The following is a 72,089-nucleotide window of genomic DNA, read 5'->3' as shown; positions in this document are numbered from 1 at the left end:
CATAAAACCATATTGCTGCTCACAAATGCTCACCTCTGCCCTTAACCTAGTTTCCACTACTCTTTCCCACAGCTTCGTTGTCTGGCTCATTAGCTTTATACCTCTATAATTGCCACAGCTTTGCACATCTCCCTTGTTCTTAAAAATTGGCACCAATACACTTCTCCTCATGATCAATAATCAAACTTAAACTCATGATCACTGGTGTTAGGTTAGTGTTAATTAGTTTCAGCCAAATCATTAAACTAACAATAGACTATGGCACTCTCTTGAGAGGAGATTGAAAGGTATTATTCATTTATTTATTCTCTACAATGCCACTTACTGCACAGACCAAACTGTTATGTTCTTGTACTGTTATAAAAATTCCAAACATAAACAAACAAAATACATTTTTTTTTCTCAGAGGTAAACGGAAAAGTGAAGTTGTTCAGCTGTTTAGTGTCACTATGCAGATGTTACACCCAGTGTAGTTACCGAAATCTTTGGTTTAGTTTTTATTGAGTGGCCACACATCACTTCCATATTTCCAAATTCCCGAATAGGCGCATGGGCCGTTGCCTAGCAACACCAAACGAAACGAGGTATAATCGTGGTGTTTGCTTCGGTTATGACATAGCATAGTTTATCACCTGCTGTGGTACTGTAGATCTGATTTATTCAAACCCAATAATAAAGCTTTATATCATCAGGAGGGGACATTACATTGTTTTAGCATATATCTGCTCCATCTAAAGCACTGTCATACTAAAAAAAAAACATCTAAAGTTCTAAAAGCTTCAAATAGAATGGACGAACTAATGGATTTTCTTAAAAATGACACTAAATTTTGGTGAATGATGTGAACAGTGACTGATGTTTTTGATTTGGATGTATGATGTACTGTACATATCTGTATAATTTATTGTATAATTGTATAATCCAGTCCCAAAGTGTTCAACAGTGACTTGTCTGAATGATTACTGCCCCATAGCTCTAACCCCGGTAGTCATGAAGTGCTTTGAGAGGCTGGTCATGACTCACATCAAAGCCTCCATCGATGCCACTGTAGACCCCCATCAGTATGCATACAAGACAAATCGCTCTGCAGATGACTCCATCTCATCAGTGATCCACACCTGGAGAATAAGAATTCCTACGTCCGCCTGCTTTTCCTGGACTTTCCTCTGCCTTCAACACCATCTCTCCACAGACATTAATTCTAAAGCTTTCCTCTCTTGGCTTAAGCCCTTCAGTAGGGAACTGGGTCCTAGACTTCCTGACCAACAGATCTCAAACTGTCAGGATCCATGACACCATCTCCTCCACCATCACCACAGGCGCGCCTCAAGGTTGTGTGCTCAACAGGGAACTCATCCTCATCTGGGTGATAACAGATAGAAATAACACCATGTGTGTTGTGCAGGTGAAAGTTCAATATAACAGAAGTTGTGTAGATTAACATGAAGTCCAGTTCAGCACAGGGAGTCAGTAGGTGCAGAGGGCAGATGGGGTCTGGATCACTGGAAGCACAGGAGCAGGATGTGTAGCTTCAGCCATCATAAAGCAGAATCCAGCTGGAGCTGGTCCTTCTCTGGATGCCTTAGAAACCTCGCAGGGTTGGCCTTTGTCTACTAAAGCTGGCACAATCTCCAGATGCTTTGGGATGGGTAGAAAAATACAGAAAAGATGGAGAGAATTAGCGTAGTTGCCATTCAGGATAGGTGTACTGGAGTATGAGGTTATGGGATGAGTTACGCGTATGCCAGATTAAAGATGCGTCTTGAGTCTACTTTTGAATTGGGTAACCGTGTCTGCTCCCCGAACACTGTCTCGAAGGCTATTCCAAAGTTTTGGAGCCAAATATGAAAATGCCCTGCCCCCTTTTGTAGATTTTAAAATTTTAGGAATTACCAGAAGTCCGGAGTTTTGTGTTCACTCTGTTGACGTATGACTGCATAGCGAGACACTCAAGCTGTCATATAGTCAAATTCGCAGATGACACAGCAGTAGTGGGACGCATTACTGACAATGATAAATCCTATTACAGAGAGGAGGTAGAACAACTGGTACAGTGGTGTAGGGGAAATAACCTCTGCATCAATGTAAAAAAGACCAAAGAGATGGTGGTGGACTTCAGAAAGGACAAGCGAACTCCTCTCCCCCTACACATTGATGGAGCAGCTGTGGAAGTGGTCTCCAGCTTTAAGTATCTAGGCGTCCATATAGCTAAGGACTTAAACTGGAACGTCAACACCTCGGGCCCGATTAAAAAAGCCCACCAGCGCCTCTACTTCCTCAGGAAGCTAAAACGAGCTGGGCTTGGAAGCCTGGTTCTGAAGAGTTTCTATCGAGGAGCGGTTAAAAGCCTCATCAGCTCCTACATCACTGTGTGGCATGGCGATAGCACCGTAGCTGAGAGGAAAGCCCTGCAGAGAGTTGTTAAGGCTGCACAGACGAAAGTGGGGAGCAGGCTCCCCTTTATCACTGAACTGTACACTGCAAGATGCAAAGGAAGAGCCCTCTGCATTATTAAGGACTCCACCCACCCTGCACATGCTCTATTTCAACCTCTTCCCTCGGGCAGAAGGCTGAGGAGCCTTCAGTGCAAGACCACCAGGCTCAAAAACAGCTTTTACCCTGAAGCAATTAGACTGCTGAACTCTAGCCGTGCTCTGTAGGTCCTCTCTCATTAAACACAATCAAACTTTTAGTGTAATATATAACTCTATGGTGCAATACATATATATAACCCTATAAGTCGAATATACAATGTGTGCAATAGAGCCTCTGAAAATGTGCAATACACTATGTATAGTTTATGTCTAATTTCCTGCATAATATATCTCTGACTGCTCTTATTTATATTCATGTATATACATATTTACACCCTCATATTTATATTACTATGCTATCTCTGTGGCTTAAACGGGACCTGGGTCCTAATTTCGTACCAGAACTTGGAAGTGTGCTGGTATGACAATAAAGCTCCTTGAATCCTTGAATCCTTAAATAATTTTATATACTGTGCTCCTGACAAATTTTTGCTGGTACGAACTACAGGTAACAATACATCATATTTCTGGACCTGAAGTGGTTGCTTCATGGTACAGGTATAGCATCTTGCTCAGAACTTGGATTTATTAAAGCATAAGATCTCTTTTACACATTTGGATTTGTTTTAAACAGGATAGTTAACAAATAATTGATATTTACCAAAAGGTATGAGGTTATAATTTAATTAATACCAATTTTTCCTTTGTTGTTATGTGCTTTAGAGTGGATAACAGGGCTCACACAGATAGAGCACAGTCTCTAGTACAGTATTAATAAATTGTCTCTCAACATTCTACATGATATTTTTAAAGACATTTATATTAATTATCTTCAGGTGAGACAAGGTGCCTGCGGGCAGGAAAGTTGAGACTTGCATCAGGAGAGCAGCTACTGTACTCCGGGAATACAGAGGATGGTGCCTCACACATTGAAGGCGTGGCCCTGTTGCTGGCATCTGCATCAGTCGGTAATTCAGAAGATCGTGGCAGGATGTGCGAGTGATGAGAGGAGCAGACGTTTCTTCTGACCACAATCTTTTGGTAACCTCAGTGAGACTTCGGCTAAAGAAGCATAATACCTCTAGTGATATGCGGACAAAATACAATGTTGGACTACTTAATTGTAGAGACAACAGGTTTCAGCCTTTGCAAGAACTGATGGATGATGCTGAGGCAGACATTGAGATACAATGGGAGTCCAGCAAGAAACTCTGGCTAGACACCTGCGAGGAGGTACTTGGAAAAAAGAAATACCATTACAAAGAGTGGATATCTGCTGACACCAACCAAAAACTAGAACTGATGAAAGAGAAGAAAGCTACCCTGAATATGAGTTGAACTAGGTCAGAAAAGGTAAAAGCACAGGGTATAGAGTGGTGGACAGAGAGGTGAAGAACAGCATCAAGAAAGACAAACGGGACTATGTTGATGATCTGGCTAGGCATGCAGAGGACGCTGCAGGACAGGGAAACTTGAAAGAACTGTACCTTATAACCAGGAGGCTTGCCGGCAGGTTTCAGCAGGCAGACAAGCCTGTAAGGGACAAAAATGGCAACCTACTGACAACAACCAAGGTGCAACAACCTTTAGCGATGGGCAGAACATTTTAGTGAACTTTTAAACCGCCCTGCCCCGGAAGAACCACCAGACATTCCACCGGCAGAGACAGAGCTTCCCATCAACTGTGACAAGCCATCAAAAGGGGAGATAAGAAAGACCGTTAAAGCACTGAGGAAGGGAAAAAACGGCCGGTCCGGATGAGATTCCAGCAGAGGTTATTAAAGCTGACATGGAAAGTAATGTCAACATTCTTCACAGCCTCTTCCGTAAGATCTGGGAGAAAGCAGAGGTACCAGCCATATGGAAAGAAGGAAATATCATCAAGCTACCCAAGAAAGGTGATCTCAGTGTCAGCAGCAACTATCGGGGGATAATGCTGCTTTCAGTACCAGGCAAGGTTCTAAACAGAGTCATCCTGGAGAGGATGAAGGAGGCAGTTGACCCTAAGCTCTGAGACCAGCAGGCAGGTTTCTGCAAGAACAGATCATGTGCTGATCAAATTGCCGGTCTACGTATCATTGTGGAACAGTCACTGGAGTGGAACTCTCCACTCGATATCAACTTCATAGATTATGAAAAGGCATTTGACAGTGTGGATAGAGAGATCCTGTGAAAATTGCTGAAACATTATGGAGTTCCTCAAAAAATTATTGTAATGATCCAATGCACATACAATAACATGAATTATCCATGCTGGGCAGGTGTCGGACAGTTTTCAGGTGAAGACAGGAGTATGTCAAGGATGTCTACTCTCACCATTCCTCTTGATGTTGGCCATTGACTGGATTATGAAGTCCACAACTTCAGGCAGAAAAAATTGGATCTAGTGGACACCCTGAAATCACCTGGACGACCTTGACTTCGCTGACAATCTTGCGCTCCTGTCACACAACCAAAGCCAAACGCAGGACAAGACCACATGTCTTGAGACTATATCTGCACAAGCAAGACTCAAACTCAGTAAGGTAAAAACAGAACTGATGAAGATAAACTCCACTACTAACACTCGTACGCATTTTCAACTCTAATGTAAAATCGGTTCTGCTTTATGCTTGCGAGACATGGCAGACTACAAAAACACCTATCTTAGGCTCATATTTAAGATTCGCTGGCCTGATAAGGTCAGAAATAAATCCAATTTTATTTCTGGCAAAGGGCGGGACAGGAACCAGTGCCCAAGCAGATTCTGCGAAAAAAGTGCGGCTGAATAGGGCATAACCTCAGGAAGGAATCATCTAGCACCACATGCCAGGCCCTAATTTGGAACCCACAGGGGAAGAGAAAACATGGCAGACCTAGAAACAGCTGGAGACGAGACACTGAAACAGAACTGAGACAGTATGGGCTCACCTGGAGTGAAGCGGTAAAAAAAGCCCAGAACCGAGTTCGATGGCGGAGGGTTGTCGATGGCCTATGCTCATCTGTGGGCTAAGGGCTTACTTGCTTTCACATTTAAGCAGCATGTCGTCCTTTAGAAATACCTGCAAACGAGGATCTGTTCTGGTGTAAGAAAATTTTACCCAGGAAGGGCAACATATTTTCAATGCTTTCTGTATAAACACTCAACCATAAGGAAGAGCTCATTACAGTAATGTTGCTTCTAGAAAAGTGGGATTTAATTTATCAGTTTCCTCCACTGACAGTAACAACCTTTCCTCCCAACATCAGCAAACTTGAACTGGAAGTGTACTGGTCTCACTGGCTCTCGCTCAGCTATCCAGTAAGTTCAACTTCTTCACACAATGACCCCTGGACCAAAACGTGATGTTAATGTGTTTAATTCTCATGAAAAGAGTTAAAGGGGTCATCCAGGCCTACATGCACTTTTTTAAGCTGTTTGGACTGAACTGTGTGTTAGGAGAGTGCGTACACAACCACTCTACGATGATAAAGAGCCGCCCAGTGGTTTTCTTTTCATTTATTACAATAACATGCCCCTTCTAAAATCAGGCCAATCGCAAATGCCTGTCACTGTGATGCCACACCACAAGATCCGCTCCTACACTAGTTGATTGACACTGGTGTTTTAGCAAAGACCCGCCCCGAGTCAGAAGAAGCTGTCGGCCATTATTTTTCGCCGCTGGGGCAAAATGGCGCCTAAGCGAGTGTGGTGTACAGTTGTTGGGTGTAATAGTGAACATAGCAGTCGTCATTTACTACCGACATCTGAGCCGCTGAGGACCCAGTGGCTGAATTTAGTTTTTAAAGCTAACGTCCCCGCCGATTTACCTAAATGCGTTCATGTTTGCGATAATAATTTTTCACCAGACTGTTTTATAAACTCGGGTCAATATAAAGCAGGTTTTACTAGGAAGCTGCTCCTAAAAATAGATTTGTACTAACGCTTCGTGTTCCTGCTTCATCTTCACCAGGCCCAGTGAGTAATTTCTTTCTATGAATCTTTGCAGATTGCCTTTTCTAATAATCACGATGAATGCGGACTGTAAGTTACCTTACGCTCTCATAGAACATGGTTATGGCTTCTTCTCTGTGTACATCCGTCTCTATATAATCCCTAATCGCCCGTTTATAATAAACAATGCATTAAGGTGATTGTCTAGTTGCAAACTGTGTACGTAGTCGGAAAAATATATTATGCTTACCTTTGTTACGTTAGATGGTTTATAACGATGTCTGTCGAAGATTAAGAAGTCATGTAAACACATCAGTAAACACATTGCGTTCGTATCTCTCTCAGTAAGCTTCTGCGCTTTATGTTGTTGTTGCTCGTGGCAGCGTAGCAGCCCGTTAATTCTACAGGTTAATGTCTGCATGAAAAGGGGTCAGGGGTAGCTCCGTGGATAAGGCATTCGACTACAGTTCGTAAGATCCCAGGTTCAAACCCCACAACCAAGAACATTGCCACAACCACCAAGTTGCCACTGTTGGGCCCTTGAGCATGGCCCTTAACCCTCAACTGCTCAGATGTATAATGAGATAAAAAAAAAATGTAAGTCGCTCTGGTTAAGAATGTCTGCCAAATGCCCAAATGTAAATGAAAAAGAGGAAGCATGGGGGGCATGGCTACACCCACAACCATCTCTGTGGTAGAGTAGAGTAGAGTAGATTCTAAACTCTAGAATCAAACCCTGAAGGTAACCAGAAAGCTCAACCATGTCCTCGCAGATAGTGCATCCGCCCTTGCGGGTGCTCTGCATCATTGTCATGATCGTCCGAAGAAAGCAATCAACACCTCTCTTTCTGCGCTTTCAACCCGACCTGTAAGCCTTGACTTCTGACCTGCACCATGAAGCAATCAGAAACTCTCCTTGTACTTAGACGCCGCGCGAACACCGTCACAGTGCAACGAAGAAGTACCATCATCAGGCAACCAACACGCCGCCCGAGGGCTTCCTAAAAAGACGTCATCCAAACCCAATGCACCAACCAATCAGCAACGTTGTGATTCCCTTCGCTGAAGGCTAACCAACGAGAACAACACTCACGTAAGGCAAGTTAAACAAACAAAGCTTTATACCTTGCTAAAAAGTGGTGTGGAATTTAACCTAAACACTAAGATCAAACCCAAGATTCTGCTCTTGTGACTTTTTCAGGTCTAGTACTACAAAATCTCCATTAACTTTCACCCTCTGTTTGTTTGTGTGTGTGTGTGTGTGTGTGTGTGTGTGTGTGTGTGTTTAGGTAGCGTAGTTCATGTAACGTAGATTAGCTCAATAAATTCTTGCTTCTTTATGAAGAATTGTTGTTTTGAAATTACAGACGAGTTGCACACGCATTAATCACACACTACATTCATTTATGCTTGTTAGAAATGCTAGACTGTAGCTATAAATGCTAAGCATTTAACTGCTGTGACTAATTTACATGACATTTACAGGCTGTTAATGAAATAGCACTGAACATGAAACACAAAAGTGCACTGCAGTTGTTAGAAACTTAACACATTAAACATGTGGATTTGACAGATGGTAAGAATGAGACATTAAATATAACATTTAAATCAACGGTCATGCCCCTTGTTGAAAAACTTGTTAAATGGCACTTCTGGGGTATAGCTATCAGACCTGCTTTCTGTAGTTCACCCAATACCTGCCTCAGGTGCTGCAGGTGATCCTCCCAGCTGGATTACAACATCATTGAGATATTGGTTCTATCCACTGTAAAAGCAAATTAACATGCTCAGCTCAATTAATACAGCTCAGTGCATTTACGGTTACCCTGCAGTTACAGTTGATAATTCAATGGCCCAACACATTTCACAACAGTGAAGCGTCCTATACCAGGCTTTACCCTCTATTGTTACCACTTGTTCCCAGCTGTTCTTTAGTCTTGGATCCTCATGTTGTAGCTGGGTAAAACTGCCATCCTTTTTGACCTGCTGAGATAGCAAGACATATGGTTTACAGCGATGCAGGTCTCTGGTTCTAGGTGCAAGCTGGGTTGGTCACAACCTAGAAGTAGAGGCACAGACAACTCAGAAATTATACCAGTTTTAAGGTTGTATTGATCTAGGTGATATCCAGATAATTGCAATAAACACAGGTGACAGGTAGGGGATTACACAGAGGTGCATTGGATGGCACCACAGATGAACATGCAAAAGTTACTGTGCTTCCAGTGTCGATCTACACAGCAAGTGGCTGGTTCTTCTGTGCACTTATATGGCTGGTGCGAAAGCCTCTGACTAGCGCTCGTTCCGGCTTTGATTGCATTGACTCCTTAAACAAATGCTGTTAATGAAACGGTTCTTTTCGGGGATTCCAGCAGCGGCCATGCAAAAGACGGTTCTTTTCGTAGTAGAAAGTAGATTCTAGGTAAAAACTTTGCAGGAAATCTTTTTTTGTCTTGTCTCTCACCAGAGGTCAGAGCACGCAGTCTATCCCCATTTATTTTGCCAATTCAAATGGTGTGAGACACTCAGGCTGGAGCCACCTGTCTGCAATCTAACTGAATCTGTCCAACTGCACGCTGGGTGCATTATGGGACCACTTTTAAAACTCCATAGCAGGTTGTGTGCTTGAAAGCTCAAAGCAGGCCATGATCTCAGCTTAGAACAAGTTATAGTTTTTTGCATCTTCCTCTGACACTGAAAAGCAGCGGTATGAGACCCTGCTTTCTGACACCCTGAAGGAGAGCGGTATGAGAATGCCACTCCCCTTGTGGTGAGGCCAACTCTTCTGCTCAGCTGTGCATTCAAAGGTGTCCCGGTACTTCTTAATGTCGTTGTTAGGCGTGAGCCTAATAAGCAGGCGTCGTGGATCATGTCGGTATCAGGGAGGGGCACCACTTGAGCTGGGCAGTGTTCGAGGCAGGAACGCTCTGCTGCTATAGCCAGCCTGTAACCCTTGTGGCTTGAGAGGTGAAAAGTATCTGTTGACAGATGCTCATTTTGAGCAAATGTCGCTGAGCAGGTAGTGCAGTGCAGGCAGAGACAGCAGAGCACATGTGAGAGCGGGGAAGCAGGCAGCGTTCTTCCTGGTGAGAAGGACTTGGTAGAGTCTTTGAAGACAGAAGAAACTTGTAAGAAGATGCACAAGTTATCTTTACTTGTAGCGCGGCCACATAAGTTTTTTTTTATATATGTATAGGCATAAATGTTTAGGCTGATTATTTAAAAACAGATGTGCCTTTGCAAGAAATAACCCATTCGGCTGTTTGTCCCATATACTGTGTTTTGGGTGCCTGCTTCCCCGCAAAAGGATCCCCGAAGGTAGGAATTGTAATGGTGGACCAGTGCTGGCATTGTTTATTGTTGACGAGAGCTAGCAGAGACTGCTGTGAAAACCGTTCTTTCAAAGATTTTTCATTTTTAAGGATTATCCCCGATTGGACTTTTTCACAGGACTGCTCACCCTCCTTCATCGGCATCCTGGACTCTATTAACCCCGTTGAGACTGAACTATATCTCCTGATACACACATCCAAAATATCCCGGATGTTGGACATTTATCCACTCACTTACGCTCACGTATGTTCTCTTGTTTTTTGGTGCACCTTTTGTTTACTTTATTCGTTGGTCTTTTTGTATAATACACATTTGGGTTGGTTTAATTATTTGCGTGTTCGTCTGTTTTGCTTATCAAATTTTTAACGCAACACCATCACAGAGATAAAAGACCTCTAATTAGTGCAACTTCATTCAATATTGAGTTATCTGATCATTACATACTTACCGGGTGGAAACGAAGAGGCCTTTTTATAGACTGCGTGAAGGGTGAAATCAGCGTTGTCCTATGAGCCGCCAACGCAGGTGAATTCCATTGGCCCATTCCCATGTTAGGCATGTGGCATTGTTGGCACACATAACGTTTGTAATGTGTGTGTGTGTGTGTGTGTGTGTGTGTGTGTGTGGGTGTGTGTATGTGCGTGCGAGAAGCGCCTGCACTGAGTGGCCTATTGTCAGACATTGTTTAAATGGATTATGCAGTGTCATGATTTTTACCATAATATGGTTAAGAACATTTTTAGCAGCCCCATAGAGCTAGAAGGTTGCAGTGTCCTTAGGGCAGACAGAACCACAGTGAATTTTAGTCAGAGTAAAGGATTTGTGCATTTACAACTGAAAGTCCTTGCTCTGCTAATTTAATGGTTTTGATTATTAAGTGCAGACCCTTTTATTTAAATAAAGTATTTATTGCAATTGTTATAACTGAAGCTTACATTCTTATAGATGCTAACGCTAAATTAGCTTTGTTAATTCAAATTCAAATTTTATTTGTCACATACACAAACATACACAGTACGAAATGTAGTGAAATGCATTATACGACTGCCATTGACCCTAGAAGAGAATTAAAGTTTACAAATAAGAAATAAATATGAATAAAAGAAATACGATAGAAATTAAATAAAAAAATAAATTAAACTAGGAAAAATAGAACTAAAAATAAAAATAGAAATGTGCTAGGAAAAATAGAACTAAAAATAAAAATAGAAATATGATGTGCAAAAATAGAAATGTACTGTACAAATTGAAATATACTGTGCTGTGTGTGCAAATATGCATAGAACAAAGTGACTTTGTGCAAAGGTTATTATAGTGTCTTTGTGCACTGGTCCAGGATCTAAACGTAAAACTGTAGAATGTAGTGTAGTTGTGAAGGTAGGTGTGCAAAGTTATTAAAGTGTCTTTGTGCAATGGTCCAGGATGTAAACGTACGACCTGTAGTGTATATATATGAAGGAAGGTGAGCGTGTAATTGTCCATAGTGTTCATGGATGTAAGAAGATTGATAGATTTGATCAATTATAAAAAAGATGAAAAGATTGTTAGTTCTGCATAGTGGTGTGGTTGTGGTTGAGAGACCTTATCGCCTGCGGGAAGAAGCTCCTCCTCAGTCTCTCTGTGTTGGCCTTTAAGGAGCGGAATCGCTTCCCAGACCGCAACAGAGTAAACAGTCCGTTATTGGGGTGGCTGAGGTCCTTCACGATCTTCCTGGCCTTGGTCAAGCACCGCTTGCTGTAGATTGACTGCAGGTCAGGGAGCTCGATGCGGATGATGCGCTCAGCTGATCGCACCACCCTCTGTAGAGCTCGTCTGTCCTGCATGGTGCTGTTCCTGAACCAGGTCGTGATATTTCCCGTCAGGATGCTCTCTATGGTGCAGGAGTAGAAATTCCTGAGCACCTTGGAGGGCAGTCTAAAGTCTCTCAAGCGTCTGAGGTGGTAGAGACGCTGCCGGGCCTTTTTTACCACGGTGTTGATGTGACAGGACCATGCCAGGTCCTGCGTGATGTGAACACCGAGGTATCTGAAGCTGTCCACTCTCTCCACTGAGCTCCTGTTGATGACGGGGGTCTGGTAGTTCCTCACCTGCTTTGTACTAAAGTCCACTATCAGCTCCTTTGTCTTACTGACGATTAGGAGGAGATTGTTTCTCTGGCACCAGTTCTCCAGATTTCCAACCTCCTCCAGGTAGGCCGTCTCATCGTTGTTCGTGATCAGGCCCACCACAACAGTGTCGTCAGCGAACTTGATGATGGTGGTGGAGCTGGTAGTGGCCACGCAGTCGTGGGTGTACAGAGAGTACAGCAGGGGGCTCAGAACACAACCCTGGGGGGCTCCAGTGCTGAGAGTGAGGGAGGCTGAGACATGTCCGCCCATCCTTACTGCCTGTGGTCTGCCAGTCAGAAAATTGGAGATCCACTGACACATTGATGAGCTGAGTCCCAGGTGCTCCAGCTTGGTGGTAAGTGTGGAGGGAATTATGGTATTAAATGCAGAACTGTAGTCGATGAGCATTTTCACATAATTCCCCCTCCGAGTGTCCAGGTGAGTGAGAGATGTATGGAGGAGATGAGAGATTGCATCGTCCGTGGAACGGTTTGGACGATAAGCGAACTGTAGTGGGTCGAGTGTGTCTGGTAGTGAAGAGATGATGAAGTCTCTGACCAGGCGTTCAAAGCACTTCATCACTACTGAGGTGAGGGCTACAGGGCGATAGTCATTGAGGGAAGCAGGATGAGGTTTCTTTGGGACAGGAACAATGATGGACTCTTTGAAGCATGTGGGGATCACCGACTGAGATAAAGAGATGTTGAATATCTCAGTGAACACAGGTGCTAGCTGGTCTGCGCAGGCTCTGAGAATGCGGCCTGAGATGCCGTCTGGTCCTGCTGCTTTCCTGGTGTTCACTCTCTTGAAGGCTCTCCTCACGTCATGCTCTGAGATGATGAACGCGCTTCCGGTGCTGGCAGTGACTTCCTGTCTGCAGCCGTTAGCACCGCTAGCATTAGCATCGCTAGCCTCTTTAGCTGCAGCCTCGAAGCGAGCATAGAAAGTGTTCAGCTCATCTGCCAGAGACACGTCTGCGTTTATCATACCGGATGTTGGTGCTTTATAATCCGTTATTGTCCTTAATCCCTGCCACAGGCTCCTAGAGTCACTCTGTTGGAGTTGTGACTCTAGTTTCCTCCCGTAGCGCTGCTGCGCCTCATTCACCGCCTTCCGGACGCTGTATGACGCAGCCTTGTACGGTTCCATGTCCCCCGACGCGAGTCCCGTGTTGTAGGCAGCGGTGCGAGATCTCAGAGCGTCGCGGATGGTTTTATCCACCCACGGCTTCTGCTTGGGAAACGTTTTAATAGTCTTTTTTTCTACGGTATCGTCCGCTAGTTTTCCGATGAATCCCACAACCGCTTCCGTAAACACGCTGACGTCACCATCGGAGCTGTTTCTGAACATGTCCCAGTCTGCGTCATCTAGTGCGTCCTGTAACGCGGCCACCGATTGATCCGTCCAGCACGCGACCTCCCTCTGAACCGGAACTTCCTGTTTCAGCCTTTGTTTGTATTTTGGCATGAGGAAGATGGCGGCGTGGTCGGATTTACCAAACGGTGGACAAGATTGTGCCTTGTAGCCGTCCTTGACCGTTGTATAGCAGTGGTCCAGTGTCCTTTCGCCCCTGGTGGGGCAGGTGATGTGCTGATAAAAGTTCGTCGCTGCGCGTTTGAGGTTGGCACTGTTAAAATCCCCCGCCACAATAAGCGCAGCGTCCCGGTGTTGTGTTTGTTGTTGTGTGAGTGCCTCATGCAGCTCGCATAAGGCAGTGTCCGTGTCCACTTGTGGTGAAATATAAACGGCGCTGATTATGACCGATGTAAACTCCCGAGGAAGGTAAAAAGGACGACACATGATGGACAGTAGTTCCAGGTTGGGTGTGCAGGAGCGTGTGAGAGGAACAACGCTCGCGCTGTTGCACCAGCTGCTGTTCACCATTAAACACACGCCGCCTCCCCTTGACTTCCCCGAGTCCCGCGTCCTGTCCATGCGGTGAACCGAGAAGAACTCGTCCGGCTGGATGGCGTGGTCCGGCACCGCTGGGTTCAGCCATGTCTCGGTGAAGCAGAGGAGATTGCAGTCCCGAATGTCTTTCTGGAACTTTATCCTGGCCCTGAGGTCATCGAGCTTGTTTTCCAGTGACTGGACGTTGACGAGCAGGATGCTAGGCAGAGGTGTGCGGTGTGCACGTGCCAACAGTCTGTGCACCCAGAAGGATCTTTAATTGTTGCTGGAGATTTCAATCACTGCAGTATGAGTAGTGTACTTCAAAAATTCTACCAGGACATCTCGTGCTCCACTAGAGGGAACAATCCATTGGATCATGTCTACACTAACACTGAAAAAGTATACAAGGCCATTCCCCTCCCAAACTTGGCTCATGTTTAGTTTATAGTTAAGTTTATAGTCTTTGGTCTATATCTCTCACTATAAACCACAGTGTTGTTTCCAGTAACACTGACACACACCCTCTGGTGTGAGATGGAAACTAGAGAACAAATGTCTCAAATCAAACACCAGTGTGAGGCCACTGTAGGGACTAACATGTTAATACATCTACAGTAAATTACTAAAACTCCACTGAGATGTCCTCCTGTGTGACAGACCAAATTACAGGTTAATGTCTGCATAAAAAGGGGTCAGGGGTAGCTCCGTGGATAAGGCATTGGACTACAGTTCGTAAGATCCCAGGTTCAAACCCCACAACCAAGAACATTGCCACAACCACCAAGTTGCCACTGTTGGGCCCTTGAGCAAGGCCCTTAACCCTCAACTGCTCAGATGTATAATGAGATAAAAAAAAATGTAAGTCGCTCTGGATAAGAACGTCTGCCAAATGCCTAAATGTAAATGAAAAAGAGGAACCATGGGGGGCATGGCTACACCCACAACCATCTCTGTGGTAGAGTAGAGTAGAGTAGAGTAGATTCTAAACTCTAGAATCAAACCCTGAAGGTAACCAGAAAACTCAACCATGTCCTCGCAGCTAGTGCTTCCGCCCCTGCGGGTGCTCTGCATCATTGTCATGATCATCCGAAGAAAGCAAGCAACACCTCTCTTTCTAACGCTTTCAACCCGACCTGTGAGCCTTGACTTCTGACCTGCACCATCAAGCAATCAGAAACTCTCACGTAACAACACTCTCAACAACACTCACAAAGGGCAAGTTAAACAAACAAAGCTTTATACCTTGCTGAAAAGTGGTGCGGAATTTAACCTAAACACTAAGATCAAACCCAAGATTCTGCTCTTGTGACTTTTTCAGGTCTAGTACTACAAGATCTCCATTAACTTTTACCCTCTGTTTGTGTGTGTGTGTGTGTGTGTGTGTGTGTGTGTGTGTGTTTAGGTAGCATAGTTCATGTAACGTAGATTAGCTCAATAAATTCTTGCTTCTGTTGTTTTGGTCATGTATTTGAAGTTTCAACATTTGCCCAGGTGTTACGTTACCTTGCTCATAATTGGTAAATACCAGATTTTGTATTATCATCGATGGCCACGTGATAAACAGAATTGATAAGATACACTAAATTGTGCTATATGGTGGATGGATAGTATATAAAGTGTATATGATAAAATTTAATACAACACAGACTTTAACACAGTTTAAATAAATAGTGCTCTCAACATTTTTTTGTGATATTTTAAGATAGTTTTTATTAATGTATGTATTTAATAACGAACTCCAGGGGCCTCATGTATCAATGCTGCGTACACACAAAAACTTTGCTTACGCCAGTTTTCACGCTCACGGTCGGATTTACTAACAGTGAAATTAACATGAGAATGTGCGTTCTTCCACGCCAACGTCATGTCTGGCGTACGTGTATTTCTTGTGTGTGTTTGTTTTATTTCCGTTGGCGACTCCTAGAGGCAATAATATTAAATTGCACACTACAAAGTATCGCACCAACACGTGAAAAACATTGCTATTAATTTATAATTGATAAAGTGGGTTAGTTAACACAATATTTTCCTACCAATTATTTGATTTAAAACATATAAAAGCATTTGCAGATGTATACAACCCTTAGTCTATGGCAATGGCAGTGTTGGCCTTATTAGTGGACATTGTTAGTGGCCGAATCCGAAGGGAACGCGTTTTTAGGGATCACAGTGATTTTCTGGCCCACGATGATGACTGGCTTATTAGCCGTTTCTGATTTCCAAGAGCTATCCTCTTGGATCTCTGTGCTGAGGTGGGTCCAAATTTGGAAAGAGAGACAGTGAGGAGCCACGCATTACCCGTTCCCTTACAGGTGCTGACAACGCTTGGTTTTCTGGCAACTGGTTCTTTCCAAAGGGAACTGGCAGGCCGCTCAGGATTAAGCCAGTCGTCTTTGAGCCGTGCTATGCCAGCTGTATGGGACGGGATCATCCGCATGTCTAGCAGGTATATAAGGTTTCCATACCATGCAGTTGACCAGCCAAACATTAAAGCGCAATTTGCAGCGATCGTTGGTTTTCCTAATGTAATCGGAGCGATCGACTGCACGCACATTACTATAAAGGTGCCATCCGAAGACGAATTTGCATGCGTGAATCGGAAAATCGGTGGCCTGGGACAACCCATGATTCATTCATCCACACAAACAGCATGGTTGGGATGAGGCTCCAAGGAGGCAGGGTGCGCGATGGGTGGCTTCTTGGTGAGTGATCTATTTAAAGATATTATTCCAGCTAAATTTTTTTATTTTTTATTTTTAATTCCGGAGGACAAACTTGCAAATAACAGTTTTTCTTCGGTCTACCTCCGATAGGAGCACCTCCTATCCTAATTCACATTCTGTAAAGATTCTCTTCTTGCTTGTTTTTGCCATTGCTTTTTTGTTTGGTTTTGCCAAAGTGGAGTCATTACCATATTTATACGGGGGAGGAGGCAGGGAAGGGTCTTGCGCTCGTGCACGTGCGCTCAATTTCACGTTAATTTGGATGTACAAAGAGAATATGCGTGGGATTCCGCGTACACAGTGTTTCATACATCAGATTTTTTTTGTCCGTACGCAATGTTTTAGTATGAATTCAACGCAAGTCTTTGTACATAAGGCCCCAGCTCTTTTGTGTTTAAACCTTTGTTTATAACAAAGATATTTCAAATTCAAATTTCAATTAAAATTTTATTTGTCACATACACAGTCATACACAGTACGAAATGTAGTGAAATGCTTATACGACTGCCAGTGACCCTAAAGAGAATTAAAGTTTACAATAAGAAATAAATATGAATAAAAGAAATACGATAGAAAAATTAAATAGAAAAATTAAATTAGGAAATTAAATTAGGAAAAATAGAACTAAAAATAAAAAATAGAAATAGGCTAGGAAAAATAGAACTAAAAATAAAAATAGAAATATAATGTACATAAAAATAGAAATATACTGTACAAATTGAAATATACTGTACTGGGTGTGCAAATATGCATAGAACAAAGTGTCTTTGTGCAAAGGTTATTAAAGTGTCTTTGTGCACTGGTCCAGGATGTAAACGTAAACATGTAGTGTAGTTGTGAAGGTAGGTGTGCCAAGGTATTAAAGTGTCTTTGTGCAATGGTCCAGGATGTAAACGTACAACATGTAGTGTAGATATGAAGGAAGGTGTGCGTGTAATTGTCCATAGTGTCCATGGATGTTTATACAGTTATTTAGATATTTAGACAGTTAAAGAGACACTCAGTTTTAAAAACTCAGAAACCACAATGCTATTTCTGTTCAACTGAACAACTGCATGACGTGAATGAGTGCTGCTACAGTCAGTAACACTTCTACACGTGTTAAGAGGGTTTTCACACTTGACCTAAACCCTTGAGTCTACACTCATGACTGCTTCTAGGCTTGATTGGGGTGCGGCTTATATTCACAGGTTTGCCATCATACAGAGGAATCAATTTCGAACCATGGATCACATCTGCAATACCATACATCACGTAGACATACATAAATTTAATGGAGACTCATCATTTGGGAAGAAGGAACATGACCTTTTCTACTAAAGCTAAACCTCCTAAACGTTTCTACTGTCTACATCTTAAGTAATACAGATTACCTTTTTCCTGATGATTACCGTGATACTCAGTGTGTATGCTTACTTCAGTTTTGTCCTTAGATAAATGATTTGTTAAAGGACCACAGGCTGAACTGTACAGCCCCGCCTGACGGAGACATCTTGTTCTCTCCGTCTCCCAGGTTTAAGATCTTTTGCACCTGCCTGCCAGCCAGGTTCAAGGATTTCATCTCTGCCCCACCGCCTGGGTTTAAGGAACCTGTGTTCGAGAGTGGATAAATCCCTTTAGAGTTTATTTCAGGAATAACTCCTAGAGGGAGTCATGTGCCCTGAGTCTTTATTTTCATGTGCGACTTAAAACACATGACTGAGGTGCACTCTAAGAATTTAAGTGCACTCTCCAAACCTTGTTTCTTAAAATTTGGCTATAAATAGTCATGTATTGGAAGAAGTGGCTGTCTAGCAGTAGTTTTGATCTGTTTGATCAGGATTATCTAATTTATTTTTCTAATTTGATCATCAAAAGTTCTCATATTGTTGTTTAGAATCTACTCTACTTATGGCTTCCAGTTTGTTTATTTATTTTTATTTAAGTCTTCACTTCAATTGTGACAGTATCTGTAAAATCATGTGACTAATATAAAATAGACAAGAATTCACTGTGAGCTTCACATCTCATTACAGCTAATGGACCAATCAAATCAGTCCACAGCTTCAAAACATCCAATCAGGCGTGAGTCTGGACCTGGTTTTCTACTGAACACACAAGTTCATTACCTCACTATCACTTTCTTTAAACAGGAACGATGATCACACTCTTTGTGGCTCTTTACTCTCTGCTTTGTCTCTGCACAACTGGTGAGTAACCCTTTTAAACATTACTTTAAAATAGTAATTTATATATTTACATAATTAGTAATATCATTAAAAATATACATTTAAACACTTTTTACAGGAAACACTTCTGACATCAAGCAGCTTCGGGTGAAAATAGTAAAACTTGGACAAAATGTAACTATGGAGTGTAACATTAGTGGGGTCAAAAACAAAAACAATTTAGCTTGGTACAGACAGAGTTTTGAAAAATTTCCTCAGTTTTTAGCGAGACCGTACAGTAACACCCTGGGCTACACGTTTGCTGAGGGATTTAATGATAGCCGCTTCAGTGTTACTGTAAATGACCAAAAGTTTGATCTTAACATTAATGAAACAAGAGAAGATGATGGAGGAGAATATTTCTGTGCAGAATTGGAGGGAGCTATACTAAAGTTTACATCTGGAACACGTCTGCAGTTTGAAGGTAAACAGTTTTACTCTGATAACCTGCTAATTCCAGATCAACACTTTAACCAGAATTATGTGTACATGTGCATTAAATGTTGAATATTTCACATTATTCATATTTAGTATCATTTCTGTTTATTTGCTGCTTTTCCAAATTATTTGTAAAGGTGAAGAGATGAAACCCTGTCCTACATCTGGAACACTTAACAAGAACACACACTCTGTTACACAACAGGGGTTAAACAGCAGCTGGAAAGGTAAGAGTTTTAATTGAATTAACATTCTTTTATTTTCTATAACAGAATTTGGCATGGATAAATCCCTTTGCTTTCAATAAATTTAAAACATAAGGTCTTTTTTCATGCCCCCTTACAGTGTATTCCCTTTATACATTTCAACTTTTAGTGTTATTTATCTATTTATTTATTTATCTATTTATTTATTTTTCCATACAGGTTGCAGCTGTACTGATCAGATGAATGTGCTGGTCTGGCTCTCTGTTTCTAGAGTTGGAGTTCTTGCCTTCATTATTTTTCCAACAATCTTCATTGCTTTTAAATTTAGATTAAAATAGGAAAACAGAAATTGAATAAATACTTATTTATTCGGTAATTAAAATATATTAGATTTCATTAGAGCTAAATAAAGCTAAATAATAAAGTATTTCCTTAAAATCTATGTGGTGTTCAGAACACCAGTTTGCAAGCAAAAGCAGCAAAGATGAATACCATGATATCTGCTCTGCCGCGTTGACATTGACACAAGCACCAAAGGTAAAGGTGCGTTAGAACAGCATGCAGCTACTGAATGACATAAGGATAATGTTAGCTCTACTGCACACTCTTTATTGACATACTTTTTTGCTCCGTTAACAACGTTGATGATTAAACCACTGTTGTCAAGATGACCAAGTTATTTCATGCTGTAAATCATTTGTCCTGATTTTTGGATACATGTGTTCTTCTCTTAATAATCATGCCAGTGGTTACCATACATTTACACATTTTTACATGGCACACTGCTTCTTTATTATGTTACTTGTATAGACAGCAGAAGCTACTGTATGCCACTGTAAAGCATTCAAACGTCTTTCAAACAAATAAAAAAAAAGTTTAAATATCCAAACCTCAAACTCTATGGTTCAGCATTTATTACAACCTTGATGAAGTATGCTCAAGAACATACTGTAGCTAGCAGATTTTGACAAATGCTCAAAAAAAAAAAAGCTAACACCCACGGTAGCATTTCCCATATCTGCTACAAAAATGAAACCATCAGAAAGAAAGTTGTTATAATTAATGTCCCCCTTTCTTTAAGAAGAATGCAAATGTAAATGCAAACATAGTTGCCTGTTAGCCATACTGTATATGCTGTTAGCTTTACCGTTGTGCTGTGTTTGTGTCAAGTTGCCCTGTACAAAATGTTTCCAAAGTAAAAAAAAAAAAAAAATAGAATAAATGATTGTTTTACCCTGACTTTTTATCTCTTTGGGTAAATTTCTTTAAAAAAAAAAAAAAAGCAAATGATCTAAACTTAATTTTAAACTTATCCTTCACCACCTACATATTTGGACCCTTTATGTTGTCTTGGGTCAATTTGATGGGATGGTAATAAATGGTGGGAGAGAGGTCATGGTTATCACATACACAGAAACAAACAATCAGACATCGGGTTTAAAAAGACTTCTTTAGAAGTTGAAGTATCAACAAAAGCTTTTTACTCGAGTAAAAGTCTAAAAGTACTGGTTTCAAAACTACTTCAGGTATAAAAGTAACGTAAGGGGAAAAAAAGCATTAAGGATAAAAGCTTAGGCTGTGCCACGGGCCTATATACTGCACTAACACCTCATAAAAAAAAGAAAAATGTGTTATTTTTTTGTTGTATTTTTAAACGGCCATAGTGATTTGGGATACTGTATATGGCAATTGAAAAAGAATGCATTTTTGTACAATGCAAATACATTAAAGAACCATATATGTGTACTACTGAGCAGTAACATGTTCCATGGAGAAGAAGATATGATAACTAGTTGCCTATAAGTATTTTAATGGTGCAAAAAGTCAAACTTCAGAGGCGTGTCATCGGTAACCTTTATTGGAATGTAAATGTACATCCAAGCTTAGCTGCAGGAATCTGTGAGGGCAACATACAGGAAAATTAGTGCACCCAGGGCAGGCTTAGTAACAATTACCCTTGTATGGTTGTCTACAATAAACATTAGTGCTGTCAGAATTAATTATTAATCCAAGTGATTCATCAAAAAAATATATATATTATTCCTGTTCCCTTCCTGGTGCTGTCACCTTCCTCGCTGGTGCTTGGTTGTGACATTTTGCTCGAATCTTGAGTCTCTAACACGGACATCTTTGTCTATTTATCACAACGTTATCAACTGAAAATGCCATTTCATTTAAACATCCTTGCTGGAGCGTGTGACGTGACGTCAATCCGTGATTTATCCGGAAGTTTTTTTTTGTTGTTTGTTTGTTTTTTAAATGACAAGCTAAAATAAAATAGGAGTAATGAGGCTATTTTTAAAATGTAAGGAGTAGAAAGTACAGATAATTGCATAGAAATGTAAGGAGTAGAAGTAAAAAGTCAGCAGAAAAATAATAACTCCAGTAAAGTATAGATACCCAAAATTTCTACTTAAGTAAGGTAATGAAGTATTTGTACTTTGTTACTTGACACCTTTGCATTAACTTACATTTTATAAACATTAAAATAGGGTGTGCGTAGCCAAAAACAGACAGAAGCTCTGGGTTCATGTCCCAACCAACTCCCCCACACCCAGCCATTAGTGCTGCAAGACAGTCTTAGTGCTGGTCCCAAGCCCAGATAAAAAGAGAGGGTTGCATCTGGACAGCCACTGTACCTGCTAAAATCAAATGTGTGGTTTAAATGATCCATTAACAACCTCTAATTTGAGCGGCCTAAAAAACACCACCAATACTAGTCAGAAGCATTATGCACTATGTCCAGAGACTTAGAGCTAATAATTCAGGAGACAAAGGCAGACAGTGAAGTACAATGTGGGGATGCAACAGAATCAAAGAATAATGTCTGAATATCAGTGATTCCATTAGTGCGTGTGTGTGTGTGTGTGTGTGTGTGTGTGTAAGTCGTCCTACAAGCCTAGTCCCTACACCTAATAACCTGCCCCCCTCTGTTATTCCTGCTGTTGTCATGGAAACGCAAGGCTCCACCCTCAGTCAATGTCCCCAATCACCAGAATTCTAATCACACACACACCTGAACATCATCACCAACACAACACAAATACACCTCACTTCCCTTCACTCAGCGTCTGGTCTCCAATACAGACAAAAAAAATGAACCCGACCGGGCGATTTATTAACAATGTGGATTAATATAGAGATAAAGAAATTAACCCGGAATGTCTCAACTGTGATGGTGCTAGAGCTGGTGGACGGATAACCACAGATTGGAGGAATGACGAACACAACACGGGGTAGGTGATGAGATGAGAGGGTAGAAAACAAGGTGTAGGAAGATCGCAGAGAATCATAGCTCATGGAGTCTTTGTCCATATTGGAGACAAGATACTAAGTGAAGGGAAGTGAGGTGTATGTGTGTTGTGTTGGTGATGAGGTTCAGGTGTGTGTGTTTAGAATTCTGGTAATTGGAGGCGTTGACTGAGGGTGGATAGAGGGTTTGATTGGCTCTGACTCTAACTATAGACTCTAAAATACTCAAACTAGTTACTTTTATCAAAAGGTAATGCTGTAATATAACTGATTACTTTGTAATGTAACTAGTTACTTTAAAAAGATTGCACTGGAGTAAGTTTACCTGATGTTCACACTAGGAGACACAAGTGCAAGTCCTAAAACTAATAGAGTGATTGCAGTCATAAGCCATTTTTTTTTTTATCATATTCAGTTCATAGTCATTTTCATGATTTCTTACTGGGGCCATACTCAGTTGTCACATGTACTTAAGTAGGATATATATCATCTGCAACTGTCTTTGTTCTCTGTGTGATTAGATATGCAGTCAGAAGTAGGCCACCAGGATCCATCAGGAGTGCCAACAGTGTAATAGTTGCTTGTTAATGCTTACTGTAATGTAATGGATAAGATAATAGTTTGTGAAAAGTGCTAGAAGAAACTCCGGCAGGACTATCTGTGACAGCATAACAAAAATAGAGTGCCAGAAGAGACATGGAACTCCCTGGGAAGTTAAATTCAAAAACAGATTCAAAGATTTTAAAAACTTTATTAATCCCAGAGGGAAATTGCTTATTTCTGGTTACAGTTGCTTACAGTTGTTGTCCAGTAGAAAGGAAAAAGTAATAAATAAGAAAAAAATTATAATAAAAATATATTTGCAAGCAACGATGATGGGCCCAAGCACCCTGTACCATCACCGGCCCCTCCCAGCTCTGTCTGTGGGCTCTTCGGCGGCAGGGTCACTATAATCCAGCTCCATTGTGAGAGAGAGAGCCGCGGGAGCTCCGGCAGTGAGCTCGCGGCTATTTTTGCAGCGGAGATCTCCTCTTTGAAGTCTCTGGGGATTGTTACTCTCCACATTCTGAAGTCCTTAGCAACCCAACAGACCCTGAGCTACACTCCCTGCTGTGTTTTATAGCGCGGGGAGAAGCCCGGGATCATTAATGCGATGGCTCACCAGCCGTGCCTAATTTCGCGGCCCCGCTCCTTTGCACTAGCTAGGCTGCCTAGCTAGTGAGCTTCGGAACGATATTGATTTGGGCTTGCGCCTATCACAGGCGCACGCCATGACAAGAGCTAATGTCAGTTTGGGCCCTAAATATTAGAGTGTTAGAGTGTGTCAGAGTGAGAGAGAGGTGTGTGTGGGTGTGTGTGTGTGTGTTTGTGTGGATCTGTCAGTCTGTGTGTGACGAGTAAATGTGTTTGTGTTTGTTTGTGGTGTGTGAGTCAGTGTGTTAACATTTGTGATGCGTGTGTTAGGATGTGTGTAATGTGTGTGTGTGAGACATGTGACCTGTTAGTGTGTGTATGTATGTGTGTGCGTGAGTGTTAACATTTGTGTGTACATGTGTCCAATAGGCTGCAGTTGCTGGAAAGTAAGCATCACACTATGATGTAACTCAATGTGATGTCACTGAACATGATGTCACTGAACGCGTCACTCAATATAATGCCACATAGAAAGTTATTAATAATTTTCCAGCGTAAGTTTAAGACATTATCATGGCTGACACGTTTGAGATATTAAAAATCCTAACACAATTTTGCGTCCTTAATGTCTTTAGATAACATCAGCTAGTTTGGTAAAGATTGTATAAATTCTCTAGGAGGAGTATATCAAAATCCATCGGGTGCATTTTTGTGAACAACAAAGAATAACCAGCCTCCTGTTGATTTGAGCCGAGGACATGCAGTGCGAAAGTTGTTTGGCTCAATGAGCTTTAAATGGTTACTGAGTTTCGTGTGCCTACATGAAAGTGTGTATGTATGAGCTATGCAGCAAAATCTCATGTGGGGGCCCCGCGACTCTTAGGCATCCTAATGGCAGCAGATTGCAACCTGTCTGCCAATTTTGATGAGATTTTGAGCATGTAAAGACCCTCAAAAAACCCAAAAGGGTGGGAAAAAATCCATAGGAAAACAAGAGGGTCCTTAGCACCCTATAGTGCTTGGGCCCTAATAAAATAAGATATAAGAGGTGCAAGGAGACAGTGCTAACCACTATGCCACCGTGTTACCTTATGAACACCACCACATTTGCACTTGCCCGATTGGACTATTGCTTTTGATGTAAACTTGCCCAAACCCATTTTTTGCACAACCATTAATGCGGAGCCCTGGACAGGGCCTTGTTTATTTTGTGTTTTTTTGTTGTTTTTATTTTGCATAGTGAGCATATTGGAAGGTCTGGCTATGGATGCAGTGTTGCAGAAGTCTGAAAATTAAACTGCAGCAGATATTGCATATTATTTTCCATATATCATATATAATCATTAAATAGTACAGGTGATGAATTAATAAATAATAACTAAAAAAAGGATCTTTATGCAAAATTAAAATGTGTCTAAACATCACAGCTTTTGCTGAGATAATGTATTTTATCCTGAGTTTCATTTCACTGCATATTGTACTGTGTATCACTGTGTATGTGACATAAAATTTTAATTTAAGCTATTGAACTATTCTAGGTTATATCCTGTGCACCAACAACAAATTATAACAAATTTCAAATTCAACTCATACAGTTATTGTGTTTATATGATGAGCTGTATGAATTCTGAAACTCATTATACTTTTTACTGAAATTTCCTCACAGCATTAAACTTCAGTAACTGTAACCAGAAATGATCTAATCACTGGATTTATTTAACCTACAACAATGGTTTGCATGGAGTGCATGCACATGGGCAGTGGTTTCTGGCGGCCCTTTGATGCAGTTTTACAGCCAGAGTCAGAAGGGAATCTTTAGCTGTGTTTCTTTATGAAGTGTACTGCACTGGGTGCTTCCTACTTCCTGCTCCGCGTGCAAGGACTGTCAGTGAAGGTGACTTCCATGTAACAAAATTCCACCCTTTGGAACACCATGCAGGGTCACGGACATCACTTTCTCTGTTTGTTACAATGGTAACATAAGCACCTCGTATATGTGTCGCTGCTGCTGAGGAAATTTTACAGTATAGTACATTAAGTATTAAATATTTATTGAAACAAAAACTTATACCATTGAGTGGCGAAGTGGTAAAGTGCTTGCCCTATCATGATGTAGCCTCTCTCAGCCGAGGGCCTGGAGAGAACAAAATTGGCCAAGCTCTCCCAGCGGGGTGGAATGGTAGGCACATAATGCTTTCACATTAATTACAGCTCTTTAATGACATTAATGACTGTGGCCAGTCAGGGGCGTCTGTGAGCACATGCAAGCACAAGGAGCGGATAGTGCTGTTCTCCAAGTGTGTTAAGCCTTCTGAGTGGTCATAGTACCCTTAAGCTTGAAGCCTTCTAGTAATGGGAGGAATTTGAAAATCTGGGAAAAATCCAAGAAAATATACTAATAAAACATACTATTGAAACGTGTAGAATTTGTAAGATGTACAGAGATTTTCTTTTTCTTTTTTACAGATCACTAGCCTATATAATACTAATGATTTTTATTAGTAAATAATGATATTAAATATAATACATACTTTTTTGAGCTCCATTTTTTTCATGCTCCAGCGAGACACAATGACTTATGGAATTTTTTTTTTATTTCTTTTTCAAGACCTTTTGTTCATTTTTTCCATACATAATTCAGTTTCCCTTTGAACTGATCAGTTTTGCTCTCCGTAGTTTGAAATCACACTTAACAAGGCTGAACACTAAGGCGAGTATACTTTACAGGGTACAGGGTATTGTGTGCTCAGGCTGGTGGAATTGTAAAAAATTGTGAAAAACAGCATAGAGTGCTCAAGCTGGTGCATCAACAGCATTGCATGCTCAACTTTGAAGTCCTTGGGGTGCAGGGTATCACCCCACTCAAAGGCCACTCGTCTGCCAGTTGGTCTATTTTGGAGGCTTTAGAGCGGCAGAGTGGTTTCTCCTGGGCGGCTGCTCCTGCAGCCTTTCAATGTGGCTTTACTCTGCGTTCGCTCTAACGGCCAGCCGGCGCGGTCTTATTGTGAGCCCTTGTGCCTATCTGGGCGGCTTACCCTGATTGGGATATGTTTGCTATAATGGCAAACAAAGCACCTTTTCCCAATTTGCTGCTCTATCACGAAAGCTCGTGCTTGGCGCAGATGAAAGTCCTTTGGCCATTTTTTTTTATGCGGTGATCAAACAGCGCCATTCAGTTTGTAGCGTGTAGCATAGCTACACATGCATGCCACTTTTGCCTTTAGCATTTGCTGCACAGTGTTTGTCTGTGAGCCTTAATGTCCAACTTCGAATCTTGCCGGTGTTTTTCTGGACTCTAGACAACATTCTCTACCTCGCTTTTATATTGTGGTGGGAGCCTGAGAACCATTAATTCACTCTTTGTCAGACGTGCCAAATTTAGCAGCCCCGCCCCTACACACTCCTGCAAAAAGGGATGGTGCTCCTGTAGGGTCAGGGTGAGTAAGGAGAAAAAAAATTAAGTTTTCCGTGTGACAATTCCATTTTAACTGTTTACATAGATGCTTATCCACTAGGATGTGTTTTCACTTGTGTAAAGCATCAGAATATAACCTGTTTTACATGCAAAAAGTGGGTTTAGCTGCTGTAAAATATAACAGCAGAAGAAATAGAATAAGTAGATGAAGAAGAAAGCTGCTTAGATGTCGGATTGTCACATTGACTCACTCCTGTGACCTTGTCAAAAGAGGGCTGGATGGGGCTGGCTGGCCATGACTGCAAAAAAGTGCTACTTTGATGACATCATCGCTTGCTAGAAGCAAGGCAAGTGGCACGTGAAAGTGGCCATGACATATGCACCAGTGGGTTTAAGGGTATGTGGAATTATCCCTTACTGTTTAACTGTCTGCCAAGACATGCACTAAAGGACCGCACAAGCTGACCTGATATTTACAGTTTCACTGAGAGCCAGCCATCGCGACACAGCAGCCAAAAGAGGAAAGGCCGCTGACTCAACGTAAGGCCTGCGTTCCCCGTCAGGAAACCCCCACAGACGTCAAATTGTCGTGCTTGCCTCAGGCCTAAACAGCGGTAAAACAGTGACAGTGCAGTCATAAAAGTGGAAGAAAGCCACAGGAGACACAACTGACATTAATGCCAACTGATTTGACATCACTTTTTAGTTCAAGATGAGAAAGTGTATCTTAATTCTGGATCTTGTATACATCTCAATGCACTCATTAAAAAAGTTTCACAATAGTAATGTGTCTCTAAGCTTCAACTTCAAAGAAAAAAAAATAAACAAAAAAAAAAGTAACTAAACTTTTAACCTGAAATGTTTATCACTGTTTTTTTTTTTTTTATAAAACTCTAACATCTCTTAGCTATAATGAAATGAAAGCATCTCTTTGGTTTATATCTCTCACTTTAAACCACAGTGCTGTTTCTATTAAACTGAAACAGACCCTCTGGTGTGAGTTCGAAAGAAGAAAATGAACATTTTGAAACCAAACAGCAGTGTGAGGTCATTAAGGTTTTTTAAGACATCAAAGGAGCTGAAACTGCCAGACTCAGACTGCAGCAGCACTTTGTCTAAACACTTCATATGAATAATTTTAGATATGTTTAAAAAATATATATCTACCAAAAAGTGTGAGATTATATTTTAATTAATACCAATTCTTTCTCTGTTGTTGTGTCCTTTAGGGTGAATAACAGGCCTCACACAGATTTGTATAAATAGTGCTCTTAACATTCTACATGATATTTTTAGAGACATTTTTATTAATAAACTTTAGCTCTTATTTGTTTTAGTCTGAGATTCTAACAAACAGATTTGGATTGTTTAAGCAATCCAGAATAAGTCAGTGTGAGCTGCTGATTAAACATTCATTCTCAGAAACTCAGAAACCACAATGTTATTTCTGTTTAAATGAAACAACTACATGATGTGAGAGAGCGCTGCTGCAGTCAGTAACACTTCTACACATGTGTTAAAAGTGTTCTCACACTCAGCCTAAACACGAGTTCACTCTCATGACAGGTTTTAAGCTTGTTTGGGGGCGGAGCTCATAATCACAGGTTTTCTCTCTTAATCCTGAGCCATGGGTCACTTCTGTAATTCTGTATATCACTTTTTTTGTGTGCAACTTTGCTGGAGGGCCAGCGTGGTATCTTTTTCCAAATGAAATAATGGAAACTCAAATTATTCGTTCCACTGTTATGAAGGGCGAGGAGATGGATCCAGGTGCAAAGAAGCAGGTCGTTTCGTGAGGCATTGGGCAAGCTGTGTGATGAGAAAAGCTGAGAAGCAGAGCCGTAGTCGAAGGACAAAAGGAGCAGTTCAAAGCCGTGCGATCTGCAGCGGGGGCATCGAGCCAAAACAAGGGCGAAACAGAGTCGTAGTCGAGGGACGAGAGCGGGAGTTCGAAGCCGTGTAATCCGTCAGTGAGAACATTGAGCCAAAACAATTACGAAGCAGAGGCGCAGTCGAGAAACGAAAGCGAAAGTTAGAGGACAGTTTACGATGTGTCATGGATCACGATGCTACCTTTGTCTTTTGAGTTGGAAACAGCCGTGGCTGGTAGCCCAAACAGTACTGAAATGAGAGAGGCCTGTGGCGGCAGACGGCAGAGAGTTGTGAGCGTAATCGACCCACGGGAGGAACTTGCTCCAGGTAGTAACATCTTGGGTGGTCATACACCAGAGGGCAATCTCCATAGCTTGGTTCTTTCGTTCTGTTTGACCGTTGGACTGGGAAAGAAAGCCAGAAGACAGGCTAAGGTGGCCCAGATGAGTTTATAAAAGGCTTTCCAGAAGCGAGAGGTGAACTGAGGGCTACGATCTGAAACTATGTTAGTGGGGAGGCCGTGAAGATAAAAACCATGGAGGATCAACTGCTCAGCAGTCTCCTTGATGGAGGGAAGCTTGGGGAGTGGAACCAGGTAGATGGACTTGAAGAAACGGTCAACGATGTGTTTCCATCGGATGAGGGTAGACCCGTTACAAAATCCAGCAAAATGTGCGACCAGGGGCGGTGAGGTATGGGTAAGGGTCTGAGGAGGCCAGCCAGAAGGCGGTTGTTGGGTTTGCAGCGGGTGCAGATGTTGCAGGTTGCCACAAAGCTGAAAACATCCCTCCCCCTCGTGGGCCACCAGGAGCGCTGTTAAAGGATAAAGAGTGTCCGGGCAGAGCCTGGGTGACAGGATAGGTTGAATTCATGACCCCATTCCAGGACCTGTAAGCGTAGACAGAGGGGAACGAAGAGACGATCTGGGGGGACATTGCTTGGACCGGGCTCCTGAGTCAATGCCTGCTTAACTTTAGCCTCAATGTCCAGTTCTACGGCTGCTACTAGACAACGTGAGGGCAGGATAGTGTCGCACAGCGTGGAGTCGTGGGGAAAGAAGAATTGGCATGATAGAGCGTCAGGCTTGGTGTTTTTGGAGCCTGGCCAAGATGACAAAGCCTAGAAAGGTGGTAGCTGTCGTGTGAAACTCACACTTCTATGCCTTGACATACAAGTTGTTTTTTTAGGAGTCTCTGTAATACTTGCCAAACGTGGTGCCGGTGCTCCTCCAGGTCGTGAGAAAAAATCAAGATGTCATCTAGATAGACGAGTACATGAAGGTTCAAGAAGTCTCTGAGTACATCATTGATCAGGCTCTGGAAGATGGCAGGGACGTTGTTGAGTCCAAAAGGCACTACCAAATATTTATAATGACCGGTCGGGGTATTGAAGGTGGCCTTCCACTCGTCGCCCTCCCTAATTCGGACAAGATGATATGCATTGCGCAGATCTAATTTCGTGAAAATAGTGGCTCCCTGAAGAAGCTCAAAGGCTGTGGACATGAGTGGTAAGGGGTAACGGTTCCTGACAGTTATTTCATTGAGCCCTCTGTAATGTATGCATGAATAGAGGGACCCATCTTTCTTTTTGACGAAAAAAAATTCCGCTCCCGTAAGCGAGGAGGACGGGCAGATGATACCAGCGGCAAGGGCCGCTGTCATGTATTCGTTTATGGCTCCTTGCTCTTGGCGCATCACAGAGTAAAGACGACCCTATGGAGGGAAGGTACCTGGAGGGAAGTCAATAGGACAGTCATAAGGTTGATGAGGAGGGAGTAAGGTGGCCCGAGCCTTGTCGAAGACCAACTTGATGTTGTGGTATTCGGCGGGAACATTAGAGATGTCCGGGGGATCCTCAGGCTTAGCTGGAGTAGAAGGAAGAGCTGCGAGAAGGCAAGACCTGGAACATGAGGCACTCCATCCCGTGATGGTCTGCTTAGTCCAGTCAATCTGTGGGCAATGAAGGGCTAGCCAGGGAAGGCCGAGAACTACAGCAGCATGGGATTTATCAGTGACCAACAGACAGATCTCCTAAAGATGGTTCCCAGAGGCCCTTAGAGTAAGTGGGAGGGTGTACCGTGTGATGGCGGGTAGGGGGCTGCCGTCTAGGGACTGAACTAAGAGTGGGTGTTCAATAGGAGCGCTGGGTGTCTGTCTGAAGAAGCGCCTTCTAGTGCTCCCAGTCTGACTAGAGGGTACCTCCTTTTAATGGGCAGGTTTTAAGTAAGTGTCCTGAGGCCCTGCGATAAAAACAGACCCTCTCCTGGCGGCGGTGGTGTCTCTCCTCCTCTGAGATTTGAGTCCTATCTAGCTGCATAGGCTCCTCCTGATCAGTCTGTTTTTGAGGACAAGGTCCTTGAGGTGTCCTGGGAGGAGAGGGTCCTCTGGAAGTTCACCTTTAATGGAGGCGCGCTTTGACCCGGCCGGCGAGATCCATGAGTCCGTTAAGGTCGGCGGGTAGCTCCTGAGAGACAAGCTGGTCCTTGACTGCTTCTGATAAGCCTTTGAGGAAGGCGTCAGATAGGGCCCTGTCGTTCCACCCACTGGTGACGGCGAGGATCCGAAATTCAATGGCGTAATCATAAGCGGAGCGTGATTTTTGGCGGAGCTTCAACAACCTGCTCCCAACCTCTCTGCTGACATGAGAACGGTCAAAGACCCTCTTCATCTCCTTGGAAAAGGCTTCAAAGTCATAACAACATGGATCGCAAGCTTCTTTAAAAAGCGGGGCCCACTCCCGTGCTCTGCCTGTAAGAAGGGTGATAACGTAGGCCACCCACGACCGTTCTGAGGAGAAGGCGGAGGCTTGTAGCTTGTAGATGAGAAAGGATCTGCATGTACCTGGCTCCCCTCCATAGGTGGGTGGAGCTGGCAAGCGTGGTTCGCGCGGGGTTTCAGGGCTCATGCCTCGTGCTAAGGATAACCGGAGTTGTTGCATCTCTGTGGTGACGTTGGCGAGAGTTTGCCTAGTGGTGAGGAGTTCTTGTTGCTGCTTCCCGAGGAGGGCGCACTGGCGCTCCAGGGCCACCCTCATCCTGTCGTACTCTGCTGGATCCATAACGTGGCTGGATTATTCTGTCACGAAGGGCGAGATGAACAGGCGGGGAGATGGATCCAGGTGCAGAGAAGCAGGTGGTTTCATGAGGCGTTGGGCAAGCTGTGTGACGAGAAGAGATGAGAAGCAGAGCCGTAGTCAAAGGACGAAAGGAGGAGTTCAAAGCCATGCGATCCATCAGTGGGCGCGTCGAGCCAAAACAAACACGAAGCAGAGCTGTAGTCGAGAAACGAAAGCTCAAAGCCGTTAAATCCGAGTGTAGAGACAAATCCAAAATGTGAGACGAAAGACGAAAAAATGAGAAACAAAACGAGATCGGCAACGTGAAAAATCATAAACTGAAACACGAGAAAACTGCAGCAAAAAACACACAATAATCCAGCGGCGGGATTATAAGCCGTAAAAAATCAGCACCGGTGTGCCGGCGGGGCGTGTAAGGAGAGATGACGGCATGGGAAAACAAAGCAGCTTGGTGAAGAGCATGACAGCGTGGGAAAGGAAATGTCAACAGACGGAAGCGGTCTTTGATCAGCGCAGCGCTGAGAGCGTGACATCCACAGCCCAAAAAAATAGATGCATAAAAATAATAAATACAAAATATTAAGTAAAAATAAAACAAATTAACCTGCATTTTATCTTTTAAAAAAGTTAAAATAAATCAGATAAGTGTTTCTGTTTATGCGCGTAGGTGCTGTGTGTTTGTGTATGTGTGTGAAGCTAAAGGAATCAGCTCCCTCCCTTCCGCTTCTCATCTTAGACAGTAAATCTTTTTCCTCTCTTATTTAAGTTTTACACACACACACACACACCCACACACACATACATTAACAAAAACTGCTTGGATCCGGTAGAGGCGCATCTCTCGCTCCATGATGGAGTATCTGCATCAGCTCGGCCATTGTGGTCTGCAGCGGCTGTTGCTAAATGCTTGCTTCTGATGTTCGTTAGGGGCTCGGTTGCAGTGTAGCAGATCGACATGCTGGAGTGAAACATAAACACCAAGTTCCATTTAAAAGCAGTAATTTTTATTTACACAGTGCTGAGAAGCAGCCTCTTTTCACTGATTTCAGCCAATAATCACACACAATCTCTGAAGCAAGGTCGGCAACACGAGAACATCAGAACTACGGAAATGTTGTATATTTATTGAAACAATACTATTATAAAACAAATACTATTGAAATGTGTATAACTAAACAAATTATTTCAAGAAATAAGAAGAAAGATAATTTTCATTCCTACTTGCATGAAGTGAAGATCCATTGTTCACTTGTTCCCTACACTGTTGATAGATAGATAGATAGATAGATAGATAGATAGATAGATAGATAGATACTATAAAGGTTTACAGGTTTTAAATTTCACTTGCTTCATGCTAATTAAACAACTTAAACTTACAATCGCGCTGTAGTCCAGGATTCATTTTATGGAAGATTTAAACATACTGGACAGCTAAATGAGGTTGCCAGTGAGGCCAGTACACTTTTACTTTCAGTGTTGCTAATATCTTCCTTGTTACAGTTAGTGGAGGAGACTGAAATCCTTATTGTTAAATAAAAACACACTTTGATAGGACTGGAGCAACGTCACTGTAAGGAGCTCACACTTACAGCTCCTTATTCCTCATTTACAGGTATTCCTCTATGATGACATGCTGCTTAAGTGCTGGAACAAGATCTTTTAAAAAAAGATAAAATGATGAACAAAAGTCGGATACACATAAGTGATGAATGGAATTGCAGAAGTGATCCCTGGCTCAGGATTAATTCTTTTATGTGTAAAAGCAAACCTGTGATTATAAACCCCGCCCCCAAACAAGCCTAGAAGCAGTCATGATAGTAAAGTGTTCAGGCCCATGGTGAGAACGCTCTTAACACATTTGTAGAAATGTTAATGGCTGCAGCAGTGCTCTTTCACGCAATGCAGTTGTTTTAGTTGAACAAGAGTAGCATTGGGGGAACCATTTCTGAGCACAGCAGTTGATTTTTGTCTGTGAGCATGCAATCGTTCCAAAGCTCAGGATATAATCCCTGGACCAAATGCAGAGGGGATTTTGGGAATGATTCATGCGTTCACGAGCACAGACGACGGGACATGTGTATGCACTTGTGCTCAAAAGAGGAAGTGACGTAATTACTGTTTGTCTCTGTACACAGATAAACGTGTCTGCTAAAGAATCTCTGTAAAATAATGCCAAAGTACAGTGTTTGCTCGAAATTTAGGCAGAGGAAAACATCCAAAGACAATCGGACACGACAAAAACTCCATAAGTATTTACAAGTGTGCATACAGCAGCACTGAACAATACCGTGCAAAGTTAAATAGACTGCGGCTCGAGCAGCACACAGCGCGCGGTGCGATATTGAAGTGAGGAATATAAACTAATAAATAATACCAGGATGAAACCCATCCAGTGTGCTGGAGACGGAACCCCTCTGACCCACGACAACATCTACAGTACCTTTATTATCTGAACAGTGAGGATTCTGGTCCAGCAGAGAGCCTGTGAGCAAGCGGTAAGTTAATATAAAATACTAACATTATTAAAGTTGTTTAAAAGAGTCTGGGAATTGTCTGCAGATCTTAATCTTTGGATTTTAAATGCATATAATAAAATATACAGGATGATCCTTTTACTTTAGCTTACAACAAAATTAGGTTTGATTGCTCCTCATGTCTACTTTAAGTCCCCAGATCATTTCCCTTTAAAAAATATAAAAGATTAGAATGTGATGAACACATGTGTTGGGCTTATATAGCTTTTAGTCTGTAAAGATTCTCTTTGAGAGTTACAGGTTCTTTACTCTTTACTCATTATTTTATGTTTAACCTTTCTGTTCATACGCCAACACACCGCAGAGGAAACAGACTGAAACCTCTGGCAGTAGCACAAGACCAGCAAACAACATAAGACAGAGGGAAAACATGATGTCCAAGAGCAGGGGACTTATAATGCCTGGATGAAATCTTAAATTTAGATGGAGGAGTGCTGACTAGAGATACAGAGGATGGAACATCAAGAGATCGAATAGGATGTTGATGCAGACAAGGAAAGTTAAATTTCATGCTGCAATTATCTTAATTTCAGTAACACACACCCTCTTGCTATGCAAGTACAAGTAAATATAGAAATATGTTACATTTTAATGTTTACATTTTTCTCATATTTGACAGATACTTTTGTTACAAAACTTACTTGAATGATATTGCACTTAAATCATTTTTAATAAAACATTTTGCACTCTAACCAGTATTCTGCCTCTGTTCCAAATCACTAAGACCCACACTGATCTTCAATTTTACAGTATACGTTTATCAATAATACAATATAAACACACTTCACAAAGAACATGTTAAACACAAAACATTGATTGATTTATGGTAAGGTTTCAAATTTAACAGTTTTAGCACCAACAGGAGAAAAAAGAAACGCGAGAGAACTGGGCTTTGAATGTACACAATAATCTGCCAGCGAGACAGCGCTCTGCACTGCCTTAAATGCCGGAGGAATTAGTTGTTAATGAGATGCCGGTGTGTTAAGCTGCGGGGCATGTGAAGGAACATGACAGCCAGGAGGAAAACATGAGCATGTGAGGAAGAAGACATGAAAAAAGGAGAAATAATGGCGATTCATAATGGAAATGTGACAATATTGAATGAAACTCGAGAACACTCAAGTTAAAACTAGGAATATTATAATATAACCCACACACACTCTCTCGCCTTTACAGCAACCCCCCCACCCCCTCATCCTCTTGGCTTCCCACACAGACATACACACACACACTCTCTCTTCCTTACACAGAAACTCTGCTCTGTCATGATTCTTTTCAAAAGGTAAAGTGCAGGTTCATTTGTTTTGTTTTACTTTACAGGAGTGATTGTTAGTATGTGCTCACACGAGTGTGAGTAGCGATGTTTCTTGCTAATTTTTCAGATAAAACTGTCTTTCCGTTAATGTGTATGTGTGCACGCACATTACACACACACACACACACACACACACACACACACACAGCGCCTGCATGCACAAACGGAAACACTTATCTGTCAGGATTTTTTTAAAGGTAAAGTGCAGGTTAATTTGTTTTATTTTTACTTGATATTTTGTATTAATTATTTTTTATTTTTTGGGCTGTAGAACGAATAATTTGAGTTTCCATTATTTCTTATGGGAAAATTTAATTTGGTTTACGAGTGTTTTGAAATACGAGCCCACTTCCGGAATAGATTATGCTCCTAATCCAAGGTTCCACTGTATTATTATGTGCATTTGCAAAACCCATCAAGCACCATAATGAAACTGGGTCTCATAAAGACCCATAAAAAGCAAGACCAAACCAAAGAAGAAATTAATTTAGAGTTACTGACCTCAAAAATCAGAACCTGCCGTTATGAAGGCACACGTCAATATAAACTGTTAAAAAAGATTATTGCGTAGTTTGGATGCCTTCACTATTGTTTTTTTTTTCCTTATATTCTAAAGAAATAAAAATCCGAAAAGATCATGGAATTAGTAGGTGTCTAAACTTTTGACTGGTTGTGTTTACAGTGGAGATCGAAAGTTTGGGCACCCCAAGTAAAAATGTGTATTAATGTGCATAAAGAAGCCAAGGAAAGATGAAAACATTCCCACAAGCTATCAGAATGCAAATGAGACATTCTTATAATATGTCAAAAAGGTTGAATTTTATTTTCATCATTTACACTTTCAAAATAACAGAAAGTCAAAAAATGAAGTCTGCTAAAGTTTGGTCACCCGGCAAAGTTAGTATCTTGTACTAAGCAAAGCATGCTTGATTTACCCCCATGCTTAACATAAGTGCTTTTCATTAAACTCTGTGCCCTTTTCTCTCCAAACATACCTTTGCTCATTCCGGCCAAAAAGTTCAATTTTAACCTCATCGGTCTACATAACTTGTTTCCAAAATGGGTCGGGTTTGTCTATATGTTCTTTTGCGAACTTCAAATGCTGATTTTTGTGGTGTGGACGTAGAAGAGGTTTTCTTCATCTGACTCTTCCATGAAGACCATATTTGTACAAGTATCTATTTATAGTAGAGTGGTGTACCACAACTTCATTGTCTGCTAAATCTTTCTGTAGCGATCATGCAGTCAGACGTGGTTCTTGATTTGCTTTTCTCACACTGTTTTCACACTGTTCTGTCTAATATTTTACTTGGTTTTCCAGTTCTTGCTTTAACTTTCACTGTTCCTGATGACTGCCATTTCTTAGTTACATTGGGAACAGAGGATATTGACATTTGAAAATGCTTTGCTATCTTCTTATAGCCTTTTCCCACTTTTTGAGCATCAACTATTTTTTTAGTGTTAGTGTTCAAGACAACTGCTTAAAAGAACCCATGGTGCTGATTGTTGGAGCAAGGCCAGATGAGTCTGGGCATTTAAAACCTTTCAGAGTGACAACACCTGGGGCCTCATGTATAAAACTTTGCGTAGATTTTATCCTTAAAGTGTGCGTACGCACACATAAGGCAGAATTTGCGTACGCACAAACGTTTTTAGATTTATAAAACCGTACGTACGCCAGAACCTGCGCAAGGTTCGCTTTATAAATCACAGTTATCTGAATATTGTGCGTAGGTGCACGTGCTTATAGCTTACCCCAATCTCCTCCCGAAATAACCATATTTGGAGGTTAAGACCGCCTATTTTGAATATGTATGATCTCCCTGCATATTAATACGACCGATAATTGTCATTGATCTGTTTGGCTAAAAATGGAAGAACAGAAACGAAAAGCAAAAAAAAGAAACTTCACCAACTGCAAGATGGAGGTACTGCTGTCTGAGGTGGAGGGCCGAAAAAAAGTTTTATTTGGTGGGCTCTCTGCGGGCATTTCAAATAAAAGAAAGATGGTAGAATGGGAGCAAGTAACAGAAGCAGTCAATGCTGTTACATCGGTGCCTCGCACAGTCCAAGAGACCAAAAAAATGGTCAGACTTAAAAGTAGTCGTTAAAAAAAAGAATATGTGCACACAGGCGCAGTGTCATAACAACTGGTGGTGGTCAAGGAATCACTGGCCTCTCAGCCTTTGATGCAAGGGTGGGCGCGATTATAGGTGAAACATGATTAAGTGGAGTTCTTCCAGAATTCCAAGGTAATACGGATGTGATTTGCGGTGACGTAATTGATTTATCATTATATATCGTAATTGATATGATAAGTAATTGATTTATCTACACATTATATAAGTTTTTGTCTGTTTAAAATTCTGCTTTTTTATTGTGGATAATTTAAATCAACCAGTTCAAATTCCACGGAAGTGGAAAGTCCTAAAATATCCAAGTGACAAATCTAGCAATAGATGCAGCTGTATTTAAGATATACGTTTATTAAAACAGTCGATTTTCCTGTTTATTCATATGCAAAAAAATTTAACTTAAAAAGACAAAAGCAAGTCATCAAGTGCACATTTTATTTTACACATTTACAGATATGCAATACAACCTTTAATTAAACGTTTTTTTAATGATTAAAGGAAAAGTTAATCCTGGAATGCCTTCAAGCCTGGTGAGTGGTCCAAGTGGGGTAGACAAGGGATGTAGGCTTACATCCTACGTGCCACCGCCGCCGCCATCCTGTGTGCCTCCACTACCATCCTGTGTGCCTCCACCACCATCCTGTGTGCCACCACCACCATCCTGTGTGCCACCACCACCATCCTGTGTGCCGCCTCCACCAACGTCCAGTGTGCCGCCGCCATCATCAAATGCCCAAGCAACCCCATCCTGTGCGCAATCCAGTGCATCATCATCATCATCCTTTGTGCCACCACCGAGCGCTGGTAACTCAAGGCGTGTACTGACGGAAGAAGTTATGCAAACCCAACATCACATGGTTCATGCTGTTAATGCGGTGTGTTCCGAACTGAAAGAAATAAAAACAATTTTGTCAGAAATAAGTGGTTCACTTAAAGAACTTGTGAAAAAATAAAAAGTTTGAATTCACTTGCCTTTTTACATTGCATTTATTACATTAATAAGCCGCTGTATTGCCATAGCATTATGCACTGCATTAGGAGGGCCAGGGTCGGGTTCATTATCTTCAGGATGGGCGTTCGATGGAACAGGTATACCTTTCTTTTGAGCAATGTTGTGCAACACTGCGCAAGCCACAACAATGCGGCAAACCTTTGTAGGGGTGTACAATACTGTGCCACCAGACGTATCCAAGCACCTCCAGCGTCCTTTTAGCAGACCAATAGTGCGTTCGACCACTGAACGCGTGCGGCAATGCTTCTCGTTATAACGCCGTTCTTGTTCGGTTTGGGGTCTAGTTAGTTGAGTTAGCAGCCACGTTCTAAGTTCTAACCACTGTCTCCTAAGAGGTAAAACATTTAAAAAAAAATTTAAAGGAAATATAACAAAACAATGAATGTAAATACAATGGGACAATAAATATAACATTTCAAGTGCTAGGCAGAGGTAACAATTAGAAACAATATTATAAAAATACTTTAAAGAAAGTAGATGCTTGTAATAGCCTCCAGATAGCCTTTTGTTTTTTCCAGGGCAATATTGATTCAATATAACATTTCACTTAATTTTTAAATGCTATGAAACATGTTTTGTTTCCTGAAAATTTGCATTGATGTGAAATTTTGCATTAAAACTATTAAAATAAGTGTGGGGTTGTTTATCATTGGAGATTATAATTATACCTAAAAGAAAAAACATTTTAAAAGGTATGCTTTAAACACATTTGCATTATTACTCAATTACAATTACATGTGCATTCCTGCCGACTTACCAAGAAGCCATCCATCACGCACAGCTCCTGTTTGGACGCACAGTCTGTTCCCTACACTGCTGTTGGACAAAATGTAGGAATCATGAGTTGACCCAGGCCATCTCGCAACTACATTTGTCAGAGACATATGCGAATCACATATGATTGACATTTGATTCATACAAATTCACATTTCATACAAACTTAAATAATTCTTTTGTCTGTGTAAAGCTGCTTTGCGGCAATGAAAAATTGCTAAAAGCGCTATACAAATAAAATTGAATTGAATTGAATTGAATATGATCTGCACGTTCAAAGAATGAAAATGTTTTCGGTTAACGAAAGCAAATTCATTCTCAGATGGTGCCTTTATTGCAACATGAGTGCAGTCAATAGCACCGATTACATTGGGAAAACCGGCGATTGCTGCAATTTGCATTTTGATGTTGGCCTGTTCAGCTTGCGTGTAAGGAAAACGGATGTATCGGGGTGCCATCCCCACTATGGCATCCCATACATATGGCATGACACGGCTCAGGGATGACTGTGACATACCCGATCGGTCTGCCAACTCTTGCTGGAAAGTACCAGTGGCCAAGTGGCCTAATGTGGTCAATACTTGTACTTGAACACACAGCGCGTGGTTTCTCCGCGAGGGTCTTTCCAATACTGGCCGTAATTCAGAACACAATTCCAAGAGGATGGCTCTTGGGAATCGAAATCGGCTCATGAGCCAATCATCATCATGAGCAAGGAAATCTTCACGGTCTCTGAAAACACGCTCCAGCAAGTTTAGCAAGGTCTTCTAACAGCGCTAGAGCATCCATTATGATGATATGTTATATACGCACATACCTTTTTATAGCCCATTCATTAAAAAAAAAAAAAAAGTTAATTCAAAGTATTTGCACCTGGTTAAGAATGCTGATAATGATAATTCAGGTTGATGCAATTTGATTGATTGGGTGATGACTATTTTAAATAGTTATTGCTATTTGAGCGGACTTATTTACGCCAAGTTTATTTTTTATAAATCCCGATATGAGTGGAAAAATGCGTACGCATATTTCTATGCCCATTTTGGGCGTACGCAACATTTATACATCAGGCCCCTGGTCTTTCCACACAATGATTGTAAACAGTCCTTGACACTGTCAGGTCTCAGCTTGCCAAAGGAGGCAGTACCTTTTACTAAACTCAGACAAGACAGAGATATTACTCATCGGCCCAAAAACCAGCACACAACAGCTTTCACAATTCAGCCTGCGTTTAGAAGGATGTACTGTTACTACTAGCTCAACAGTAAAAGACCTGGGCGTAATATTAGACAGTAACTTGTCCTTTGAAAATCATATTTCCAATATCACAAAAACAGCCTTTTTCCATCTTAGAAATATCGCCAAACTTAGGAGCATCTTATCCGTATCTGATGCAGAAAAGCTAGTTCATGCATTCATGACCTCCAGACTGGACTATTGTAATGCATTACTAGGTGGTTGTCCTGCATCCTCAATAAACAAGCTTCAGTTAGTCCAAAATGCAGCCGCCAGGGTTCTCACCAGATCCAGAAAATATGATCGTATAACCCCAATATTATCATCCCTGCACTGGCTACCTGTTCAGTTTAGAATTAATTACAAAATAGTATTACTTACAAACAAGGCTTTAAATGGTTTAGCTCCCACATACCTAACCAGTCTTCTGATACACTATAATCCACCACGCTCCTTAAGATCACAAAACTCCGGACTTCTGGTAATTCCCAGAATTTCAAAATCTACAAAAGGGGGTAGGGCCTTTTCATATTTAGCTCCAAAGCTTTGGAATAGCCTTCCGACAGTGTTCGGGGCTCAGACACAGTTTCCCAGTTTAAAAGTAGACTCAAGACGCATCTCTTTAATCTGGCATACGCGTGACTCATCCCATAACTGCATACTTCAGTACACCTATCCTGAATGGCAACTACGCTAATTCTCTCCATCTGTTCTGTATTTTTCTACCCATCCCGAGGCATCTGGAGATTGTACCAGCTTCAGTAGACAAAGGCCAACCCTGCGAGGATCCTGAGGCATCCAGAGAAGGACCAGCTCCAGCTGAATTCTGCCTTATTATGGTTGGAGCTACACATCCTGCTCCTGTGCTCCCAGTGATCCAGACCCCATCTGCCCTCTGCACCTACTGACTCATCCCTATGCTGAACTGGACTTCATGTTAATTTAAAGAATTTCTGTTATATTGTACTCTCAGCTGCATAACACACATGGTGTTATATCATCTCTATCTGTTATCACCCAAATGAGGATGGGTTCCCTGTTGAGTCTGGTTCCTCTCAAGGTTTCTTCCTATTGCCATCTCAGGGAGTTTTTCCTTGCCACTGTCGCCGTCACCCTTGGCTTGCTCATCAGAGAAATTTCATTCATTCATCTCGTTATCATCTAGACACATTTTTCTCACACACACACAATTTATTATTATTATTAATATTTTATTATTTTATTATTATTATTATTTATTTATTTATTTTTATTTTATTTTATTTTATTATTATTATTATTATTTTATTATTGAATTTCTTTCATCTTTGTGAAGCTGCTTTGAGACAATGACCATTGTTAAAAGCGCTATATAAATAAAATTGAATTGAATTGAATTGAAGTACAAGGTATTAACTCTGCAGGGTGCACAAACTTTTGCAGACACCTTTATTTGGTTTTTTGTTATTTTGAAACTGTAAATAGAAGCCAACTTTTTTGACATATTATAAGAATGTCTATGCATTTTGATGGCTTTTTGATGCATTTTGATTTCCATCTTTCCTTGCCTTCTTTATGCACATTAATACACATTTTTACTTGGGGTGCCCAAACTTTCGATCTCTACTGTATATACAGTGCTGATCACTATTATTGGCACCCCTTTTAAAAATGTGTTCTTAGGTTTCTTATAAATTCATTTTTTATATAAACAATATAGAACCACAATGAAAAAAAAAAAACCTTTAATTGAGGTACAATCATTCAGTAGAAAAGAAAATCCTATATCTTTTTTTTTTTTTACATGAAATCATGTATGCCACGATTCTTGTCACCCCTGATGTTAATACTTTGCTCTCTCTTCTTCAGCTCACCCCACACATTATCCTGTTGAAAGACCCAGTGATGACCCAGCTTCAGCTTTCTGAGAGAGGCCATCAGGTTTTTATTTAAAATGTCCTGGTATTTCAAAGAGTTCATGATGCCATGCACCCTGACAAGGTTCCCAGGGCTTTTGAAAGAGAAACAGGCCCACAGCATCAAAGATCCTCCACCATACTTCACAGTGGGCATGGGGTGCTTTTCCACATACTCATATTTTGTTTTATGCCAGACCCAGACAGTGTGTATTACCAAAAATCTCTATCTTAGTCTCATCTGACCACAGCACACAGTCCCAGTTGAAGTCCCAGCAATCTCCAGACGTTTATGTTTGTAATTGTAGATGAAAAAAGGCTTTTTCCTCGCATACCTCCCAAACAGCTTGTTGGCATGTAGATAGCACCTGATGGTTGTTACGGAGACTTTTACCTCATTTCCACTACACTGGTTCTGGTGCTCGGCCAGTGCTGGACTGGAAACCACTGAGAACCAGCCCGCATTTACACTAGACAGGAGATAAGCGGGAGCTGCATGATAATACGTTACAGGCCACGCCCACTAAACAGAAACAACCATGGACGAAGTCAGTTTACTGGTTATTCTCTAAACTAGTATGGAAATGTATTTCAGTATCCAAAGGCAGCTTATTATAACCGTTTTTTTGTTTTTTTTTAGCTTATTCACTATTTGGTCAGTTGTTCGTGTGAAGCCTGCGACTATTAGTTCTTCTCTTATTTCCTCATACCCTTTTTTTTTCTTAAAGCACTTTCCAATTTCTGCTGAATCTCGGCGAATGTCCAAATTGCTAAAAGTGCTTTTGTTTCGTCCGCACTACACAATAATGGACTTTGTGTCTCCGCCATTTTTTTTAACGCTGCCTATAACTCCGCCCACCGCTCGTGACGTCACTGGTTCTCGCAACTAGACCAGCAGAGTTTAGGGGCCGGTTCGGTGCTTATTTTATGGCACCGGCACCAATTTTTTTCTGTGTAAAAGCGTGGCACTGGTTCCAAAATTGGGAACCGGCACAGAACCAGCACGGGAACCAGAGCAGTGGAAAAGAGGTATGTACGTGCATGTTATTCACAAGTTCTGACGCGTGTCTTTTGTTACACAGTGTCACTGACGACTCCAGACGTTTCGTTAATTTCTTTGTCTCTTGTTTATTTTTATTGAATTTATGTATTGAATTTGCTTCCACTTGCGACGTGCATAAATGTCCTCTTTTTTGAAAAGTCCAGGAGGCAAGTTTGGCTGTTTTTTCATCAGCAGCAGGTGGTTAAGTGTCAGGTGCTCCAGGTCTGTGGGATCATCCGTAGCAGTGGTAAGGGGAAGGTCATTCATTATAGCTTCCACCTCACACAGGAATGTATGCAAGCTCTCATCGTTTAGTGTTTGTTCTTTTAGTACGGACCTCAAGATTTTTTTTACTGATCTTATCTGATCTTATACTTGATCTGCCTTTCCCATATTCCACCGAAGTGAGACCCAGCAGGAGGATTAAATATCCATTGTATTCCCTTTTGCATGAGGACGCCTTCAATTTTTAACTAACTCCACTGTTGGATAGCTTCACGCAATTCAGTCTCAGCACCTATAAAGTTTTTTCCATTATCACTTCTCATAACTGACACCTGGCCTTTTCTGCACACGAAGCGTTGAATAGCATTTAAGCAGGAGTCTGTATCTAATGACTGCGCAACTTCAATGTCACGGCTCTTGTTGTCAGACAAGTAAACAACACGCCTTATCTTTTAACATTACTTCTACCCCGTTTAACCTCAAAGGGTCCAAAATAGTCTACCCCTACGTTAGTAAACGGTGGGTAATCTGGTGTTATTCTATCACGTGGCAGTTCTGACATTTTATGTTCACTAGTCTTTGCTCTGATCTTTCTACATGTCACACAACTGGTTAGAAACCTTCTCACAAGGGAATTTGCAGTCGGAATCCAGTATTTCTGCCGCAATTTTGAAGGCATATAATTCCTTCCACAATGTCCGACCTTTTCGTGAATGTCTCTTAAGATTAAAGTTGTGATGTGTGAGTCTTTGGGTATAATGACTGGGTGTTTTACATGCTCAGGCATTGCAGACCTACCAAGTCGTCCTCCGACTCTTAGCACTCCATCCTGCAGTACTGGGTCTAGTTTGGAGAGACAACAGAACAAACACAGAAATTTCGTCTTTAAATTTTTGGTTTTGAACGAACTCAATGACTTCGTTTTCTGCCATTGTTGTTAGAGACTTATGGTTTTCTGTTATTGAGTTGTTTGCCTGTCCCTTAGTCTTTTTTGTTCTCTGTTTAAGTATGTCCTTAACGCAAAGAATCCAGGCAACGGACCTTTTTAGCTTATACCAGTCAGAGTGATAGTTAATTAATTTACTCACGGCATCTGTGCTCTCTGTAGTCTTTACGAGATTCACTGAGGCTAAATATTTAATCTCAATGTCATCCTCTTTCGTCGACAGATCGTGAATGTTCTCAGGCCATTTACTCTCTGTTTTTTGAAAAAGGAGGGACCATGGATGCAATTGTTGTTTTTCATGAATTTTTCACAGGAAACTCCTCTGGAAGCAGCGTCAGCTGGGTTTTTGAAGTGTTGACATACCTCCACTGCTGTGGCTTGGTTGACTCTCGTATGATGGAGATTCTGTTAGCGACAGAGGTTTTAAAGCGAAGTTTTTATTAACAATGTATCTCAAGACAGTTGTGCTGTCGGTCCAAAACACAGAGTCCAGCAGTTCTATTTCCAGTTGACCTTTCAACATTTTGTCATTGTTTACAGCAACCACTGCCGCTGTCAATTCCATTCGGGGGATAGTAGTTTGTTTCAAGGGCGCTACGCGAGAATTCCCCATCACGAATGCACAGTGTGTGAGTCCATCAGCATTCACTAACCTGATATATGAGACAACTCCATATCCCATTTCACTTGCATCTGAAAAGTGGTGAAGTTGTGCTGTAGTTGTAACTCCAAAGTCGACTGGTTTTACGCATCTTGCTACACTAAACCCAGACAATTGATGCAACTCTTGTAGCCAGGCCCTCCATCTCCTTATGAATTGTTCAGGAATGTCATCGTCCCAAGCTAGTCTTTCTTTACACAACTGCTGCATTAAGATCTTAGCTGGCAGTATGACTGGTGCGAGGAAGCCTAAGGGGTCATAAATTATACTAGTGACTGACAAGATTCCTCTTCTAGTCACAGGCCGCTCTTTTAAACTAATCTTAAACTTGAGCGTGTCTGAATTAATACACCACAACACTCCTAGAGCTCTCTCAACAGGTAGTGCGTCTTTACTCAAATCTAAGTCCCTCATGTCTTTTATTTTTTCACTCTCAGGGATGGAAGTTAGTAATGTACGACTATTACTTGCCCACTTGGTGAGGTGAAACCCTCCACTTGCGCACAGTTTGGTGAGATTACTATATAGCGCAACTGCTTGATTGTAACTAGAAACAGACTTCAAGCAGTCGTCTACATAAAAGTTTTTAAGTACTGTGTTGACTGCCTCGGCAGATGCGTTTCTGCGGTTTTCCTCTGCTGTTTTCCTAAGGGCGAAGTTAGCTACACTTGGAGATGATTTTGCACCAAACAAATGAACGACCATTTTATACTCGACCAAGTCCTGACTCACGTCTCCATTCGGCCACCATAGGAAATGCAGCAAGTCTGTGTCCTTTTCCGGGACTCTAACCTGATAGTACATGGCTTCCACATTTGCCATCATGGCAACTTCCTCTTGTCGAAAGCGTGTGAGCACCCTAGTGAGTGAGTTTGTCAGGTCGGGTTCCTGCAGAAGCTCGCTATTTAATGATATTCCCTGATAGCTGGCAGCACAGTCAAAGACTACCCTTAGCTTTTTCTTTTGAGGATGGTATACACCATGGTGAGGTATATACCACACTTGCCTGTCTTGTCGACTTAGGTGAGGTGTGGGGACCTTGACTGCATGACCCTTTTTAAACATGTCGTTCATGAAGTTTGAATACTCTTCATGAAAGGAGCGGTTATTCTTGAACTTCCGTTTGAGGTTCAGTGCGCGCTGCATGGCTGCGCTTCGGTTGTTGGGCATTTGAGTAGCTGCTTTCTTAAGTGGTAGGCCAATATAGAAGTGATTGTCAGTGAACTCCAGGAAGTTAGTTACATAGTCTAAAAACTGATAGTCCTCTTGTGACAACTCAGCTTTGTCATCACAGTTCCGTTCACATCGTGGTTGTACTGTTGTATTAGCATTTGTTCTACACTTTCAATGGAAACTCTGTTGACTGCAACGCTCACTTGCTCATTGTCACACGTGCCTTCCTCGACCGACTCTCGAAGAGGTCCATTTATGGTCCATCCTAGAGCGGTCTTTACTGCATATGGCCCATTGTGCCTGCTGTTAATTACTCGCCATGGTTCTAGGAGCCTATACTCTTTGTTACCTATGAGAATTTCAACTTTAGCATTAATCTGAGGCAATTTTACCACTTATCAATGTCGTGCCGTTGTGGAATGTTTTTCACTGAGACTGGGATACTCTTTTATCTGAACACTTTGGGGAGTTCAACAAAGGTGTTTTCTTCCAGACCACTAACCTCTAAGTCAGTAAGCACGTAACTTTCTACTTGTTTCCTCGCTTTCATGGTGCTTAACATGATGTCAATTCTTTTACCTTGTACGTTTAATGGCCTTGCTAATGACTTAGTACAAAAAGTAGCAGAACTACCTGGGTCCATAAAGGCGTACACTTCTACTGTCTTATTACCTTTCTTGGACTTTATTTTAACAAGTACAATAGAGAGAACACAATCATCTCCAGCCCCGGTGCACGCGCTTGTCTCATGACTCACTGTAACGGGCGGTGTTCTAACTGGTTCAGTTTTGTCAGCCTTTACGATCACTTGAGCTGTGTTTTGTGCTGCGATGTGTAGCATGCGAGGATGTTTCTTTAAGCACAACTGACATGTAATTTTCTTTGTGCAGTCTTTGCTTAAGTGTCTTTTTACTAAACATCCAAAGCAGAATCCATGCCTTTTCAAAAAGTCCAATTTGTCCTTATATGTCTTATCGTTAAACTGGTAGCATTCATCTAGGGTATGATCTTTCACACAAAATGCACAGGTTTACTGTAATTAAGTCTTTATGATTTTTACCAACCTGTTTTACACCGGTTGCAAAGCTGCTACCTCTTTTTCCTCCCGTTTTTTGCTTGAGCCCTGACAGAGATTTGTTGCAGTGTTTTTTATCACTAGTTGAAATGTTCAGGTCGCCGAAAAGTGGGTTGGATATTGCCATTGAACAGCCTATCCAGATTGCTATCAGTTTGGGTTTCGATGACATGTTTAAAGGCTCTTACAAAGGACGTGAATTCAAGAGGGTCACCATCGAATAAGGGAACGTTGCGCGGAGGTAAGGAAAGTTGCCTCTGACTCTTCGCAAACATTTCTGTAAGATCTGCCTGAAGTGGCATCCTACCCTGAGGCTCCACTATGTCAGTGTTGTAAAGTGAGTGTTCATTACCTTGGGTGGGCCGTTCCATTAGGGTGCTTGACATTGTGGGTTTGGCACTCACTGGCATGCTTAAGTGGGTTGCTCGGAGGCGTGATGGCAGCTCGAGGTATTCCGTTGCCGAACTGTGGTCGCAGTGGTTGTTGTGCTCCGATTCCGGGGGGCATGCACCACTCGTTTCGACAACCACGCTCCATCTCGCAGGATGTTGTTTTTTACGGTTCTGGTAAGAATTTAGTTCAGCATCGGCTATTGCAAGCGCCGTTTCCATTTCCAGCCTTTCCTTTTGTGCCTTTAATTGTGCTTGTTTAGCCTTTAGTTGTGCCTTCAATTGCTCTTCCTCAACCTATAATCGTGCTTTCATCTGCTCTTCCTCGGCCTTTAATCGTGCTTTCATTTGCTCTTCCTCAGCCTATAATCGTGCTACCTCCAGTTCCAGTGCCTGCCGATCTCTCAAGGTTGCTGCTTTAGCCAGCAAAGCTGCTCTGTTGGCTTCTGCCCTTTTTAGTCTAGCTTCGGATGCTGCTAACGTTAAGGACCTCTTGGATGCCGCTGTTACGCTTCCGTGCCTTTGGGGGGCGGGCGTCTTGCGCTCCAGCACTGACACACTGTCGTTTGGCGAAACTCCATCGTCAACTGTTTGGGGCAACTTAAAGCGATTACTAGTGTCCGCGATCCACGACTTCACTCTTACCATGAATTCTGAGCAGCGCGTCAATCTAGGGTGAAACCAGTGGTGCTGATCGGTTTCACGCTCTTCATCCTTTGCGCACGATCGCACTGTTACATTGCTTTCAATAAAGTCATTTAGCAGCCCTTTGTATTGGCGGCGCTTGGCTTTAACGTCATGCAAATTACAAGCATTGTCCATAAGCACCTCTAGTTCATTGTATAATACAGTCAACTGACTCCACTTGCCTTCTCTGGCATTCTTCAGTTGCTGAAGCTTGTCTGGAGAATCATTTTCGTCGAGCACCATCACCTGCTCAGATTCGGCGATAGCGACGTTGTCCTCGCCGTCTGACATGGTGAAGTTTAAGGCAGGCAAGTCCTCTTGTCGCTTTCGGTTGCTCGTTGGCAGTCGATGCGCGTTTTTGAAATCGCACGCGCGCTCTCCACTCCACGTTCACACTCTTAAATCACTTATCTTCATTTCTGCGGCGGAGCAAGCTTTTGACTTTACATGTACATGCATGTTATTCACAAGTTCTGACGCGTGTCTTTAGTTACACAGTGTCACTGACGACTTCAGAAGTTTCGTTGATTTCTTTGTCTCTTGTTTATTTTCAACATCAAAGTACAACGGTTGTTACAGTTTCTCGAATAAATCCACTGTAGTCACAACAAGTCGCTTGCTGTGTTCTGTAGCTTCGATAGATTACAGTTACAACAACTTAATTCACTGTATTCCTTTTAGCTTAATGTCTCACGGTCAAAAGCTTGTGTGCTCCACACCTTTCTGTATCCTTCCGTGTCTTAACAAGAACAACAACTAACGTGCGTGATAGACATGAAACTGCATAACTGTGGAATAATGTCACAGAACAACTCATGAAATGATGTCACAATACAAATTATGAGTATGATACTTAATGCTTAATGCTTAACTAATAAACTGAAATAAGATAAACATAACAAAAAATCACAAGAATGAAATATGGCCCTTACAATTCATCCTGGAAAATAGAATATAAAGGACCATGTCACGTATGGGTTGTCTGTGTTTTTGTGGCATAAATGCAGAGGCATTTTTGCAAAAAGATGTTTGCAAAAAGATGTTCTTTTTTTATTGATATAAAGCAAAACTGAAACAAAACACACTTGACATAAAAAATAAACCAAACAGGAGTCTATACTAACTGACCAAAGATCATGATCATAACAAACAAGTTTAAATTAACAAATGCATACAACAACTTAAACAGGCTATTCATAATAAATCAACTAATGAGTCACCTCGGTTCAGTGAGACCTCCCATCACCTGACCGAAGTGCATTCTGAGACATGTAGTTCCAAACCTTAATAAAACCCAAAAACACAAAAAGAGTCTGGGCATATTGGCGCCCTCTAGGGGTTAACACTTACAGTTACACTTACAGAGGCGCGTCGTTCTTACTGTGGAGCAGAGGAGAAGGAGGCGCGTCGTCTTCACTGTCGAGCAGAGGAGAAGAAGGCACGTCGTCCTCTGTGTCAAGCGGAGGTGGAGGAAGAGGAAATGCGACGTCCTCACAGTCGTACGGAGGAGGAGGAGGCGCGACGTCTTTATAGACGATCGGAGGTGGAAACACGATGTCCACACAGTCAAACAGAGGAGGAGGAAGACCAGAGCTTGCATCATGGCTCTCATGAAGATCAGAGCCTTCCGCGTGGCTCTTGTAAAGATCAGAGCCCGCATCATGGCTCTTGTAAAGATCAGAGCCCGTATTGGCGCCCTCTAGGGGTTAACCCTTACAGATCATCTCACTGAGTGCACTAAAAAAGTAAAAATGACAATCTAAAGATTGAGGACCTGTAGTGGTACCTTTGTCAAAAACAACTTTATCACTGTCATTTCTAGTGTGAAGTGGCTGATTCAGGAAACTATTGCACAAGAGGTTACTGATGGACAATACTACTAAAATAAAAAAAATAAATTATTATTTATGGGAGACTCCTCCGCTATGCCTTTGTCACAAAAAAGGGATTGCACGTGAGGTATATTTGCAAAAGTGACAGGGGAACCCTAGCGGACCTACATTGCACTTGATATGGCCAAAGTGGATGACTATAATGTGTAAAAAGGAGAGATTTTGGCCCACGGTGGACCCACCTACAACCATGATGAAAACATGAGTTTTATGGCTGCACATAATTAAAAGTAAGCTTCCTGAACTTAGTTGAATGCTTTGTTGTGTTTTGGGGAGAACTAATTGCAGTCTGAACCACTTAGGCCCAGGGAAGCAGTGGAATGAGTGGTCATGGACCGATTACTACACTCCCTCCAATCTAAAAAAAAAAAATTATGAAAAAAATTATTGAAGCCCTGGAATGTGCTATTGTAGCACTGAACCTCAGCCCAGACTAAAAGGAGATCAGAGGGAAAGGAGAATTCCAGCATATTACAACATTGAGTGATGGGACATCCATTGCAGCCATTTTAGACACAGAAAATGCCATTTACTTAGCTTGCCTGTTGATCATTCCACCTGCTTGGCTCTGTGACCCCCCTCTCAATCCCAAACTAAGTACTGGTTAAAGACTGATGGGGAAAAAAGTCTTAATATTCTTGGATCTGCTTTCAGGATGTGATTGCCAAGGTCTTCGGGTGAAAGTTGGTCATACTTCAACCATGATGGCTCGCTCTGACCAATGCCAATGACAGTGGCTTCCAATCAAAGAACCACAGGCATGCCTGGTCACTGAACTAGGAAGACAAAAGAATCAGTCCTTCACTGTCTAGCACGGTTCTGAGGCCTAGCACGGAATGCAGACAGGCTTTCCAGATATTGCACTCTCTTCTACACACCAACCATGAGCTTGAGGATGGAGGGAGGGGCGGGGGCTGTGATGCCTGGCATAGGGCCAAAACACCACTCCTCACTTATTGAGAAAATGAATATCACAGCACTCATTCAGTACTACAACTAGCTCCACTCAAACAGAGGGCAGGCTTTTTTGCCTCACCATCTTGCAGACACCAGCTAGTTATTAAAGTCCACAAGAACTGTGAGTGAGTGATAACATGTAATCTGTGCATGCGATGCAATCTCTGAGATTTGCACATGGCACAAAATGCACCCGTCTTATGTTGTAGTTAGGTGTGTTACATAATAATGCTAATAACAGGCTAATCCTACGCCCTTTGATTTAACAACAAGTAGGACTCATCATTCAACTCACATACAGTGGCTTGCAAAAGTATTGGGCCCCCTTGAACATTTTCACATTTTGTCACATTACAGCCACAAACATGAATTAATTTAATTAGAATTCCATGTGAAAGACCAAAACAAAGTGGTGTACACTTGAAAAGTGGAACGAAAATCATACATGATTCCAAACATTTTTTACAAATAAATAACTGCAAAGTGGGGTGTGCGTAATTATTCAGCCCCCTTTGGTCTGAGTGCAGTCAGGTGCCCATAGACATTGCCTGATGAGTGCTAATGACTTAAATAGAGTGCACCTGTGTGTAATCTAATGTCAGTACAAATACAGTACAAATATTGCTCTGTGACGGCCTCAGAGGTTGTCTAAGAAAATATTGGGAGCAACAACACCATGAAGTCCAAAGAACACACCAGACAGGTCAGGGATAAGGTTATTGAGAAATTTGAAGCAGGCTTAGGCTACAAAAAAATTTCCAAAGCCTTAAACATCTCACGGAGCACTGTTCAAGCGATCATTCAGAAATGGAAGGAGTATGGCACAACTGTAAACCTACCAAGACAAGGCCGTCCACTTAAACTCACAGGCCGAACAAAGAGAGCACTGATCAGAAATGCAGCCAAGAGGCCCATGGTGACTCTGGACGAGCTGCAGAGATCTACAGCTCAGTTGGGGTAATCTGTCCATAGGACAACTATTAGTCGTGCACTGAACAAAGTTGGCCTTTATAAAAGAGTGGCAAGAAGAAAGCTATTGTTAATGGAAAACCATAAGAAGTCCCGTTTGCAGTTTGCCACAAACCATGTGGGGGACACAGAAAACATGTGGAAGAAGGTGCTCTGATCAGATGAGACCAAAATGGAATTTTTTGGCCAAAATGCAAAACGCTATGTGTGGCGGAAAACTAACACTGCACATCACTCTGAACACACCATCCTCACTGTCAAATATGGTGGTGGCAGCATCATGCTCTGGGGGTGCTTCTCTTCAGCAGGGACAGGGAAGCTGGTCAGAGTTGATGGGAAGATGGATGGAGCCAAATACAGGGCAATCTTGGAAGAAAACCTCTTGGAGTCTGCAAAAGACTTGAGACTGGGGCAGAGGATTACCTTTCAGCAGGACAACGACCCTAAACATAAAGCCAGGGCAACAATTGAATGGTTTAAAACAAAACATATCCATGTGTTAGAATGGCCCAGTCAAAGTCCAGATCTAAATCCAATCGAGAATCTGTGGCAAGATCTGAAAACTGCTGTCCATCTAATCTGACTGAGCTGGAGCTTTTTTGCAAAGAAGAATGGGCAAGGATTTCAGTCTCTAGATGTGCAAAGCTGGTAGAGACATACCCTAAAAGACTGGCAGCTGTTATTGCAGCAAAAGGTGATTCTACAAAGTATTGACTCAGAAATCATGTATGATTTTCGTTCCACTTCTAATGTGTACATCACTTTGTACTGGTCTTTCATGTGGAATTCCAATAAAATTGATTCATGTTTGTGGCTGTAATGTGACAAAATGTGAAAAAGTTCAAGGGGGCTGAATACTTTTGCAAGCCACTGTAAGTAAGAGCAAATTGTGATGGCTAGAAACGTTTGTGACTTCTCTCATTTTTCTCTTAATAGAACGTTAAGGGGTTTAAGAAAATGTTGCTGCATGGGGCTCATGCGTTAAATGGGTTCATTTCCAAATATGTGCCCAAGACTGTGCTCTATTTAAACATAAATACATTTGTGAGTGTCAGTGTGAGCTGCTGATTAAAACATTCTTAGTCTCAGAAATTTAGAAACCACAATGTTATTTCTGTTCAACTGAAACAACTGCATAATGTGAGAGAGCGCTGCTGCAGTCAGTAACACTTCTACACATGTGTTAAGAGCGTTCTCACACTGGGCCTGAAGACTTGATTACACTCTCATGACTTCTTCCTGGCTTGTTTTTACTTTTTTTTTTTTTTTTCCAATTTTCTCCCTAATTTAGTGGTGGCCAATTCCTCCCCGTCACTAGGGGGCTCCCACATTAAGGCTACTACCACTCAGCCGGGAGGGCCGAAGACTATCCCGTGTTTCCTCCGAACCACGTGACGTCAGCCGACCGCATCTTTTTGAACTGCTTGCTCACGCACTGTTAGGGGCAGAGTAACACACTCGGAGGAAAGCGCTAGCCGCTCCTTCCGCGTGCATGAGCTCACAGACGCCCCTGATTGGCTGTAGAGCCGTGATTAATGTGGGAGCGCAAGTACCTCTCATCCCTCCTCATCATTCCCTCCTCTCATCGTTTTACCACTGCGCCACTCGGAGGACCCTTCCTGGCTTGTTTTGAGTAGTAGTAGTTTTAGGCACATACAGTAGGAGGTTGTAAAATAACACTGAACTGGAAACACAAATGGAAAAGTGTATTGCTTTTGTTAGACAATTTAAGATTCAAGATTCAAATAACTTTATTAATCCCAGAGGGAAATTAATAAAGTAAAAATATATATAATAATTTTGTCCAGTTTAATTCTGTCAGACACTTTCATATTGCAGCCCCAACAAACCACAGCATAAAAATTACTTTTGCTACAACGGATTCATAGAACATCCGAAGAATGGTGTTGCAGACATTAAAGTACCTGAGCCTCTGCGGAAAAGACAACCTGCTCTGTCTTTTCTTGTAGAGTGCTGTTTTGTTAAGTGACCAGTCCAGTTTGTTGTCAAGTTAGACTCCCAGATATTTGTATTATAAGACCATGTCTACTCTCTCCCCCTGGACAGATAAAGGGGTAACAGGGGTCTTACTTCTCCTGAAATTTACAACAATCCTTGTTTTCTAGATGTTGAGTTATGGGTGATTACGCTCACACTAGAAGACAAAGTCATCCACCACTGACTGGTACTCAGAGATGTCATCTTACTTAATACAGATAACAATCACAGAGTCATCAGAGAACTTCTGCAGATGGCAAGATTCCGAGTTATATTTAAAGTCAGATGTATGGAGGGAGAAAAGAAAAGGAGACAGTCCTCTGAGGAGCACCGGTGCTGCAGATCACTGTCTCGAACACACAGTTTTATAATTGAACGTACTGGGGACAGCAGGCCAGGTGGTCCATGATTCAGGAATCAAGTGAGTGTCTATGTGCATCTTCTTTACCCTACATAAAAGTAATGATAACTTTTGTTGTAACTGACATATCCAAAAACCCAAACACAGTGAACCCTCGGATTGCGGGTAACGCGGTGTGCGTCCGCAAGACGAGCAAAGATCTTCAATAAATTTTGACTTGAAAAATGAGCATTGTCTTGGTTTGTGGTATTGGTACCATACGGTATCATGTATCACGCCTGTGCATCTTGTGTTGATGCCGTGCATCACATGATCACAACTGAGCGAACGTTTTTTCTCTCTCTTGTGCTGCGTAATTGTGGGTAATCATCTCCCCTGCTTGTGTACGTCTCTCAGTGCTATAATCAACATCCGTGCACATATGTACTGTTTACTGTAACATTGTATATAACCACGTGTATGCGGGTAAAACATTTTTATTGTGTTTCTGTATGCGTGTGTGTACAGCGCACGTGTAAAGCAATAGCAAGTCTCATTAGAGAGGTTTAAGATCATTTTCTATTCTCTTTTGCTCTCAGCCTGCACTTTGTGTGTGCGCGCGCATCATTGGATAGCGTACTCTTTCCCCTCTCCTCTCACCTTCACTCACTCACACACAGACACACACACACACACACATACTCTCTTTAACAGAAACGCTGCTCTGTCGCGATTCTTTTAAAAAATAAAGTGCAGGTTAATTTGTTTTATTTTCACTTTACAGAAGTGATTCCTTTTAAGTGTCGCTCAATCGAGTGTCATTAGGGAGATGGAGAAAGGGTTAGGGTTAAGACAAGAAAAAGGAGGAGGGGGCTCAGGCCTCCCCTGCTCTTACTTAAGCTTCACACACATACGCAAACACACACACACACACACACACAAACACATAAACACAGCGCCTACACGCACAAACGGAAACACTTATCTGTCTTAATTTATTTTTACTTTTTTCAAAAGTAAACTGCAGGTTAATTTGTTTTATTTTAACACACACACAGAATTTCGCGTGCGCACGGATCAAGGGCTGTGCAGGTACATCCAGGTGCAGGTGTGGGTCATGAGCCTTCCAGATCTTCTATGGTGCCGCCATAGTGAGAGCAGAGGCGTTGGGACAGAGATATGAGGTCTGTAGCACGCATCGGCGCCGAGACGTGAGATAACCCGTGGTCGTGAAAACGGAAGTGTTAGATCAGAGCCATGAAGTCTGTCCACGATGTTGTCATGCCAGAACGTGAAGTTGAGCCGTAGTCGAGGAAGTCAGAGTGAGAGTTTAAAGCCGTGTGATCCGTCAGCGAGGACGTCGGGCCTAAATCGAAAGTGAAAGTTCAAAGCCTTTAATCCAAGCGTGGTGAAAAATCCAAATCGTGAGACGAGAGGCAAAAAAACAAGAAAACCATAAACAGAAATGCGAGAAAACTGCGGCAAAACAACACACAATAATCCAGCGGCGTGACAGCGCGCTGCGATTCCTTATAAACTGGATGAAATCAGCGCCAGATGAGAAACCAGTTTGCCGGCGGGGCAATCCGGGGGGGGGGGGGGGGGGCTTAGGAGAAGTCTGACAGCGTGAGAGAGAAAATGTCAAAGGACAAGAGCGGTCTTTGATCAGCGCGAAGCGCTTAGCCCATGACACAGAAAGGTTTCTGTAAATGGACATTTATATTTTTTGAATTGTCATAGACCTACGCTGTGTTGTTGGCGCGGATCTGTGGTGCTTGGGTTTCATGGATTTTAAACATGTTGTTTTGACAGATGGTAAGAATGAGACATGGTAATGCCCATTGTGTAGAAATTGGTGTGTGTGTGTGTGTGTGTGTGTGTGCGTGCGTGTGTGTGTCTTCGAATTTCCTGGTATGGAAAAATATATTGCTGTACAATGAAACCTTGGATTATGAGGAATGCAGTTTGAGAGTGTTCCACAAGACAAGCAAAGATTTTTAATAAATATTGACTTAAAAAAACAAGCAAGTTTTGGTTTACGAGTACTGAGTATCATGTATCACGCATGCGCTTCTTGTTTTGACGCCGAGCATCACGTGATCACAACTGAGCCAGCGTTTTTTTCTCTCTCTTGCACTGCGGAATTGTGGGTAATTATCTCCCCTGCTGGGTCTTAGCGCTCGTCTCTTAGGCCTTGTTCACACGGGCGTTAAATTTTTGGATAAACAAACTTGCTCTGAACGTCCTAGACATTTATGTTGCGTTTTGTAGTGGTGCTTGATTGACTTCTACACCGGCGTTCGTTTGTCTCTGTCTAACATCAGCCTGCAGCCCAAATTGTAGTTTGTGTGTTAACGTGTGGGGGCAAAGTGTCACGAACTGTATATGAAAGCCCGCTGCAACCAGGTTCACTCTCTGACTGCACAACATCGGATTAAAGGAAGTTTTTTTTTCGTGGTATATGAACGCGTACATTTTTCAACAAATTTTTTATTTTTTTGCCCTTTTCCGCATTTTCCTATGTATAGCACGTAGGATCATGGGATATATCCGGTCCTTCGAAGCGTAAAATGAACTGGAATAAAACGCACTAGAAGCGGTTTCCTTGCGATCGTTGGATTTTAAACGGCAAGAAAAAGCTGCATACAACGTTTTTTTAATGCCGTATAAACGCGCAGCCGGACAAACGCACGTCACCAAAGCCCGTGTGAACACTCTCATTGACTCCTATGTGTAGAAAACACTCGCCGCTTAATCCGCGCTCACCAGACGCTACAAACGCAAGAAAAACGCTCGATTTTAATGCCCCTGTGAACAAGGCCTTACTGGTATGATCAACATCCGTGCACGCGTGCACTATAACATTATGACCACTTGTGTGTGTGTGTGTAAAGCATATTTTATTTTGTGTTTGTAAGCCCATGTGTACATTTACATTTAGGCATTTGGCAGACGCTCTTATCCAGAGCGACTTACATTTTAATCTTATTACACACCTGAGCAGTTGAGGGTTAAGGGCCGCGCTCAAGGGCCCAACAGTGGCAACTTGGTGGTTGTGGGGTTTAAACCTGTGATCTTCCGAACCATAGACCATTGCCCTGATCACTGAGCTACCCCTGGCCCTATGCCCTGTGTACTTTGTCGTTTGTGTGTGTGTGCATGTAATTTAACACTGTGCTCCTTCACACACACCAACACACACACACTCTCGCCTTTACATAGCCCATCCCACCCCCTCCTCTTCTCGGCTTCCCACACACACATGGACACACACTCTCTGCCTTACACAGAGACTCTGCTCTATCACGATTCTTTTCAAAGGTAAAGTGCAGGATAATTTGTTTTATTTTTACTTTACAGCAGTGATTTCGTTAGTATGCGTTTACGGAAGTATCATTAGCAATGTTTCTTGCCAATTTTTTCAATAAAACAGTTTTTCTGGTAATGTGCGTGTGTGTGTGTGTGTGTGTGTGTGTATAATGTCTATGCACACAAACACACATAAAACCACATAAAAACAGAAACACTTATCTATCAGGATTTATTTTTACTTTTTTTTAAAGATAAAGTGTAGGTTAATTTTTATTATTGTTACTTTATATTTTGTATTAATCATTTTATGTATAAATGTTTTTGGGCTGTAAAACGAATAATTTGAGGTTTCATTATTTCTTATGGGAAAATTACATTTAGTTTACATTTAGGTGTAAATTACATTTCAGTGTTTTGGAATACGAGCCGTTCCCGGAACCAATTATATAAATTATATAAATATATATACTTTATATTTAAGCATAATGATTATAAAATGACATCTGTACTTTCTTATGTACTAATGTACATAACATATTAAAATAAAAAAAATACATAATTTTCTATATTTTAAATTTTTCTAGTTTGCATCTTAAATAATACAGATAATATCTCCTTAAGGTGTCTGGCTGTTACTGTAAAACCCTGTATATACACTTACTCCAGTTTCTCCAATAGACAGATAATCAGTGAAAGGACTGTACAGCGCCCCTCCCCCACAGCAGGATTTCACATTATTCCTCTTTGGGGTTGTTAGATCTGCTGACCTAAAAGCACTTCATTAAACTTCTTCTATCAGAGAGGTTCCAGCACACAGGACTGATAGAGCTCCAGTAGATCATATCTGTAAAGTCATGTGACTCATCACAGCATCAGAATAGACAAGAATTCACTGTGAGCTTCACATCTCATTACAGCTAATGGACCAATCAAATCAGTCCACAGCTTCAAAACATCCAATCAGGCGTGAGTCTGGACCTGGTTTTCTACTGAACACACAAGTTCATTACCTCACTATCACTTTGTCTAAACAGGAACGATGATCACACTCTTTGTGGCTCTTTACTCTCTGCTTTGTCTCTGCACAACTGGTGAGAAACATTTTAAACTTTAATGTATAATAGTCATTTTACATGTTTTACTAATTCATTAAAATGAAATATTAAACACCTTTTTACAGGAAACACTTCTGATATCAAGGCATTTAAAGTGGAAACAGTAAAGCCTGGACAAGCTGTAACTATGGAGTGTAACATCAAAAGCAGAAGTAATTTAGCTTGGTACAGACAGAGTTTTGGAAAAGTGCCTCAGTTTTTGGCGAGACCGTACAGTGACACTCAGGGCTACAAATTTGTTGAGGGATTTAATGATAGTCGCTTCAGTGTTACTGTAAAGGACCAAAAGTTTGATCTCAAAATTAACAACATGAGAGAAGATGATGGAGGAGAATATTTCTGTGGAGAAGTTGATGAAAATTCACTAAAGTTCACATCTGGAACACGTCTGCAGTTTGAAGGTAAACAGTTTTACTCTGATAACCTGCTAATTCCAGATCAACACTTTAACCAGAATTATGTGTACATGTGCATTAAATGTTGAATATTTCACATTATTCATATTTAGTATAATTTTTGTTTATTTGCTGCTTTTCCAATTTATTTGTAAAGGTGAAGAGATGAAACCCTGTCCTACACCTGGAACACTTAACAAGAACACACACTCTGTTACACACCAGGGTTCAAACAGCAGAGATGGAGAAGGTAAGAGTTTTGTAACTATGGTCTATGGAAACTTCCTTTCAGGTTTTATATAATAATAATTTAATAACTTTACATATTTGAATTGTTGATGAATAAGATGCCACATGAAATATTTAAATTTTTTAAAGTTAAAATTTCTGAAATTTTAAAAACCTTAAAGTAATTTAAAGTATTTAACTAAGTTATGTACATTGTTACACATTAAATACTAAACATTTTTTACAGGAAAAACTTCTGATATGAAGAATCTTCATGTGAAAATAGTAAAACTTGGAGAAGATGTAATTATGCAGTGTGACATTAATGGGCTCAAAAATACTTTTGCTTGGTACAGACAGAGTTTTGGAAACGTGCCTCAGGTTTTTGCAAGACAGTTCGGGCAAAACAGTTACATATTTGCTGACGGATTTAATAATAGTCGCTTCAGTGTTACTGTAAATTACCATATGTTTAATCTTAACATTATTAAAATAAGAGAAGATGATGGAGGAGAATATTTCTGTGGATATGTGGACGGAAGTACAGTAAAGTTCACATCTGGAACATGTTTGCAGTTTGAAGGTAAACAGTTTTACTCTGATAACCTGCTAATTCCAGATCAACACTTTAACCAGAATTATGTGTACATGTGCATTAAATGTTGAATATTTCACATTATTCATATTTAGTATCATTTCTGTTCATTTGCTGCTTTTCCAATTTATTTGTAAAGGTGAAGAGATGAAACCCTGTCCTACACCTGGAACACTTAACAAGAACACACACTCTGTTACACACCAGGGTTCAAACAGCAGTGATGGAGAAGGTAAGAGTTTTAATTAAATAAACATCCTTCAATTTCTTAAACAGAATTTTTTGTGGGTTAAACATTATCCTGTTAAAAAGTGTTCAATATTTATATGTCATACATTTTCATAATTTTATGAGGGCTATTGGATTATTGCCCTAGCAACTTTAAATATAATATTTGTTATTGCCAATGTGGCTCTGGTTCCTTTTACTTTCTATAACAGATATTGAAATGGATAAAGCCATTTTCCCCACATGTGAACTCCATTACATAGTTAATTTAAGCTTCTATTGTTAATTCTTTGTGTTTGTTCATGTTTCTTTGTTTATTCATTTATTTAAACAATGTTATTTTCCATACAGGTTACAGCTGTACTGATCAGATGCGTGTGCTGTTCTGGCTCTCTGTGTCTAGAGTTGGAGTTCTTGTCTTCATTATTTTTCTATCAATCATCATTTCTTTTAAATTAAGACAGAAATAGAAATTAAAATTTAAATGGAATAAATCCTGATTCAGTAAGAAAAAAACTGTGTTGGATTTAATTTGAGCTCATTGATAGGATTGAGAAGTAATATTTAGTAATATATAATACTTTAGTTTATTTGTCATGATGTAAGACGGCACGGTGGTGTAGTGGTTAGCACTGTCGCCTTGCACCTTCAGAGTCCGGGTTCAATTCCCGTATCTGTGTGCATGGATGTTCTCCCTGTGCTTGGTGGGTTTCCTCTGGGTACTCCGGTTTTCTCCCCCAGTCCAAAGACATGTAGGTTAGGTTAATTGGTGTTCTCAAATTGCCCATAGTCTGTGTGCCCTGTGCCCTAACCCCGCCAGCTGTACAGTTTTAAGGCACATGATGTACATTACCTGTAGGGGGCCGTCGTGTTTCAATCTCAGGTATTTCGTGTCTACTGAAGCCAACAATGTGTTAATCTCACTTTGCCATGAATATAAAAGTGCTACATGATTAAACTCAATGCAAATATGTTAATGTCACTGTAAATACTGACATCACATAAACAAAGTGGATCCAGCTTTGCCAATGCCTTTTTTTCTCTTTGCAAGTGTTTTTGTAAGTGACATTATTATTTTTTTCTTTTTGTGGCATTAGACTTTAAGAAAAAAGTCTGGACAAAAAAAAAAAAATCACTATTTAAGAAGTGTTAAATTGTTGGGTTGCATCAAGCAAAAAAACAACTAAGGAAATTTGAAATTCCTGGACCTTTTGGCAGCAATTAAATTTGATTCCATAGTTGGTTTTGCATCTTGTTGAATGTAGTGTTTCAGAGCATGACACACCATCTCAGTGGGATTCATGTCAGAGATTCTTCATGAATCTCTTTTCACCTTTTTATTCATTATAGGTGTGAAGTTCTCGCTGGTGGCAACTGTTTTTTTTTTTTTTTTTTTAAGACGAATTAACAAGACAAAGTAGATGTCTCTGCCTGCCTAAAATGTACTTCTCCAATAAAATACTGTGGATAAAAATAAAAATGGTTACTGGTAACAATTAAATCAGACTTCATAATTGGATTTGTTACTTTTCTTTTTATTTATAGACAGTTGTATTATGCTTTCTCTGGAGAATAAACAAACCCGGCAGATTGTTTTGAACACAGAACTGAATGGCCACCTGGAGAACTGGGAAGGTGCTGGCCAATGTGGACCGGCCCAGTCAGTACACAAATATGACAAAACAGACAAAAAATGACAAAAACTATAATATTGCATCTCTTTTCTACTTAGATAGATGACATTTTCTCAGGGAAAGATTCTTATGTGCAAAATATTGTTTTAAAAATGTTGTTCTTTTTTTGTTTTTTCATTCATGTCCTCTGGTGGTGCTCAATATTGACACATTTTTACATTTTAACAGATATGTTGTTTTTGAGATTCATCAATCATGACATTTGCATGGTTAACACCATCAGATAGCCTGCTAACAGGAAATAAAATTAATTTTAAGACAATTTAAACCAAGGCATTGCCATGTCTTTCATTGTTTTGTCCCTGTTGTGAAATTACAAAAACTATATAACAAACTTATGAATTTTAAAGCATGACTTATAAAGTCATTCCATATGCCATCACAACAAATTTATTTAAATTCTGAAATGGTGCTTGCAAGGAAAAATTTTTTATTCTTAATGGCCACATTTGTACATGATAAAATGAAAGCAAATCTTTACATTTCAAAGTAAGCACCGGTAGAGTTAACCAGTTTCCTCAAATAGTTGAGGATGGAATGCACAGCCTTCTAAAGGAAGCCATTTTGGATAATGCTAAGAACCTCCTGAGTCTGTGCCTCCAAGTCCTCTAGTGTGCGAGGCTTTGTCCTGTAAACCTCCTCCTCATATGGAGTGAGATCTGGGCTTGATGATCTCGCAACACACAGTGGAGAGCAAAACACACAAACTACACTTGGTTTGTCCTGAGGGGGCGGGGTTTAAACTATAAAAAAAAGCCCCAAACCAGTATGCATGGTCAGTTTACCTGGCGAGTGAGCGTGCATTTGTGGTGCCGTGAGCGATATTTAAGTAAATTGCGTGTACATACATTTATCTGATTGTTTTCTTTTTTTTTCTTTATGGTAGATTTGGTTTTGTTTTTCCACTAAATAAATTATCACCTTGCACTTAACACCTCTGCAAGTATTTCCATCATTTTTTGGATTATTTTTCTTCACTTCTTTCCTTTTTTTTGGTGTCAGTGAACCCCCTTTGCTGGACGTCGGGCCACAAAGTGCAGTCGTCTCACATAGTGATACTACAAGTTTTATAGCCAATGAATTTTAGTTTAGTTAATGTTCACCCACCTTGTATATACCGGAAAACTGGTGAAGGGATCATGGATACCCTTGACTCATCTATACCATTGGAGATAAAGGTCAAGCTGTCCGATCCAATCCCACAGAATACGCAATTCAGCACAAATCGGCAAAAAAAATCAATAGCGGCCACAATAGAAAGGCACTAGAACACCCTGTACACAAGAGCTCATAGCGTATGTGGCCCAGCAGGCAAACAGCCCAAGGCCATTGAGCCAGTCTCCAAACTACCCAGATCTTACTCTCACCTGTGGAATGTGCCGGACAAACAAATCTGATCTACGAAGGGTCAAACTGCAAAACCCACAGCACCCAAAGGTTCATCATCCTAGTCAACATTCTAGTGTCAGATACTATGGCACACACTCAGAGGCCATACAGAGCCATGCTTTGAGGGGCAAGAGTCATCCTACTGGCACAAGAAGAACCCAAAACCTAGATGGTTTTAATGGTATGGCTGATCACTGTGTAGTTTCTTTAGAAACATCCCATTCCAGTATGTCCATTCGGGCATCACTATACCCTTTTATTGGGCCACATGCCCCAGTATTAATCTACTGTGCCCCGGTAAAATCTTATGTTTGATGCTGTAAAATCTCAAGCTTGATGCTTTTTATTGAATTAATTTAGACGAGGAATTATTGGATTATTATTTTTTTTACTTAAAGCAAAAGAGTTTTACACAATATATAAGCACATGACACAGTCAGGGTTAGTACACCACAGAGCACACATCCTTGCACAGCAAGGGATGCATTAATGTAAATATATAATAGAGACTGGCAGTGGCAGTAATGGGGATGCAAGGAAGCAAAGGAAGACACGCAGCACATTAGCACATTTCCTACTGTACATGCAATATAGATTCAAAGGGGTCATCCAGACACATTTTTCATTAAATGTTAATGATCTTTAGGGTCCTAATGAAAAGTTTGTAATATATTTAATAAAAAATTCTCAATGGTTGTGTAAAAAAAAACACTACTTTTAACTGGTAAAAACTAGCTCTGTTCTTAGCAACCTATTTCAGTGCATGTTCCTTTAAATGCTTAATCTGCTGAGCCCGCCCCCCCCCCCCCCCCCCCCCCCCCAGGTCTGTGGGGCGTGTCTTCACAACACACGTGGGGTATAGCCACGGCAGTGTAGTCCAGTGCGGGCAATACTTTGGACTGCATTACCCAGTGTGGGCAATGCTTTGTGGGTAATGCAGTCCAAACTGAAAAACACTGGAATATAGAGCCTGAGCCTGTTGTTTTTGGTTTAATTTAAGTACGGAACCTACGCGGAAGTTTGTAATATCGCCTGACAACGCAAAAATTAAAAGAATGGACATGCATCGACTCGATTTGTCTTTCTCATCACTGCATGGGCATGAATTAACGGCCTGTTACGCTGCAGCTAGCAACAACAACAAAAGCGGAATAACTTACTGAGAGAGATACGGACGCGATGTGTTTACTGATGTGTTTACATGACTTCTTAATTTTCGACAGACATCGTTATAAACCATCTAACGTTACAAAGGTAAGCATAATATAGTTTTCCGACTACGTACACAGTTTGCAACTAGACAATCACCTTAATGCATTGTTTATTATAAACGGGCGATTAGGGATTATATAGAGACGGATGTACATAGAGAAGAAGCCATAACCATGTTCTATGAGAGTATAAGTTAACTTACACTCCGCATTCATCGTGATTATTAAAAAGGCGATCTGCAAAGATTCAGAGGAAAAGGAATTACACTCACTGAGCCTGGTGAAGATGAAGCAGGAACACGAAGTTAGTACAGATCCATTTTTAGGAGCAGCTTCGTAGCAAAACCAGCTTTATATTGACCCGCATTTATAAAGCAGTCTGGTGAAAAATTATTATCACAAACATGAACGCATTTAGGTAAATCGGCGGGGACGTTAGCTTTAAAAACTAAAGATGTCGATAGTGAATGATGACTGCTGTGTTCGCTATTACACCCAACAACTGTACACCACACTCGCTTAGGCGACATTTTGCTCCAGCGGCGAAAAACAATGGCCAACAGCTTCTTCTCACTCGGGGCGGGTCTTTGCTAAAACACCAGTGTCAATCAACTAGTGTAGGAGCGGCCTCTTGTGGTGTGGCGTCACAGTGACAGGCATTTGCGATTGGCCTGATTTCAGAAGGGGGATGTTATTGTAATAAAAGAAAAGAAAACCACTGGGCGGCTCTTTATCATCGTAGAGTGGTTGTGTACGCACTCTCCTAACACACAGTTCAGTCCAAACAGCTTAAAAAAGTGCATGTAGGCCTGTATGACCCCTTTAAGGAACCTGCACCCCATAAGAGATTTATCAGTCCTCCTACTCAGGACTGAGCTCTGCCCATGCATCACCATTTACATTTTATGTTTTAAACAGAAACAACAGACATGTGACAGGATACAGCAGCCCAAATAGCACACCACAGAAGGGCCAATGTTGAGTCAATGTTGGCATCAGTGGTTGGCCCAATGTCATTTTGTCCAATGACCCAACATTGGCCCATTGGTGGGGCCAAAGATAGGACTCTTTTCAACATTGCCAATAATAACAAAACACATTTATATCTCCAGAAATTTATTTGCAAACAAAATGATCACAAACCAAGAAAATATATTGTAAAAAATGTGGGTTTCATTTAGGTTTTTCTAGATTCCTCCTGCTGGCCAAAAACCTTCAGGTGCTTTTAATTTGTCCCTATCTGTGAGTGTACACGGTGCCCCGCAAAGGTCCAGGATTTTATTATTGCGAGAATTATTTCTGTTTTGATGACTACTAGCATCATAAATGAACCAATTTGCTACTGATGTCATTCTTCATTACTTTGCTTAAACATCTGTTATTTAATTTATTTTAAAATAAATAATTTTATGAGGAGGCTAAATCTGTTGGGTTTTGCATTTACTGTTATTTAGCTAAATATTTTGTGGTCAGTACATCTGCAAATAAATTTTTATTTTTATTTTTTTGCATTTTTTACAATTTTCAAGAAATTATGAGGGCATTTAATAAGATTCGCCTGATTAACCTGAAATTAAATTTCACATTAAAAATGTGTATTGGTAAATAATGATAACCTTAGGTCTTGTAATCGTAATGAAACAGTAGTATCTCTCAGCTGCCCACAGGCTAAAACTAGGATGGCTCTTGGCTGTTCTTAAGCTTCTACCAGGCTGCTGATATCTTCAAAAAGTTGGCACTGCCTCTATCAAATGGATTAAGAAATAAAGAAGGCTAGGTTAGCCATTGTTAGGCTAGTTGGCCTAATTGTTAATCAGTATTACCTAAGCTAGCCCTTTTTAATAACTTAAGATTACCAGGTTAGTCTTTTGATGTTAGCTGCTACCTGCTTACCACTTACATCTAAACTACCCCTTCTTTAGAGCTAAAGACAGGTAGGTTATTCTTTAATATTTAGCTGAACACTAATAACAAATGTAGCTGCTCTTAGCACCTTAAGATCATCATGTTAGCTTTTAGATGTTCGCTGGTAACCCCTAAAGACTAACCTAGCCTTTCTTAAGAGCTAATCACAGCTAGGATAGCTGTTACCAGTTAGCTACTACTTGCTAACATTCATTTGGAGCAACATACAACAACTAGGCCATATTTAGCACTTAATAATGTGGCGTGGGCGGAGCGGCGGCTGACGACCATCATGCATTGCGGGGGGTTTTTCAATGTGTTCACCCTGTTGGGGAAGGGTGTTTGAGTTAGTGGCTTTAGCCAGGGTTGTGTGTTAGACTGTGTGTGATCTGTTAAATATGCTCTGGTTCATGCTTAAGCTGAATTGGATGTGGTTCTCGTGTAAATGTTTTTCTCTTGCTATACTGTGCCAGTGAAATAAAGTACTCCCAGCCATTGCATTGGGCAGTAATTAAGCTCACTCGTTTCTCCAACATCCCATCCAGCAGTAAAATGCTACATTGGTGTTAGAAGTGGAAAGGGGAGTTATGCACTATTGAGGACCTACAAAAGATCCAAGCAGCCAGCCGAGTAGCGGAGCAATTAAGGAAGGTGAAAGAGCATCTTTCTAACGGGGCTAGTGTGAGCAAACAAGGGCAAGCGGAGTGGTGAAATGAAGATTCCGGCACTGGACCTCGAGATGAAAGCGGATCTGGGAACGGACTCATCGAGAGTCCCAGCGCCAGAGCAAGCTACAGCTTCGGAGCTAGCCGCCAATTTCGCGGGCTGGTTCCTGGCGGAAACAGCCTTTAGAGTAGCCCCCTTGCTGGAGGGCTCTGGGCTCCGGGCGCTGGAAGACCTCCGGGCCGATGAGCGGAAGGACTGGGCAAAGCTACGGGAGTCGCTCCACTTTCTGTTCGGCGCGGGTGACCGTAAAGAGGCAGTGGGCGAGGAGCTGGGGGTCCAGGAGTGGCGCACGCTGAGCCATTGGGCGTTTGCCATGGACTTGAGGCCTCGCGCGCCCGGGCTATCCAGAGTTCAAGCTTGATTAACAGGAAGAGCTAGTTCATCGCGCATTTCTCAGAGGACTCCGACCGTCGCAACTTCGCGAGCACATCAGGTTAGCAGCAGCAGCTTCCCATAATGGCGGAACATCAAGGCGAAAGAGCCAAGTGATCTCCCGCATTTTGGGGGCGCTCGTTAGGTGAATCTAGCCAGGGACAGGGCTACCCGTCACTGTTAGACAACGCACAAGTCTTCGAAGTTTTGCGGCGATGCCGAGGCATGGGACCTTGGGACTACCATTGCAACATTCTTAGGCCTGAGAGACAGCGTACCCCAGCAGTCATTAAACTGGAAGCCGCCTCCCGCAACCGATCTTGTTTCCCTAACTAGTGCATTCAACTTCTGGTCGGGACGTGTAGGACATCGCGCTGGGATCTATGTGAACTGTGTCCTGGGCGACGTCTTACTACGGGCGATCGTGGACACCGGTTCTACTGTTTTGCTGTTGCGCTGTGGATTACTGGGGCAAAGCGAGCGCGTTTGCAGACTGCCTGACCCAGCCTTCAACATTCGCACCGTGTCTGGGACCTTGTGAAGATACGGGCTTGTCGCACGATGCGAGTAAAACTAGGTAAAAAGATTTCTTTGTAGGAGACATCGAGGATGATTGCCTTCTGGGGTTGGACATTTTAGAAAAGTGGGGTGCGATGCTAAATTTAAATGACGGAACTCCTGCGTGGTAACTTCAGGTTAGCTAGGTTGCTAATACCCAAACCACAGCCGCACATGTTAGTAGCACACACCCGGGGGGCGGAACTTTCGGTAGTCGCACCAGGTAAACATCCGGTAGCAGGCCGAGCGGGAAACCTACACTAACACCGGCGCTTTATCCCGACAGCCGGCCAGCAAAGCTCATGGACGGTACTGCGTACGGTTTTACTAGTTTTTCCAACGGTAAAGCGCTACAATAATGATGCTCAGGAAATGTTAGAACACTGCACATGAAATGTCATCTAATCAGTGCCCCTTCCTCTGGCAAAAACCAGGAGGATGGAATACTAATAGAATTATCATCACCAAGTTTACCCATCAGGAGTGAAAGAAACATTAAGCTTCTACCAGGCTGAGCTGAACACTATTTTCTTCCCATACGCTACAGTCCAAACACTGGGGTTTTATTTGTTTGTTTGTTTTTAACATAAAAAAATCTTCACATTATTTAAGCCCCTCATGGGGCAATCAGGTACAAAAATAAGCTGTTTCTAGGAATAAGAGAGAAACAATCAGATCAGGCATTTACATGGCTAACATTCTCCAAGTGAATCTCTTGGTAAACACATCTCAGTCATCTGAGGAGCTTAGGAGAGCCAGAGAAGGCAAAACTGACAGAGGTGCTGGTTCTGGGGAAGATTTATATGCTGGTCTATGGTCTATGTTGGTTAATATAACCAGTGGCACTGGTTAGTGCTGGTCTGATGCTGGTTTAGCTAGGGAACCAGAATAACTGATAAAAGACCAGCATATCTACGCTGATGAAACCTTACCACCAGCATTGGTCTTGGTGGGTAGTGAAGGTCTGGTTCTGGTTTAGCTGGTGAACCAGCATAGCTAATGTATGACCAGCATATCTATACACTAATAAAACCTTATTATATCACCAGCATTGGTCTCGCTGGTTAGTGACGGTCCGTGCTGGTTTAGCTGGTGAACCAACATAACTGTGCTCATAAGTTCACCAACAAGGTATAGCTACTTTTACTGGTCCATCAGCCAGGTGTTGGTAGTTAAAATTGGCTACCAGTTTAGCTCTTGTATTTTAATAGCTAGTACTGAAAATAGTGTGGTATGTAAATGAATGGACTGTGAAGTGTTATCTTTAAATGCATTTACATACATAAGACAGAAATAATCCATTTATTAAAAACATGCAAATACATTATTTTACATTTATTAAATATCTTCTGTGTTGTCTAAAACACAACACAAACCTTTTATATAAATGCACTGGCAATAAATGCATATTTTTAAGTAATCAATTGATACCACTTAAAACTGAAAAAAAGTGCTAACGAGTACACCACCATGCTGCCTTTAAGAAAGCTTAATCAAAAATAAATATTCTCAGTTTATGTAATCCGTATAAATCTAAGAAGTACAGTCTTTCTGACGCACTTCATTATCTGATAATGACCTGAGACAGGACACGCCCACGCGCTATTCACAGGGAAACAGTCAGGGTAATCTACATACAAGGCCACGCCCCCAAAAACACACACACACACACACACACACACACACACATATAGATCCGATAAGGATAAGTTTCCTGCGTGTGTGAAAAATGTTATGCGCTGTACAGGTTTCTGAAGCTTTTCAGAATGTTCTGGACAGTGGGAGGAGTTTAGATTTACCTCAGAACAACACTGAGACTTGGACAGGGAACAGAGGAGGAGAATTAAAGTTACTAAATCTTATCTAATCCTTATTCTAATAATATAAAACTTATATTTAAAAAACTGTCATTTAATATCACTTACATAGTTTAGGTTAGCATGTAGATAATGCTGCTAAATCATGGTAACATACTCTTTATGTAGCTTAGCACAAGCATGTCAGCTCATGGTGGCTAAGCTAATGTCTTATGTAGATTACAGGTGGTTGTCAGTATCAGCTGTGGTGTAAATGTTTATAATGTATTTCACCCTGGTTTGGATAACTTTAGCGTATGGTAGGTCTTTGGTTCAGTTTTTGGTTACAGAGGTTACAGGGTCTGTGTGCATTGTAAAGCAGTGTATGATAAGCAGCAAAAGAAAAACACTATGGAAATGCCAGGTATGCAATCTTCACCTATGTCTTCAGTTAAACAGGAAGAGCTTTTTAAGAGTGGCACAAAGATGATTGTAAGGGGTGCAAACCTAAAGTCCATTTTTTTATCATGCACTGTTCCTGTTTGCACTGTTTTACCCTAAATGTTTGTGTGCATGGCCATATTTACAGAATGTGCCTTTTGTACATAAGATCATCTGTGTCCCTCTTCCCTCAATCCTGGACATTTACATTGCACTAGGTGAAAGAAGTAATATTTATATGTTTATAAGTGAGAAAAATACACAAATGTCAAGACATGTTAAAACTTCTTCAGGGCCCAAAAACCTGCAGACCTCTACATAATTAGTGAGGGCAAAGCTGCAATTGGCCCGGAGAAAATCCACCATGCATGGGGAACATGCAAACTCCATGCACACAGAACCTGAGGAGGGAATTGAACCCGGAATCTGGAGGTGCAAGGTGAAAGTGCTAACCATTATGCCACCATGTCACCTTATGGACAGCATCATATTTGCATAAATAGTGCAGGTTATGAATAAATAAAGAAAGAGTAAAAACATCTTTATGTAATATTAAAACGTGTGTGAATTTTACAGCTCCTGGTAAGATAATGTTTTTCATACTTAGTGCACAGAATGTAACCTGGAAAAGTTAAACTAACTTCAAATTACAAATTATAAATTCTAATTCTTACAATTAAAGTGGAACCTTGAATTACGAGCATAATTCGTTCTGGGAGCGGCTCGTATTCCAAATCACTCGTGAACCAAATTTAATTTTCCCATA

General features: G+C 41.4%; 1 gene segment (V, D, J or C); it reads left to right on the top strand.

Annotated features, from left to right (window-relative positions):
* The first annotated feature begins 18,619 nt into the window (after positions 1-18,619).
* On the top strand, positions 18,620-60,504 carry LOC128515180 (Ig kappa chain V-V region MOPC 149-like). The segment is given in 3 exon segments: positions 18,620-18,693; positions 18,791-19,135; positions 60,338-60,504. Coding segments are annotated over 3 exon segments (543 nt in total).
* Positions 60,505-72,089: the final 11,585 nt, after the last annotated feature.

Source organism: Clarias gariepinus, chromosome 27 (assembly GCF_024256425.1).
Source record: "Clarias gariepinus isolate MV-2021 ecotype Netherlands chromosome 27, CGAR_prim_01v2, whole genome shotgun sequence".
NCBI classification, from domain to species: domain Eukaryota; kingdom Metazoa; phylum Chordata; class Actinopteri; order Siluriformes; family Clariidae; genus Clarias; species Clarias gariepinus.
Note: the sequence above shows the minus strand (reverse complement) of the source record. Positions and strands in the feature narration are given on the sequence as shown.